The sequence below is a fragment of the Peromyscus leucopus genome, chromosome 4, assembly GCF_004664715.2.
Source record: "Peromyscus leucopus breed LL Stock chromosome 4, UCI_PerLeu_2.1, whole genome shotgun sequence".
Classification (NCBI taxonomy): domain Eukaryota; kingdom Metazoa; phylum Chordata; class Mammalia; order Rodentia; family Cricetidae; genus Peromyscus; species Peromyscus leucopus.
This window is the reverse complement of record NC_051066.1, coordinates 55,934,657-56,006,745: the sequence shown is the minus strand read 5'-3', so window position 1 is coordinate 56,006,745 and position 72,089 is coordinate 55,934,657. Positions and strand designations below refer to the sequence as shown.

The 72,089-nt window shown below is 39.9% G+C and overlaps 2 long non-coding RNA genes across 2 annotated transcripts; both read right to left on the bottom strand.

Annotated features, from left to right (window-relative positions):
- Positions 1-24,192: 24,192 nt before the first annotated feature.
- Positions 24,193-27,454, bottom strand: LOC119087769. Its single transcript, XR_005091247.1, has 2 exons — positions 26,829-27,454; positions 24,193-24,285 (listed from the first exon to the last, which is right to left on the bottom strand). It is a non-coding gene; the product is annotated as an uncharacterized LOC119087769 (long non-coding RNA).
- Positions 27,455-28,691: 1,237 nt separating this feature from the next.
- Positions 28,692-71,450, bottom strand: LOC119087858. Its single transcript, XR_005091353.1, has 5 exons — positions 71,316-71,450; positions 35,944-36,064; positions 34,738-34,925; positions 32,057-32,151; positions 28,692-30,376 (listed from the first exon to the last, which is right to left on the bottom strand). It is a non-coding gene; the product is annotated as an uncharacterized LOC119087858 (long non-coding RNA).
- Positions 71,451-72,089: the final 639 nt, after the last annotated feature.

Here is a 72,089-nt window from a genome sequence, read left to right as displayed (position 1 = left end):
GAAAAGTTTGCAAGAATCTCTAATATTTTCAAAGATTGTAAGATCTTTTCCCTCAAATGAAAGCAAGAAATTTCAAAAAAAATTTAAAAGCTTCCAAAACAATCGTAAGAGATATCAGAAATCGCTAATATAATGGTCTTTGTTTACAAACATAAATTCTAGCACATTTTCTCCCTGAACTTTGCCGTGTACTTGGCATACAGGTTGTTAAAATGTGCCTTTGGTCAGTAGACAAATGCAAAGAGATATAGGCAGTCCCCACAAGTTTACAAAGGGCTGGTCTGCATAAACACAAATCGTATCTCCTAAGCTCTATTGCCATGCCTAGGTGGACCCTTTCTACTGTTGTCATGATAAGTAGATTTAGGGAGGGTACAATTCCAATATTGCATAGACTGGAGCTTCTTCTTTAGAAAGAGCATGATAGAGAGTGCTGTGTGGGCCGTTACTTTAATCCTATGTGAAAATAAAGAATATGCCAGTTATGCAGTTAGTCACCAACCAAGTCACCCTTTGTCTGTGTAGCCTACTAAACCTTCCCAGATGTTACGATCTTGTTAAATTGGAGAAACTCGTGGACCACAGCAAACAGATGCTACAACAGAAGGAAATTTTCTTTGGGGGCTAAGAGAAAGAAATTTCCAATTAAGAAATGCCTGGACATTTTCATCTCCCATCTAGTTGATTGAACCCTGAGATGTCCTTATGTCACACTTCAGAATTAAAAAAAAAAAAAACAAAAAAAAAAAAAAAACTTTCTATTTCTCTCCAACTATTTTTCATGTACACATAAGCATTAGTTTAAAATAAGCTCACTTCTGTGTCCTTTTAAAATTACTTTGGCACCTTCAAAAAAAATGGAAAGCAACGTTTCCATGTAGAAGTGGTTATAGTTACTCCTTTTGTCTTTATCCATCTGGTGTCCACTTTGCCTCTTAACTTCCTGTCCATTCAGGTGTGAAGTTATACACTATCTATGGTGTGCCTGACTCTTTGGTGTACTATCAGCCATCATCTATTCAGGCAGAGTCACCACAAAATGCAAAGGAGATAGATCTTCTACGCAAGTGCGGGACAGATGTCACAACTTCAGTACCAACCATTCACCTGCAATCAAGTGCAATCTGCATCAGCGAGATTCTGTGCTATCTTTCTAGCACACGATGAGACCATCCACCTGGAAACTGCTTCTCTGACAGTTGCCCTCACTGTTCCCTGCATGTTTCTAATATCCCTCACCACTCTACACAGTTTCCAAGCTATTTCTTCTCCCCAATAACCACTAGACAGCAGACTTCATCAGAGGCCCAAGGCCCTGGGGGGTGGGGGTGTCCATGTGAACTCAAAAGCAAGTAGCTATAGATTTTTAAGTGATCACATTTGTTCTTTAAAGGTCCTCAGCCATATTTCACAAAGACTATTTTCTTAGATCAGTTTTAGAGACTTCCCATAGCTCCACATCTCCGTAGGCACGTGACTCCCTCCACAATCACCCTCCTGAAGCAAAGTGGCATGTAATCCAGGGAATGGCTCAGCACTTCACAGTTTACAGGTGAGTTGTCTTCATGCCATGAGCTTTGAATGTGCACGATATGCCTCCACTATTGTAGTACCATGAGGTGTAGTTCCCTTGCCGTCAAATTTCTTTGTGTTCACCATTCATCTCTTTCTCTTCTTTATCCTTGTAAACATTATTGCCCATGATTATGCTTTTTCCAGATTTTTCTATAGCAACTGTGTGACACTTCAGAAAAAGCAAAGTCATAGATGCTACCCAGCTCACCACACTGGCATCTTCCAATGAACCATGGTTTATTTACCCACTCACTTGTTAAGTATCTTAATTGATTCCAAGTTGGATCAATAATGGATGATGCAGGTATCAATTTTCACCTGCAGATTTCTGTGTGGACACGAATTATAACTCATTTGAATAAATATCAAGGAACATTATTAATGGATTATATAATAAGAGTATAGTTAGTTAAAAAACTGTCAAACTTTTTTCCAAAGTGCTAGCCTGCTCCTGTTGCTCACATCTCCCCATCAATTACAGGTAGTGTTTTGAATGTTGGTCATTCTAACAGGTGTGCCAGTTCCACGCCATTGTTTTAATTGCCAGTCCCTTAATGATGTGGTAGTCAACATCTTTTGTAGGAGACAAGGCAGGCATGACCTGGCGGCCAGCCTACCTAGCACACTGTACTTCTAAATAAGAAGCATGGCACACCATGCTCTTGAAGGTAAAACATTAATTCTGAAGGAGCATGAGTGGCTGGTAGCTGGCTGGTAGACCAGTCTGCACTTTCCTGGTGGTATATGCTAATCGATAGGATTCCATTATATAAGCAGTTGCTCATGTGCAATAAAGCAGAGGACATTCTGTGAAACAGTGCCCAGAGTGGTTTATCTCTTATCCCTTTACCAACCCATGGGTACTGTGGTCTTGTCAGGGGACACCCCCTACCCCATAACAATGCTAATCTTTCTATATGCTCTTAAGCTATCTCTGTATATTATTCAGTAAAGTGTCTGTTCAAGTCTCTTCCACATTCTTAACCAGCTTATTCTTTCTCCTATCAAAAGATTTTGTAAGTTCTTATGTATTGCAGATAATGGTCCTTTATCTGGTACTGTTTGGAAGTTTTCTCCCAGTCTGCCTTTGTCCTCTCACTCATTCTTATAACACAGGTCATAGAGATGTTCCTCATTTTCATTCAATCTACTTTATCAATTCCTTCTTTCATGAATGATGTCTTTGGTTCTGATCCAAAAGGTAATCCCCACAGTACGATCTTTTAGATGATCTCCTAACCTATTCTAGGACCTTCCTAGTTTCATGGCTTACCAATGACCTATTTTGAACCAATTTTTGTGAATGGTATAAGGTCAGTATTAAGATTGTTTTATTTTCTGTCTCAGCACTCACAGCTATTCTTTCCCCCAGTAGCTGAGATTCTAACATCCCTGGGTTCTCATAATTCCTGCTTATATTTTTCATTGTGAAATAGTTTTCCTATTTTCATCTGATGAATTCATCCCTCATTTTTCCAGAGGGTACCACTATAATAACCAAGTTCACTAATTAAATCATACCTACATATTTTAAAGGGTACCCAGCTGCTTGTCCTCTACTAAAGCATAATAGTGAGCATTTCTGGAGAGGAGTAGTCATTGAATCTGCCTTTATTACAACTTCAAATAAAACATCCTAGCCAGGAAGTGGTGGCACATGCCTTTAATCTCAGCACTTGGGAGGCTGAGGCAGGTGGATCTCTGTGAGTTCGAGGCCAGCCTGGTCTACAGAGCGAGATCCAGGACAGGCACCAAAACTACACAGAGAGACCCTGTTTTGAAAAACATAAATAAATAAACAGATAGATAGATAGATAGATAGATAGATAGATAGATAGATAGATAGATAGATAAAACATCCTGAAACCATCATGTATGAAAAATTAATGAATCATTGTACTTGCCAGTTTTCAGGGTTTAATGTTATGCTTTTCCACTTCCAATCTGTCTTACAGCTTTCTCTTTCCCAATGTTTCATGAAATGTGACCACACCAAAAAAAGGGGGAAAAAAGATTTACTGACTAAATTATGCCTGAAGAGAAGAGATCTGTTGTGTTACTCATGGTCTGTAGGCTTTATATTAAAAAATCTATTTGTCAATATGTACTCTATATCAGAATTCAAATGTTTATGTTCTTGTCTTTCTTTGTGCTTCTCTAGGATTTAAAATAATTCAGTATACTATTGAAATAGATAAATGGGTCAGAAAAAAAAAACTCTTCTTGATATCCATTTCCCAACTTAAAGGAGGCATTGCAAAGAACAATGATTCCATTTCCAATACTACGAAGATTTATTGAACCAATTGTTGATATTTGTAAAATAAAAAAACAGTTTCTTGTTTTAAAGGTTTATTTTACGTGTGTGTGTGTGTGTGTGTGTCCCATGTGTATGTGTGAACATGTGTGCAGGTACATGGGGAAAACAGATGAGGGTATCATATCCTTTGGAGATGGAATTACAGGTGTTTCTAAGCTACCTGGAGTGGATTCTGGGATCTATACTCCAGTTCTCATGGTTGAACAACAAGTGTTCTTAACTGCTGAAATATTTCTCCAACCCTAGAAAAGCTTCTTAGGAAATTATGTATAACCCCTATTTTTGATGAAGACACAAAAATTATGAGGAAAGATAAAATACTAATGGAAAGCAAGAAATGGCTATTGGGATGTAATTGAACCCTGAGAGCTGTAAAGAGGACATTAAAACAAAATGGCCGTATAATTAAAGAATCCAGTGTTATACCATGAACTTCGTTTCTTGAAATCCCAACGACATCAGGGCCCATTAGTTTTGAGTAAATGAAGTTCCACTAATGTTCTTCAGAGTCTTAAGCTTTAAGCTTCTGTAAAAATATACCTTAATTGATTTAGAAGATTTAGGAATATTTTACAGACACTAACTTAAATGCAACAGGAGTAATCATCACCATCCATTTTGTTTCAGCATCGACTGCTCGGGTTTACAGCAACGGTATATAGTGGTTTTTATAAATATGTACAAGGCACTTCCTTTGCTCTTGGTGATAGCTAGATGTTTTCTTAGAATCTATAAAGGCAAGTACACAAACTCATGGGTCCTCCAATGGGTTCCTATAGAGAGCTGAAGATGTGATGACCATCAGTGTGAACTCTCCTCCCTGCAAACTCTCTTTGTGGTCCAATCTTCTAACACATAACCGCTTTCCACTCAAGAAAGAAGAAGAATAACACGAAGGTCAACATAATGTTTTCATCTGACAATTCAAGCAGTAAGACTCGTCTAACTTAAGATTTGGTACCAGTCTAGATGACTGAAACATATGATCTCAGCCTCATCACAGAATGGGGGTTTGGTTACACTTTTTCTCTTAAATTCTATTTAGTTTCAAGTACACTACAAATATTTTGCTATTTTTCAATAATGCCTTTCTTTGTTTTTCCAAGATAAAAAAAAACATGATGACCCCATGGTTATTGCCAAGTGAATGCTTTGCAGTAAAGCTGCCACTGCTTTCTCATTTCCATTGCTCTCTGTTTAAAAAAAAAAATCAGCAGGCTGACTGCTGCCCTTACAAGCCAACAAAATAAGATCACGTCTGAAACTTCTGCCCAGACCTCCATTTGGGTCTGCTTTTCAAGAGTGAGATTACATTTTCATACCACTGAAGCAATAAAACTCTCTTCCAAATGACTCTGCATTCCTACAACCGTGTGGATGTTATAGTTAGTATGCAAAAACAAGGGTCGCTGAGTTGAGGAGGAAATATCAGGTTCAGAACTCTGGCTGCCTTAGCATGAAATGAGGTCTTTTTCATGTCCTTGTATTCTCGGCAAACAAAGAGCCCCAAGCTTTAGAATAGCAATGACAAGAAACAATTATACTGGCAAGATGCTTACTAAGTCATCAGCAGAGCTGAGAAATGGGCTACCGAGAGCCGGACCCGGTACCATTAGTTAAAGAGTGCCCGTAAGAGCTGTCTGGAGTGACAGGCCGACACTTTCACCAGACCCACGGGGCGCGACTGCAGTAAATGGTGTCCACACAGCTGTGGGTTATTGGAAAGAAACCTGAAATAAACACAGGGCCCCCCTTTAGCGTCATTCACTGCTTTCATAATGTTAACTGTGACTTGCTGGTAGTGAAACCAACACGTAGAGTGGACCAGTATATCGCCATTGTTTGAGGTTGACATCAACTACCGGGAGTTCCTCTCTTCAGGCGCATATTGAGAAAATAATTTTATAGTGATCTTCAGAGACTAATAAACGTCGCTCTTTTTATCTGGCTGTTGGGATCTTACCATGACCTTATTAAGCAGACTTTTGTTTGAATTATACCCAAAAAGAAAAAAATGTGAGGCGTTTCTAAATAGTTTTTGAAAGCCTCATGTGAATCATCAAGTAAAATTATAATTTATAAGGAACATTATATTTTAGAACGATAGTTTGAGTAAACAAGACTCCTTTTCTCTCACACACATCACATATGTAGTTGAATTATCCCAAAATTATTTTAATATTACAGATAGTAGGTTTAAAATACATTATTTATTAGTAAAACTTAATCATGATGGAAAACACAATGGTGTAAAGATAAATCCAACCTTACTCTGTCATTTTATAGTAGGGAAGCCGGTTTATTTCCCTTTTGAATTTCAAGTATGCCAATATTTAGAAAAAGGTTGTAATAAAGATGAATAGAGTGGCCTAGAAATAGCCGATGACTATTGTTCTTTCAACAAGCCAGCACTTCGTAAGCACCTGTTGTGTCCACGAGCCTGAGACCTCCAGTGATTCATTACTGTGACTGGATTTAAGAACTCTTTTGAGGGGCATGATTGTACAGGCTTGGAAGGAAGAGGCATGGGGATTGTGAATTCCATACCCGCCTAGACTACACAGTAAGACCCTGTTTAAAAAATCCAACAGGTGCCAGGCACTCCTCTGCTCTGGGACCACAATGATTCAGTAACTGCTTAAGAGAAAGTGGACAAAGCCTGTATGCTTCTACAAATTAAAATCATAATAATAATTAAAAATGAACACTCTAAAAAAACTGAATCTGCCCACTAGTTTAAAAATAATAAAATCCTTGAAAACTTTCCCTTTATATATCATGTAGAGCTAGGCAGCCACATGCCTTAGGTTTGGCCTCAAGTTTGAACAGCAGCCCTCTTGTTTCCAAGTGCCCTGGCAGCTTGTATGTGGATTCGTAGGACTGTTGCAAGAACTGTATTCAGGGACATGGGTGAGGTACTTCCAACAGTATCTAACACTTTGCAACAGTTCCCTGATATTATATCAGTGGGTACCACTAGGTTTATACATTTTAAATTATTTTTGTTTATTTTTTATGTGCATATGTGTCTATGCACTACTTACATGTCTGGTGCTCATGAAGGCCATAAGAGGGCATTCCCTGGACATGGAGTTAACCATACACAGGGACTGTTGTTAACCATATACAGGGACTGGGAATTGAACCTGGATCCTCTAGAAGAGCAGTCAGTGCTCTTAACTGTTGAGCCATCAATCCAGGCCCTGGGTTTATAGATTTTAAATTTACTATTATCTATCTTCTTACAAATATGTGGGAAATAAATATGAAGATATCTAGTGTGTCTAGAGAAGATATACACTCACTGTGTGTAATATGCAATATTTGGACCTGAAGTGAAGAAGTCAGTTGGTTCTTTAAAATTGGGATTTTGCTTGTAGTTTAAAAAAAAAAATGTAGAGTATAATGATTATGAAATACCAAGCTGCAATTTTTCTTTCAAGAAACTTTAATGGGGCTGGAGAGAAGACTTAGATTAGGAGTGTATACTATTCTTACAGAGGGTCAACTCTTTTGACACATGCATGCCAGGTAGCTCACAACTCCCTACAATTGAATCTGCAGGGTTTTGATACCTCTGGCCTCTGTAGGCACCTACACTCCCTGCACATACCCCAACACAGACGCATGCATATACACATAATTTGAAATCATAAAACAAATCTTTTTAAAAATATTTATCTAGCCAGGTGGTGGTGGCACACGCCTTTAATCCCAGCACTCTGGAGGCAGAGGCAGGCAGATCTTTGTGAGTTCAAGTCCAGCTTGGTCTACAGAGGGAGATCCAGGAAAGGCGCAAAGCTACACAGAGAAACCCTGTCTTGAAAAAAAAAATTATCTAGAAATTAATAAATAGTTACGTTTTGGTATCCCCAATTTTATAATAACTTGTTCTTAATCCAAGATTTAGAATTATAAATAAAAATAATATTTGAAAACTACATCTATTTCCAAGAATACAGATATAAGCTAAACATAATCTTTTCATATATTTGTATATAAGGTGCTTTAATTCACACAAAAGGACACTGATGGAGCTGGGGAGCTGGCTCAGTCAGCAAAGTGCTTTTTTCACATGTGTGATCCATGTTCAGATCTCCAGAACCTATGTAAACTGCCTGGAGGTGGCTCGCCTATAATCCTAGAGCAGGGGAGGCGGAGACAAAGGAATCCCTGAAGCTCACTGTCTAGTTTTGTCAAATAGGTGACCTCTAGGTTCTGTGAAAGATGTCTCTAAAAATAAGGTGGTGGATGATAGGGAAAGACACCTGATGTCTACCTCTGGCCTCCAAGTACACACACACACACACACACACACACACACACACACACACACCACAAAGACAAAGGGAAGATGTTGATAAATTGACTACATTAAAACTAAGCCACAATGTAAGGAAAATAGAAAATGCCCCTTCAGCCTCAGCAACCCTTTTCCCATACCTTGCCAAAACAACAAGCACAAAGGGAAAGGGTTGAGGAGACTGATATATGTTCTCTCGGCCTTTTAGGGAAGTTGATATTGTTCCCTTGGCCACAGGCATGCAAATGTACAAGAAGTGTGATCTGGTAGACATCAAGGCAATGGGTGCTGTGAAAAACAGGAAAGGCTCATAACTGTTACCATGGTAAAACTGATAAGAGTCCACAACATCACTCAGCATGCCTTGGGCATCATTGTAAACAAGCAAGTTAAGGGTTAGAGCATTAGCAAGAGACTTAATGTGGGCACTGAGCCTGTTAGACACTCTGAGAGCAGAGACTGCCTGCTGAAGTGGGTGAAGGAAAACATCAGAAAGAAAAGAAAAGCCAAAAAGAGAGAGATGTGGAGCTTTAGCTCCAGCCAGTTGCACCCAGAGGAGCTGTTAATGAGGATGAGAGGGAAAAGACTGGGGACTGCTGGAGCCCAGTCCCTGTGACTTCATGGCTTAACATACAAAAAGAAACTTTCAATGGTCAAAGTGTTTTCCTTTAAAAACAAAGGAAACAGCAAAGCCAACCACAAGCAATAAACATTTGTAACATATTTCCTAAAGGTATCAGTATGAAAAAGTTAAGTGTGTAAATTGCAAAGATGAATAATAAAAAATAACAGAACATAAGAAAAAAGTATTTTACTCAAAAGAAATACATTTGGCCAGTGACTAAATGAATTGATTGGACTCATGAAAATGGTGTTGTATTGTGATTGGAATGTCATATTAAATTCCTGGAAATTTTAAAGAAGTCTGGAAATAAAAATGGGTTCCTTTTGCACATGTATGAAATAGAGTCCAGTTTTGAAAATGATTTTTTTTTATTTTAAAGCTGAAGGAGTCTCCTAGTTGCGTACCCTATGGCTGAGCAATCCCCTGCTGTATACACACAAGGTAAACATTTTCATGTACCAGGAACATACATGGTGAGTCTTGTCATCACAATTTTAAATGAAAAGCATGTTGAACATTTCAAATGCCCATTAACAGAAAGTCATCAAGTAAACCACAGCATACATCCAATGGTAAGTACTTAGTAGATAGAGTAGAACAAAGTCCACTGTCAACTTTTAAAAGATAAGTAGTTATTTCTGTTTGAAACAACCAGAGAGAACATATATGACATAAAGTTTTTTCTTAGGTTTGAAGCTGGAAAAGCTCCTAAAGTCTATAAATATTCTAGTTATTACTATGGTGTTCTAGAGAAGCGCAGATTCTGGCATCTTGGGCTTTGTACACAGGCAATCCGGAAATTGCACAAAGAATGTAGAATTTAAAGTTATAGTAAATGTCAATAAAGCATCAGAGACAGACCAAGACAAACGATATAGAAACATACTCAAATCAAAAGCGTTTCTGAACAGGAAGGTGGAAAACCTCCATAAAGGACAGTGCAGAAATGTCTTGAGGAGCCTTACACAGACTCAGCATTTGCTCAAGCTGGTGATGTCAAGTTCAGCTGAGGGTGCATCTGTTTCTTCACATGGCTATTCCTACAGCTACACTTCATGACTCATCTAATTTTAGCTCTTTCCAGTTCAAGAGGAATTAGGAAGTGCAGTAAGTAGGAAAATGAACAGATATACGTGCTAATTTTCACTTATTTAATACATATTTGTATCTTTTGTACACGTATGGTGCCTGATGTTGGAGAGTGACACTATGCAAATGTGACAAGACTCCTGCCTTTAGGCAACTTACAGTCTCCTGGGGACTGCATACCAATGGCTGGAGAACTGGATTGCTGGGTAGAGTGTATAGTCACAAGAGAAGCAGAGTGTTGGAATACTTTCAGAATCTCTACGTTAGAAACACACAACTTGACAGGGGAGATAGCTTAGTTGATAAAGCCAAGAATGAGGACCTGAGCCTGGTCAGAAGGTCAGAACCTACATTGAAATGATGGCATGGTGGCATGAGCTTGTAATACCAGCTCTGGGGAGGGAGAAACAGAGGAATCCCTGGGGTACACATGCCAGCCATTCTAGAGTAATTGGTGAGTGTAGCTGGAGAGTTTTCTCTCCAGGTTCTGCCAAGCCCTGGCAGTCCGACAGCCCACTTATAAAATAAACACACAGACGCTTATATTATCTAAACTGTTTGGCCTAATGGCTCAGGCTTCTAGCTATCTAGTTCTTACATCGTAAATTAATCCATTTCTATAAATGTATACCTTGTCATGTGGCTCATGGCTTACTGGCATCTTCACATGCTGCTTGTCATGGTGGCAGCTGGCAGTGTCTCCCTTCGCCTTCCTGTTCTCTCAATTCTCCTCTCTGTTAGTCCCACTTATACTTCCTGTCTGGTTACTGGCCAATCAGTGTTTTATTTATTGACCAATCAGAGCAACACATTTGACATACAGACCATCCCACAGCAGGTGAGCTCCAGGCCAATGAGAGATCTTGTCTCAAAGGATGTAGATAATATTCCTGAAGGCCATACTTGAGGTTGTCCTCCAAATTCCACAACTCAGACATGCATGTGCATGGGTACCCACACATGTACATTCACCCTCACACACAAGAAGATCCACAGGCATGTGTACATGTGGACACACACACACACACACACACACACACACACACACACAGATAATAGATTAGATTAAATGGATAGATAGATAGATAGATAGATAGATAGATAGATAGATAGATAGATAGGAATCCACAAACATATCCCCACATTAGTACGTTTGTCCAGGAAGATTCCAAAGTCAGTGGAAGCTCTATATCTTAGAAAATGGAAGTTCGAAGATTAGATTTTAAGTGGGGACAAGGTAGGCTAGCCAGAGTTTGCCTGAGAAACACTGGTTACAACATGAAGAAACTTAAAAGGCCCATTAAGATGTTTAGATTTCATCTCAAGGAATATGGGAACCTTGGCTTGATCAGCAGCTGGAATGAAGATCACTCTAGCAGTTTTTGGAATGACAGACTGGTTGATCTGAACTTGAGTAATGAGGGAGAATCAGCTGGATCAGGCTGGTTGTGAGAGGAAAAGAAATGAAAGGTTTCCTGCCATGCTGCTTGGATAACTATCTAACAGGTGCTGGCTTGGATAAGGAACATTTAAACATCATTTTACTTAGCTTAAACTTATAGTGAATGTGGAAAAACATATCTAGATCATTTTTATCCATCTAGAAACATGGATATAATTTTATACATTTGTGTATGTGTATATGTACATCTAATTATATATAATCTACCAATCCATGTCTATTTAGTGTAATTCATAACAAGAGAACATTTTACAGGGGGCTATTGGCTATAAGATGATACGAAAGTTATTAAATAGAGTTAATTTGGCTTTTTTGTCTTTTTTTAGAGTACAATTATTCCATGATACAAAGTTTTAATTTCAGAATTATATTGGGACTTTTTCAGTTCAAAACTAGTTATAAAGTGTAAGTGGTCTTCTTTTAGATTTCACAGAAATGAGCTATGCCTTGACAGATCCTTGGAACATTCTAGAACAGTGATTCTGAAGCTGGTATGCAAATTATGGTCACCTGGAGAAGTTAAAAGTCCCAAGCCTTGTTGCCGAAAAGACAACCTCTGTGGATGAGATGCGAGGCAGGGACAGGTCTCTTTGTGCTTCAGGTGGCTACTACACGCAGACAAGTTTGGGAGCCAGTGGTCTAGAACAGGAACACAAAAGTGAACTGAAACTTCTCACTGTGTGCCAGAGCTGCTCTAGTTTAGAGACCACAAAATCAGGTGTGCAAGAAATAGCATCAGTCCTCGGCTGAAGTTAGTAATTTCCTTCAATTCCACAGCACAGGAGAAGTTTGCTTTGGGTCCATTCAGATCTTCTCTCTCTTCTTCCCTATACTGTTTCTTAGCTGCAGCTGGATGTGCAATCCATCCAGTAAGAGTCATAAAGTGTCAAGGAGAAAAGAGAGCTTAAGAGTGGCCAGCATCCATATAATTTCCAGCTGTGATCAATCCAAGTTGTCTATGCTGACTCCCTCAACACTTGTCTTGTCTGTCAGTTTCTGAGGTCACTAACAATACTGTCTCATCCTGTCCAAATGTTGTCTATGGTCCCTGGACTTTCTGCTCATAGCCTCACTGCTCACATCCTTACTGCTCACATCCTCACTGCTCACATCCTCACTGCTCACAACCTCACTGCTCACATTCCCACTGCTCATATCCTCACTGCTCATATTCTCACTGCTTGCTCATATCCTCACTGCTCACATCCTCACTGCTCACATCCTCACTGCTCACATCCTCACTGCTCACATCCTCACTGCTCACATCCTCACTGCTCATATTCTCACTGCTCACAGCCTCACTGCTCACAGCCTCACTGCTCACATCCTCACTGCTCACATCCTCACTGCTCACAGCCTCACTGCTCACATCCTCACTGCTCACATCCTCACTGCTCACATCCTCACTGCTCACATCCTCACTGCTCACAGCCTCACTGCTCACATCCTCACTGCTCACATCCTCACTGCTCACAGCCTCACTGCTCACATCCTCACTGCTCACAGCCTCACTGCTCACACTCACTGCTCACACCTCACTGCTCACATCCTCACTGCTCACCCCACTGCTCACATCCTCACTGCTCAACTCACTGCTCCCACATCCTCACTGCTCACATCCTCACTGCTCACATCCTCACTGCTCATATCTCACTGCTCACAGCATCACTGCTCATATCCTCACTGCTCACATCCTCACTGCTCACAGCCTCACTGTTCACATCCTCACTGCTCACATTCTCACTGCTCACAGCTTCACTGCTCACATCCTCACTGCTCACATCCTCACTGCTCACAGTCCTCACTGCTCACATCCTCACTGCTCACACCTCATGCTCACCTCACTGCTCACATCCTCACTGCTTCACATCCTCACTGCTCACATCCTCACTGCTCACATCCTCACTGCTCACATCCTCACTGCTCACATCCTCACTGCTCACATCCTCACTGCTCACATCCTCACTGCTCACATCCTCACTGCTCACACCTCACTGCTCACATCCTCACTGCTCACAGCCTCACTGCTCACATCCTCACTGCTCACATCCTCACTGCTCCCTCACACCTCACTGCTCACACCTCACTGCTCACAGCCTCACTGCTCACATCCTCACTGCTCACTATCCCTCACTGCTCACATCCTCACTGCTCACATCCTCACTGCTCACATCCTCACTGCTCACTCCTCACTGCTCACCTCACTGCTCACAGCCTCACTGCCCTCACTGCTCACAGCCTCACTGCTCACAGCCTCACTGCTCACATCCTCACTGTCTCACTACCTCACTGCTCACCACGCTCACCGCTCCATCCTCACTGCTCACAGCCTCACTGCTCACATCCTCACTGCTCACATCCTCACTGCTCACATCCTCACTGCTCACATCCTCACTGCTCACCTCACTGTCACTTCCTCACTGCTCACATCCTCACTGGCTCCAAGCCTTCACATGCCCTCTACTATGCTGGCAGACCTCACTGCTCACACTACCTGCACACTAGCTCAATCTCCTGCTAGCTGCTCAGCATCTCACTGTCTTTTATGAGTTCTCACTGCTCACACCTCACTGCTCATATCTCTGCTCACAGCTCATGCTCACACTTCTGTCATTTCATCTCACACTCACTGCTCACATCTCACTGCTCACAGATGCTCACAGCGTCATCACCTTTCACTAGCTCGCTCACATCCTCACTGCTCACAATCCTCACTGCTCACATCCTCACTGCTCAATCTCACTGTACCTCACTGCTCACATGCCTCACTGCTCGCATCCTCACGTCACACCTCACTGCTCACATCTCACTGCTCACATCTCACTGCTCACAGTTCACTGCTCACAGCCTCACTGCTACACCTACCCACTGCTCAACTCACTGCTCAACCTCACTGCTCCCACTGAGACTTCTCACTGCTCACTAGTTCCTTACAGATCCTCACTGTACAATTCACTCAGGTGATGCAAAATATAGCATCAGATCCTCACTGTAAGTTAGCATTTTCCTTCACTCATATTCACACAGCTCACAGTGCTCAGAATCTGCTCACTTGTCCATTCACATCCTCATCTCTCTCATCTTCCTCTTACACCTACTGTCTTACTTACTGCACTGTCATGGTATGCTGCAATCTATCTCAGTATCCTACAGCTCATCACTGCTCCACATCTGACTCTCACTGCTCTCACTGCTCACTATCCTCACTGTCAATCACTGCTCATCCTCACTGCTCACACCTCACTGCTCACATTCTCACTGCTCACATCCTCACTGCTCATATTCTCACTGCTCACATCCTCACTGCTCACATCCTCACTGCTCACATCCTCACTGCTCACATCCTCACTGCTCACATCCTCACTGCTCACATCCCCACTGCTCACACCTCACTGCTCACATCCTCACTGCTCACATCCTCACTGCTCATATCTCACTGTCACAGCCTCACTGCTCACATCCTCACTGCTCATATTCTCACTGCCTCACATCCTCACTGCTCACATCCTCACTGCTCACATCCTCACTGCTCACAGCCTCACTGCTCACAGCCTCACTGTTCACAGCCTCACTGCTCATATTCTCACTGCTCACAGCTCCTTCACATCTCACTGCTCACCCTCCCCCACTGCTCACACCTCACTGCTCACATCCTCACTGCTCACATCACTGCTCAACTCCTGCTCACAGCCTCACTGCTCACATCCTCACTGCTCACATCCTCACTGCTCACTATCTCTCACTGCTCACATCCTCACTGCTCACAGCCTCACTGCTCACATCCTCACTGCTCACATCCTCACTGCTCACATCCTCACTGCTCACATCCTCACTGCTCACATCCTCACTGCTCACAGCTCACATCTCACTGCTCACATCTCACTGCTCACAGTCCTCACTGCTCACAGTTCATGCTCAATCTCACTGCTCACATCCTCACTGCTCACATCCTCACTGCTCACATCCTCACTGCTCACATCCTCACTGCTCACAGCCTCACTGCTCACACCTCACTGCTCCTCACCCCAGCCTCACTGCTCACATCCTCACTGCTCACATCCTCACTGCTCACAGCTCACTGCTCACATCCTCACTGCTCACATCCTCACTCTCACATCCTCACTGCTCACATCCTCACTGCTCACATCCTCACTGCTCACAGCCTCACTGCTCACATCCTCACTGCTCACATCCTCACTGCTCACATCCTCACTCTTCACATCCTCACTGCTCACATCCTCATTGCTCACAGCAATTTCCCTAACTGAATGCACAAAGCTTCAATACAGTGGGAGATAAGGAAGGTGAGGATGGTCCTGCCCTTGGAGATTGCCCAGCACTCCATCTGCAAAGCACTTGGACTTGACATGACTCGAGTCTGGCTGGTAGGAGAGCAGTGTAAAATTCTTTTATGAGTTATCCAACTATTCAAGAACACAGGTCAATAAACTGAGCATATGGCTCTGTCAGTACAGGGCACAACTGTCCACTTCAGAAAAGTTTTTCTACATCTGAAAGTTGATGAGTGAACAAGATTTGTAAGGTTATATTTAAGTAACAGCATGTGATGTGTGTATGTCAAAGTATTCACCAGACTGAACTCTTTCAGATAGAAATGACTCAATTCCAGCACACTCACTCATTTTGGGATTTTGTAACCTGCTGGTGGACTGTTATCTAAACAATAGTTCAGGACTTCACAAGGTCTAATGGTACAAGTTCAGGTTCAGAACACAACTCTGTACCTTGTATGTCATTAGCTGGTGTGTGGAATATTGCATAGAAGGGCTACAAATGAGAACAGGAATATGCAAATTTGTACAGTTGTTGCCTTTACAGAGGAAATAATAGTATTCCACCCTGTGGTAGCTTGAATGTAATTGGCCCCCATAAACTCAGGGGATGACACTATTAGGAGGTATAGCTTTGTTGGAGTAAGTATGGCCTTGTTAGAGAAAGTGTGTCACTGTGGGGGTGGGCTTTGAGGTCTCATTTATCTTCAAATGACACCCAGTGTCTCAGACCACTTCCTGTCACCTGTGGATCAAGATGTAGCTTCTCTGCTCTCAGCTCCTTCTCTAGCACCATGTCTACCTACATGTCACCATGTCACACCATGATGATAATGGACTAAACCTTTGAAAATGTAAGCTACCCCAATTAAATGATTTAGCTTTATAAGAATTGCCATGATCATGGTGTCTCTTCATAATGATAGAAATCCTACTGAGATACATCCTGACTTGATCACCTTTCCACCATTTTAACTTGATTTATTTAATCAATATTTTAAAAATATTTTTACTTTATTTTGTTTGGCTTTTCCCCTTCACTATCATGCTACTCACTATGTGGTCCGGGCTGGTATCTGACTTGTGGCTGAATCCTGCCTGAGCCTCTTCAGGACTAAGTAGCACCAGTTTTCTATATGGCAATGGCCATCTGGTACCTTGATGATTTTACTTGCAGTAACCTGATGCCATGTGAGTAAACTGTAACAATGGAGAGAGTTCTTGAAGACCCAGTGTAAACAGCACTGGGTTCTGAGGAAGAAGACAGGGTCAGGATAGACTCACCCACTTTGATAAGAAGCAGAGGGGTTGGAAATTTCTAAATTTAAACAAAAATGCCCAAATGCAGATTCCTTTCTCTTCTCATGTGCAAGAATGTGTTGGGTCTCAGGCACATTTGGGAGATATTTACAAAGGCAAGAGTTCCCAAAGATGATTTTACATTAGAAATATTTTTCAAATAAGATCATATAAAGAATTATTGTGTGAGGCAGAGCTAAGTAATGAATGGGCCATAAAAGATATGACTCTATGTCTTGCTGGGAGCTTTATGGGGTACATGGTTTTGAGCAGATAGGGATAATAGTACAATTTCAATAGGTTGGATGTGATAAGATTTTTCAGAGGGTAATTAGGACAGGAGCCAAGGTGAGAGGTCATGATGGGAGAGTGCTGGATCATGTGTGAAGTAGAAAGACATTACCACGGAAAGAAGGAGTGACAGTCAGACTCTGAACTGAGTTAAGCCAACTGATGACTTGTTTGTCCTACCCAATGTTTAGTTTTCTAACTGCAGAAACAGTTTTATTTGAATTAGCAGCCAATGTTTAAACATGGGGAGACTGCCTGCACTTTTTCTAAAGGGTTTGCTTCCCTTGAAAACCCCGAAGTTCTGATCATAACGCTGGGCCTGCAGTGCCGTGTCAGTAAACAGTAGTGATCATTAGGAGCAGACCACCAGGACAGGGCACGAGCTCTGTCAACAAACATGTTATCCAGCTCTTCTGCAAATGTCAGTTGCCATTTATTATGGCTACACTGACTATATTTCTGCTGGTGTTTTGCAGTGCAGAATAATGTTTTCTTTATACCATGCCTCACATACTTCTCAGCTATCTGGTTTCTGTATGTATTTGAGGTTTTGATCTCCACCGTAAGGAAAGACCAGAGGACATTCAATCTCAGCTAGATGCGTTTGTTTTTCAGGTGGTGGGTGGACAATCACAAAGCTTGGAAGTAAGTAGAGGACTTCAGCAGGTGGCTAGAGATGTGCTTGTAAAAATTTAACGTGGTAAAGGAAGTAAAATTAATTAAAGGAGAAGGCAGAGGTAGAAAATACAACTCAAATAGAAGCAGGTGGCTTCTAGAACTGGAAGGGGAAATGGAGAAAGGGCACTGTAGAGCATGGTCATTCATGCCATCACAAGAAGGGAAAGCAGTGAAAGTCTGGGAGAGAGGTTAGTTTTCCTAAGGAAGATTATCTCTTGCTTGGGGGCATCTTGCTTTGAGATGCCTCCTGAACTTGTGGTTGGACAAAGTCATCAAAAGGCAGACATATTCCTACAGGTCAGTACAGCCTGGGCTAAAAGTTAAAAGCATAGGCTGTAGAAGTAGACAGGACTCAGAGTCATAGTGTACATAATGAAGGGATCAGTAGGTCCTACTTCCCTTGAGAAAGCATGCAGTGTATGGTGAGTGTTCAATACAAAAAAAAAATGGCTCATTAGATACATATAAAAATTCATGGAAACCACAGATGTGGAAGAAATAACAACAGAAAGGATTGCAAACAAAACAACAATAACAAAAACATGGGTCCCAGTTAAAAGTAGCTAGAAACTCAGAGCAACAAACCTTTTGGTGAGTCTAGGTTCAAAAGAGTCTAGCAGGCATTGATTCAGAACTGAGGACCAACAGATATCAGCTCTAAATTCTCAGTTGGTCTCCCATTGTGGTGACCTGGTTGCTCTGTTCCAAATGGCATGCTTACCTTTGGTGACGTTAACTGACCTCAAGACACATTACTCCAGGTAGATTAGATGATGAATCAGAGCAGACTCAGTGTCATATGGATGAATGGGTAGATTAACAGAGACAATATATTGTCTAGTCCTTTCTGAAGTTAAAAGGGATGCTGTCTAAAGGTCTTGTATGGGGTTAACTAATTCAGAAATACAACAATACTTCTGATATTACTAAATTTGACATTTGTACTTTCAGTATCTCAAAAAATTCAGTGATACTTAGAGAAAAGAGGAAATCGACTGGTGAGTCCTGCTAGCTGTCAAGATTTATATCTAAATATGGCTCTCTTGTTTTAAAGACAAACTCATTTCAATCCCTAACATTCTTCCCCAACACATTTAACCTCAGAGCTGGAACTAGAAGTCAAGAAGCTAAAGAGAGCAGTGGCTGCTGGTAAGATGGCAATGTTCCATTCAGGAGTAACTTGGTGCTTAGGACAAAAATGAACACTTCCCTACAGAAGCAAGTAAAGGCAAGTGATGAACCACCTGCTCCCGCCACTGTGAAAACCGCTCACTGAGTGATGCAGAGCACTTTGTTAAAAGTTGAAAAGATCATTAAAAAATGTAGTAACATACACAAGTACTCTGCTTGGTGACTTAGGGATTGATAAGCTCTCATGGGTTAAGAGTCCGGGTTGTTCACAGGGCTATATTTTTACTCCACTTATTCATGTATCTATGTATCTATCTATTTATTTTTATATAGATGTCTAACTGTGTGTGTGCATATGGACACACCAATGCCAAGGTATATATTTAGAGAACAAAACACAACTTTCAGGAGTAGGTTCTCTCTGTCCATTATGTGAGTCTCCAGAATCAAACTCAGGTTTGGCAACAGAAGCCATTTACCCACTGATCCATCTTACCAGCCTAGGGCTGTATTTTCATAGAGCTGTTTAGAAAAAAATTACTGACCATTCAACAAGAAAAATGGACGTTTAAATCTGATTACTTTTTAGCCTATCACTCCTGTACTCTGTCATTTAGGTGTTTATGTACTTAATCACCTGAGTCCCTAATTTACTTAATATATAAAAAAAATCAGGTTACTAAGTTGAACTAATTGAAATCTAGGTTATAAGACTTTTCAGCTCTGACCATATTTTACCTGCTCCACAATATGTACTGTATTAATATCCCATTGTTCTTTTTTAACATTCCTCTAAATTGTATGTTTGAGCTTAATGAAAGCATTCCTGATGCTTTCACCGGTGATCTTGACTTGAGTTGATTTTTCCCCAGTACTGGGTTTCAGAACGACTGATAAAATGAAGCTGTCAACATGAACCCTACCACCTATAATAATGGCTGGCCTGGCAAGATGAGCCCACCGGTGCAGTAGTGGGCACGTGTGGCCCAGGAATAACAAACCACTTAATAGTCGCATTCAAGGCCCATTCCACAAGACGGAACTTCTATCTGTCACAAATCTCTGGCTCAAATGCCCTAGGCGAGAACCTACTATTATTATTCTGCTAAGTGGATATAACTTTAAATAGATTTCTAATGACTTCTCACCCATGATTGGGGCAACTCTCACGACTCACCAGCAAAGTGTCTTTTTGGAGTGGATGGTAACCGACATAACAGCTCCACTAGGCACAGTGCAGAGAATGAGACATCAGATCGCTCAGTCCTAAAGGGACATCACCCCCTCCTGCTTAGACTCAGGGAGCATCATAGAAGAGGAGGAAGAGAGACTGTCAGTGCCATAGCAGTCCATGGCTATAATGAGACAGTGTTTGGGGACACAACAGGGCGCTTGCACACATGAATTCTTCACAGCGGCTGTGAGAGCATGATCAAGACGTACATGCACACAAGTTAGACAAAATCCTAACATGGACTGGGGAGTCAATACCCATGTGCACTCAAGTCAGACAAAATCCTAACACGGAGGGGAGAGTTGGGCATGAAGTCCCACCCTTCTTTGAAAAGCTACTGGTAATTTTTAGCTGTTGGAAGAGAGGGAGTTGGTGTTTTTAAAGAATGTGGTCCTGGGTGCTGAAGACATGGCTCAGTGGTTAGGAGCACTTATTCTTAGAGAGGATGTGGATTTGATTCCCACCACCCCATGGTGGCTCACATCATTTGTAGCTCCAGTTCCAGTGGATTTGATGTCCTTTTCTGACCTCGGCAGGCACCAGGCATGCACATGGTGCACACACATACATGCAGGCTAAACACTCAAGCATATAAAATAAAATAAATAAACCCCTCCCCTAAAAGAAATATTACCCCTGGTAGGTTATAAAATGCTCTCTGAGATGGCTCCACACACATGAGTATTTGAGCAGCACAAATTAGATTTGATAGTTTTCTTAAAAAAAAAAAAAAAAAAAAAAAAAAAAAAAAAAGTGCCAGTTTTCTAAGGTATCATCTCTCAAAAACAGCACCTAATTTTAAATTAACTAGGCAGGAAGACCACAGGGGAGCCTTTGAGGAGATCTTTGCACACAGCCTCTTGCGGGCCTTTCTTTCCGCCAGTTCTTCAGCAGAACCAGCACTAACCTTGGTTGTGATGTTTGTCAAAATTCTCTGATTGAAGCAAGAGATAATGGGGCAACCTCTCTCCAAAACACTGCAAGCTCACAAATAAGAAAGCTTGTTCTGGTTGCATGGATCGTTGTGATCCTTCACCACTTCCTAGTTTAGGCAGAACATATTATGGACACAGTCTCTGATTCCTCACTGAACTAGCACCAGGTTTAACAGATGTGAAAAAAAATATTATTCAGATATAGTTTTCTATCCAAAGATACATCTATTGTTCTTGTTCAAGTAAATTCTGGTAATCTGGAGATCCTGCAAAACAGTTTGTCATAGGGGAGAGAAAGATGTTTTTTTTTTCCCTGTTATAAAGTGATTTTATTAAATTGATTTAGACATACTGTAGGTCAAATAATATTTTCTGAAGATAACAATTATGGACTTTAAAGCTTGACATAAAATTAGTAGCTTCAAAAGTGTTAGTTGTATTCCCCAGCAACAGCATGATAAAATAATTCAACTATGTAGAAATATAGAACTCTAGGACTAGCTGGAAAGTGGGAAATCATTTAGTCCAGTGTCCTCATTCTGTGAGAAAACTAGACCTGAAGATTAAACGATTTGCCCAAGCTTACATACCTAGTAGTAATAAAGCTAGAAATCAAACCAATTCTTCCTAAAACTAAGATTCTATCGATGATATTCAACTGGCTCTCTATCATTATGGGCCTGTTGTGTTTATTTTGTTTCTACTGACTGATGCTAAAACTCTCGGAGGAACTCGAGGGATGTTGAGAAGACCAAAAGTCCCCGGTGACACCGACACAAAGCTCCCATATCCGTTTCCTTCTCATTCCCGTTCTCGGTCTCCCACATGTAGTCATTTGCTCAGGAAGTCTTTGGGGAAACTAATGACCTGTAAGTCTGAAGTGGGTGACTGGCTTGGTGGCTTCTGCCAGCCATTTAAGGCTGGAGAAAGAACTTCCCAGATGGTCAGAAATACAAGACTGCTTGGTTTTTCTCTGCAGGTTTTTTTGTTTGTTTGTTTGTTTGTTTGTTTGTTTTGTTTTGCTTTTTAGGTGTTTGGCTGGAAGAGGCTGTTGTAAGACTGAAGCCTTGGTGTGTAGAGGAGGCTTGATCGGAGCACACAGTCAGTGGGTTGTGTTTGGGCATGAATCTGTTACCATGCATTTCAGTGCAGACGCCTTCAGGCAAGCCTCTGGCCCACTGGTCACTGCCTTCCCCCTCTCCAGAGGGCTATTGACTCACAAAGCCCCTTCCAGGCCTCACAGCCACCACAGCAATTTACTGTAGTGTCTTAACTCAATGTCACCACAGCGTGGAGCATTAGAGGAAAGCCTAGACTTTGAGTTGAAAGATGTTTTTTTAACAGTATCTTAGTTTCATCATTTTAAATGTTCAGCATTTAAAATATATTTTGAAATACTTGGCCTGAACTAGTTAAACTATGATATATGTCCATAAGTTTAAGGTCCTCTTCAACCTCCACTCTAAAAGCGCTCACAATTCCCTAAGCTTCAAATTGATATCATTCAATTTGAGACACAGAAGCCTCTTCTCCTGGCTGGATACGTCTGTGAACAAAGAAATATGTTCAAAACACAAACCACTTTATGATCCTGTGTTGTAGAATATTATTTTAAGGTGTGTTACTTTTGTTTATGTTGAATTTGTTTAACTCGGTGAAGCTGTGTTACTTTGCCTGTCTAAAACACCTGATGGTCTAATGAAGAGCTGAATGGCCAATAGCAAGCAGGAGAAATGATAGGCAGGACTGGTAGGCAGAAAGAATAAATAAAAGGATAAATCTGGGAGGAAAAAAAGAAAGATCAAGAGAATAAGGAAAGGAGGATGCTAGGGGCCAGCCACAGGGCCACACAACCATCCACGGAGTAAGACTGAAAGTAAGATTTACAGAAGTAAGAGAAAGCTAAAAACCCAGAGGCAAAAGATAGACGAGATAATTTAAGTTAAGAAAAGCTGGCTAGAAATAAGCCAAGCTAAGACCAGGCATTTATAATTAAAAATAAGCCTCCGTGTGTGATTTATTTGGTAGCTGAGTGGCAGCACCCCAAAAAGAGCAAAACAACCAACAATAGTCCTGTAATGGGCAAGGACCCTTTGGAGATACAACAAGGTATTCCAAAATGATTTTAGGCAGTTAGGATCTACAAGTAAGATATGTATTCAGAATATTAAGACCTCACAAGAAGATTTCATCAGAAGTCAAATTTCTGATGAAGGTATGGCATGTACCTGTCACACATTTCAGTATTTCTCTCTTGAATACAGTTTCACAATAAAATTGGATAATCTGAGCTATTCTTGTGTCTTTGCCTGGGTCCCATGTTACATATCTGGATTTTTAAAGTAGTACTGGAAAATATTAAAGTTGTTAAATATTCCCTTTATGATTAGAGCTCTTTAAACTTAATATGCTATTCAAACAAAATCATTTGGAAGCTCCTTGCTTTCTCTTGCTTTTACAATTTATTCCATTCATCATCTCACTTCAGTAAGGTTCTGGATGACTTGTTTCTATTCTAGGTAGCATTTGTGTAAGAATGGTTTAATCATATTAATGACTGCTGGCCCATCCCTGTGGCCATGTAACTTCCATAAAGTCAAATACCTTTCAAACCCTGCTAACCTTGTGAAGGCATGTGCTGTCCACATGGGAGTTTTTGACATGTTAAAGATGATTGCTTCTTTGTTACTGTTATTATCTTCTTCTAACAATACAGTCTTTTCTGATTTTTCAATTTACTACAGGTGCAAAATCCCTGAAAAACCCAGGGCAGTGAACAGATTGAATCACTTTCTAACAGTTTGAATCTTGAATGAATTCCAAAGTGCTTAGAGTCAAGCTGGTTTTCCATTTCTTCAGTATTTCAAGTTAAATCATTTTCTTTGAAAGTTGGCCCACGGTACTAGTAAATTATGAGATTTGGAAGACCACATTCTTTATCAAATAAGTACTTAGGCATTGGAATTACACTGATAATTTTAATTGATGTTGCCATAAATTGAGAGCTGGAACTGTCTTCAAATCTTCCTTTGTTATACATGCTGGAACTCTCTGAAAGAGACACAATTCCAAAATTTCAAAAATTAAAACATGATTGAGATGTTTTTGCCTGTAGGTGTTATAATGGGGCAGAAGTAGAAGGCTTTCAACACTGGATACACTAAGGGCATTTCAGAATAGTCTTCCAATGAGTATGCTGTAACTGCACTTGACACTACACAGTTTGAAGCTAAAATTTCCAACAGTTAAAACAAGGAGAAACTGTGCAGGGGACTTTAAAAGATGGTTGAAAATCTATAAATCATAATGCAAGCCAGAAATAGGGGCTCATGCCCATAACACTAACACTTAGCAGGTTGAGGGAGGAGGATTGTCATGAGTTCAAGGTCACCCTATACTGTAAGTGCTTGTCTTCAAAAATATGAAGAAAATGATAATGCACATAACAAATCAAAATATAAAGCTTGTCTAGCTAGCATGCTAGATCTAGTGAAAACTGATTTTAATATATCTAAAATAATTTCCTTCTCTTTATTGACTTAAATGTACAATTGCTCAGGAGAGAGCTATATCGCTGATTCTGGATGTAGAGGAAGTAAATAATACTCATAAGACTTATCTCTGTATGAGGAGAAGGTGCTCTTTATGGTTGTCTTGTGATAATAAAGCCCCCTCAGTTGAGCCCTCTCATGCACCAGAAACACCATCATAATCACTAAGGTCACTGAACATTCTAGAAATGACATTGTGGGGTGAAATGAGCCCCAACTTTGCTCTCACTATTGGGGTATTGAGTCATAGATAAGCCAACACTCATTCACAATGATTATGAGCTATTTGGGAGAGGAAGACATTCATCATAAAGATCATTTATCTTAACAGTTGCTTTGGAATTTGAACATTTAAAAATTCAAACTTGGCACCTGGCTTGTACAAAATCACAGCTACCTAAGAAAGCCCCCCCACACACTTTTTATGGGGAAAAAAAGAAAAAAAATTCTGTTTTCCCAGTTGCGCTGTTTGAAAGGGAATCTGTGTACCAGAAGGTTGTTCAGGATTATGAAACTTAATGCATTTTATCACAAGCAAATATAAACACTTTTGAAGAAGGCGCAAAGCAGGAGACAGGGAGACCATGTGTTTCTAGTGCTCTCCATGTCACAACAGTACCGATCTCCAGAAAGGAGCTGCTAGCTGTGATGAATTGTTTCGCCAGCTAGCTTCCAAAAGTTACTTGGAAGAAAGTGCAGTGTACTCCATGTTCCATGTAATGGATAAAAATAGATTTCCCCAGACCAAACATATTACATTCATGAGCTATTTTACAGGCTATAATACTTTATAAGATTTCTGAGTTTTATTGCTCTTGGGTTAGCAGCAAAGGTAAAAATGAGATAAGAGAGAATAAAGGCTTAATTTTCTGGAAAATTTTTCTTAACAAGCTGTGGAAACTCCTTTTACTTAAACTGGTGTTTTGACTGCATAAACAAAGCAGGATATTTTCCCTTCCCAGAGGCTGAGATTTCTCTCTTCCTTCTTCTGGCAGCAGCCTTTAACTGTTCACAGGCTCTCTCCCTCCCCATCTCTTTCTCTGTGACGTAGCACAGAACCAATGGAGAAAGGCATGGTAGAGCTTAGGAGAACTCTAAGCAGCCTTCTAGCTGTGACATGCCCCAGGCTTGCCCTTTACATCTGTGGCCACATTGTGTGCAGATGCTCAGATTGCTGTGGTGGTATTGTGTTCCCCAAAATATTGTGTACCTTAATAAACTTATCTGGGGTCAGAGAACAGAAAAGCCACAAGATACTTAAGATAGGCAGTGATAGCACACGCCTTTAATCCTAGCATTCCAGAGGCAGAAATCCATGTGTTCAAGGACACAGCCAAGCTTGGTGACTCAAGCCTTTAATCTCAGAAAGCGAGCCTTTAAGCCCAGGGAGTGGTGGTAGAAAGCAGAAAGGTATATAAGGTGTGAGGACCAGAAACTAGAAGCATTTGGCTGGTTAAGCTTTTAGCTGGTTAAGCTTCAGGCTTTCGAGCAGCAGTTCAGCTGAGAACCATTGGGATGAGGACACAGAAGCTTCCAGTGTGAGAAAATAGGACCAGCTGAGAAGTTGGCCAGGTGAGCTTAGCTGTGGCTTGTTCTCTCTGATCTTCCAGTATTCACCCAAATAACTGGCCCTGGGTTTGATTTTATTAATAAGAACTTTTAAGACTCATGCTACAGATTGCTCTTTCAGATGGCCTCCTGAACTGCCAACAAGGGAAGACCAGCAAGATGGAAGAATTCTCCAGTTTCCGGTAAGATTATCAGGCCTTACCAAATTTTTCTTCCAAATCATTTTCTATTTTGATGACACATAATTTACTTCCTATTCTGTCTGTCTGTCTGTCTGTCTCTCCCCCACCCTGTGTGTGAGTGTGTGTGTGTGTGTGCGCGCACATAGGACAGAATCAGCAAGACCCTCTCGTGTGATTAAGCTCTGACCACCTGCCGAGAGTGGAGGACACAGAATGCACCAGCCCAAAAGTGGTTAGATCATCAGATGGGAGTTGATAGTAGAAGGAGAAGAACTAGCAGCCAAGAACCTACCTGGGGTGATGGAAGCCACCAGCTTCTGTTCCATCAGCCTACTGGACTTTTCTTACAAACTACAACATCAAAAACACAATTACTCAACATTTAGAATGCTGTCTCTAGAGCCAGGACCATTATGACCCAACATGAAGCACTAGGTCACCTTCTCCTGAGGCCAACCTCACTTCCATGAAAAAAAGCACCACAGAATCTACTAGTTTCTTGTCCCTAGTCTATCCCCTTGTCAAGCAACTGTCAACACTTCTAAGGACTCTCTTAATCAAAGGCACAGGCTTTCTTAGACACAAATTTTACAGCAGTTGTTTTTTACCAAAGGCAAGAAAAATTTATTGTTGTTACTATTTTACAAATGAGCAAGCTGATTCTAGGAGTACTTATATAAGATTTATGTTGTAGATATAACTTTTAAAAATCACAATTGTTAAACTTCTATTACTCATGACACAGAGCTGAGGAACAAGTGCATGATGAACATGTCTCAATATACAGGTGGCATCTGATAATTTTATAACTCTCAGTTTTACCACTCTCTTTTAAGGAAAAATAAACATATTGACTTTTTGAACAGAAGTTTATGAAACAAATGTTTTCACATTTATTATGGTTTTTAAAGTAAATGCATTTTTTTTGTTTTGTTTTGTTTTGTTTTTCAAGACAGGGTTTCTCTGTGTAGCCCTGGCTGTCCTGGAACTCACTATGTAGATCAAGCTGCCCATGAACTCAGAGATCTGCCTGCCTCTGCCTACCAAGTGCTGGGATTAAGGGTCTGTGCCACCAATGCCTGGCATTTTTTTTAATTACTTTGTTTATGTGTATGGATACTTTGCCTGCAGGTGTCAGCGCACATTTGCATGTCTATAACTTACTGAGGCCAGAAGAGGGTGTTGGATCTCCTGGAACTTGAAGTGTAGACAGTTGTGAGCCACATGTGCATTTAGAGAGTTGAGCCTTGGTCCTCTGCAAGAACAATCAGTTCTCCTAACTACTGGGCTATCTCTCCAGTTCAGTGAATGCAAACCTTACTTAGAAAAATTGAAGTTGGTTCATAGGTGGCCATCATTAATTCATTAATTGCTCATATGTTATAATGCTTCCATTATTTTTCCATTGACTTACGTCTTATAAGTAATAAATACCTAATTGTAATCTTACTCTTACCATAGTCTTGAAATGCATTGTAAGTTCAATCTCAATTTTCTTGAAATGGACATATATCTGAATGTATGATAACATACTTTAGGTAAATTTTTGTTTAGTCTTTAATTGACACTAATTAATGCAAAATATAATCACATTATTAAAAATTTGAAATATAAGGGAAAATTAACATGTCAATTATAATCTTACCACATTGAAATAACTGTAGTATTTTCCTTCTAATTTCATTATATAATAACAGTATGCAAGCATACTGTAATTGACCTGTTTAAAATAATACCAAAATCTAAAACCAACTCCATACATAATTTTGGCAAGTCAGAGATATGAACTAACTCCTTTTCAAAGTTTCCTTCAAGTAAGAATTAAAATTACAGCTTCTTGGCTGAGGGGCCCCCAACTGGATCAGGCCCTCTGAATAGGTGAGACAGTCGATTGGCTTGATCTGTTTGGGAGGCATCTAGGTAGTGGTACCAGGTCCTGGGCTCGTTGCATGAGTTGGCTGTTTGAAACCTGGGACTTATGCAGGGATGCTTGGCTCAATCTGGGAGGAGGGGACTGGACCTGCGTGGACTGAGTCTATCAGGTCGATCCCAGTCCTCGGGGGAGACCTTGATCTGGAGGAGGTGTGAATGGAGGGGTTGGGCTGGGGGGAAGAGGAGGGGGGCAGGAAGGGAGAGAACAAGGGAATCTGTGGCTATTATGTAGAACTGAATAGTATTGTAAAATAAAAAAAATAAAATATAAAAAAAATTACAGCTTCTTCTCTTAAATCTTCCAAAGCTTACAGAAACACCAATGAATTGTATATACTTTATTAAAAGTCTTAAAATTTAGTGTCTTTCTAAATTTTAGTATGAAAACAAAATCTCTAAAGTTCTCTAGCTATACAGGAATATATATAAATTGTTCCAAAATATGAACCATATTGAATATGCTGAACTGGAAGTTTATACATACAATAGTTTTTAACCTATATCTGCTATTAAAATGAACTCAGTTTAGGGTGTTGGCCTAGCATGCACAAAGCTCTGGGTTCAATCCTTAGCACTGCAAAGGAAAAAAGGTAAAAGGTGAAGGAAACATCATTTGATGCCAGAGAGCCATTTTAATAAGCAACCTTATTTTAGACCTGCTATCCTTATTAATGTCTGTATGTTCAGGTCAGAAAACGACATTACTCAAACTGACATGTCTAGGAGTCCTTTAAGACCCCATCATTAATGGTACATTCTTTTGTTTGGATTTTTGTTTTGGTTTGAGTTTTCATTTTTTATTTTTATTTTTTGAGAGAAAGTCTCACTTCATAGTTGTGTCTGGCCTCAATCTTGTAATGTAGACCATGCTGGCCTTGAACCTGCAACACTTCTGCCTCTGTCTCCTGAGTATTAGAATTACATACCCAATGTAGACTCTTCCTAAACAGAAAAACCACCATTAGTCACCTTGTAACATCCCTAGACTGTCATTTATTCCTTCCTGGTAAAATATAGTGTAGTGTCTTTGTATTACAGTGAAGTACTCAATCCAAATCCCCTAAATTAATTGTAAAAATATTGAAGAAAAGAACAATGTATTCCATTTTTCCTATAGTCCTTAGAAGTTTCTAAATCAAAAGATGTCTTTTAATGTTTGTTAGTCAAATAAGTTTGACCTCAGTTTACTGTGAGCTGTCTCATTAACAGTATTATGAACTTCACATTGATCAATAAAACTCTCATGTAGTCTTTTGGGAGGACCAGTATTTGAGAAGACAGGCCAAGTTCAATGTGTGAGGACTGTCAAAAGAACTAATGGCATTTATTAATACTTAAACCTGAAGCCATTACCTGGGAAACCAGGGTTTTCTTTTCTGAGTTCTCAGTCTTGTTAGTAAAAGAATTCAGAAACAAACACAGAAAAAAAGCTCTAGGGCAACTTAGGTGGAGTTTGGGAGATGTAAACCTTAGCAGCTCCTGTGACTAAGGAGATAGAAAAGAGAAGGGAGAAGGCCAGGGTCCAGGATAGCTGCCATGTTCAGCAATGGAGGTCAGGTGACAGTTGTATGGTTTTAGGACAGTATCTGAAAAAAAGGAAATAAATAAAGGGAGGGAGGGAAGGAAAAGAATAGAGAAAGAAGGAGAGGGAAAGGGGATGAAGACAGAGAGGAGAGAAAGAGAATAGCCTGCTTTTCTAAGTTAAAATTCAGAGGAAGAAGGATAGACTCCCAGCCAGGAAACTGAAAAGCCCAGTTGCATTAATTCTTAAAGGAAGAGACAATTGTTTGTAATATTCCAATCTTTAGTGTACATCAGCGTGTCGTGTCCCCACCCAGGGCCAGAAGTATTGCATGCTTTTAATCTAAAGTCTAAGGAGGAGCAGCCATGGTGTTTTCCTTTCTAGTCCTACGAGAGAAAAAAGAGGCAGAGTTAAAAGACCACAATGAAGGGGTGGCCCACCATCAATGGCCTCCAAGACTATAATCCCCATGTGTCTATCTAACATTCACCCCCAAAAGTTGAGATGCTCAAATCATTTAGGAAATGAGTTGAAGTTGAAAAATAGATAGAACACATTTCTACCATGAATATCCAGAAATTCAGTTCTAAAGCTGTTCAGTGTCTAGACTGGACTTTTTGTTTTGTTTTTTTTTTTTGTTTTGTTTGTTTTTTTTTTTGTTTTTCGAGACAGGGTTTCTCTGTGTAGCTTTGCGCCTTTCCTGGAACTCGCTTTGGAGACCAGGCTGGCCTCGAACTCACAGAGATCTGCCTGCCTCTGCCTCCCGAGTGCTGGGATTAAAGGCGTCGCCGCCACCACTGCCCGGCTAGACTGGACTTTTGATCACACCCTCACATGTAGCTTCAGGGCAGGGATGCTCCTTCAGGAGGACTGAGATGAAGAAAAACTGCATCTCCTGCCTGGCATCCCTGACATCTAACCAGAATAAAGCCAAGGATATTTTGGGCTCTGGCCAAAGAAAGGGATGAAAATGCTTCCTTTGGGGTCGTTGCAATGTAAATTCTTATTTTCTGTTCAAAAGTGTTAGGTTCATGTCCCAGTAATTAGCAGGAAGATTTCACTGTTTTGTAGCCTTTTCAAATACCCCCTCACAGGAACACTACAGTGATGAGTTTCTAAAAACTTGGTCCATTTTCATCTCTAGAAATAATTATTTAAATCCACTCTTCACATTATTAAAGTTAGTGTTCTGTTAAATTACATACATATGCCTTAATGTCTTCACAGATATTTATGGCATATCTTTGTGTCTATGCTAATTTTGTTACTCTTATTGGCCTGTTGGAACTTATAAACATTTTTGTTTGTTTTGATTCCTTTAGAACTGATTGTTGAATTTTTCAAATGCTCATAGGAAATGAAAATAAAGTAACAAACTCATCCCCAAACTTTAACAATAATTTAATAGAAGTTTCAGTGACACTTTGTTTACCAGAGACCTCATGTCAAGCTGTCTCGAAAAGCTCTGATTAAGTCAACAGCATGAGAACCTCAAAACAAATGATCTTCAGGAAATGAAAACACAAACCACATGTCAGCCCTGAACTGTAGCTTTAAAGTCAGGGTGGGTCCTACAATGAGGCACATTGTTTACAAAATAAAGCAATGCAAAGAACATTACAGCAGAAGACTGGGTGGGATGGGCAAGTCAAGATGCCTCTATGCTCCCAGTGCTGTGCTGGGTCCTCACAGAGGCCACATGAGAGTACACATATGTTTGAGGGCAATAAGGAGCCACTTAATTATGAAGGGAAAAAAATCATTTGATAAGCCAGAAAAAAATCATCTCATTGCTATTGAATTATTTGTTTACATCCTGTTTTATTTTCAGTGCAATAGATGGTTTATCTTGTTATTGAAGTACTAAAAGGCATATTGAAAATAATACACTCAGAGTTTAGGTAGAAAATCACAACTTCTTGGGTATCACTTTCCCAACAAAGGCATGCCAGACTGCAAAAGACCCCAAGCAATGCATGTCACCAATGACCATGTTTCCAATACACTACGAACAATCTTAAGCTAAAAAGTGAAAGAACAAAGCAGGTTCTGCTTCGTTAACTCACCCACAGCAACATTTTACAGGAGCTGTCCTTCCCCTTATTCTTCCAGGATCACAATCTGCTCTGACCTGCTATTGGCTGTCCGATTTTCAAAACAGCTAAGAGAGGAGAAGGGGGTAAAACAAACCAAAGTAAAGTCAGGTGAATTCTGCCAGTTCCTCACTCAAGGTCCAGTGATGCCCAAGAACCAGAACAGAATTGTCCTAAGACCCTGGGTTGTCTTGTAGACTCTGAGAAGCAGTGTGTGGACTTTCTTTGTGTGTGTAGATCCCATGACACCCAAACAAAAGTAACCATTATATTTTTTGCCATATTTCTGATAATTTCATCTCCTTCCTTAGAGAATCTGGTCTCACTCACCTTGTCTGGAGCCATTTGCTTAAATAATCTTCTATGTATATGATTTAGATTTAAAGATTAGTCCTTTTAGTGGCTTTCCTTTCAAAGTAATACTTAGAGTTAACTAAGATCCTTGCTTTCCAGAAATCAAGCCAAGGTGCCAGCGAGAAATAAAAGTCATTTCACATTTCCATTACAATCAACAGTTTTATCCATGTCTCCACATGGAGATAAAATATTCAAACTAAATATTAGATAAAATATTAATAAATCTTGCCACTAGCATATTCTAAACCCAGCCAATAGGAAAAGACACACACCTACAATGCCATACTACATCCCACAGTCATTTTCTACAGAGAAATTATGGAATTAAAAATCTTTTGTTTTCTAGATACTGCAAAATATCTTTAACTAAAGAACAATGTGAAGATTGGCACTGAGTTTTCTAGTATACTGTTCCCTTTACATTAAACTGTGACTTTTAAGAATTACTTAACATATTGTCTCTAACAGCATGTTTCAGCTCCCTAGCTGTTTCTACATATATTTTCATTTCAGCTAAGACAGGTGCAGATAGCCTCTTACATTTGGTGACAGTGGGTAAGTTACACCTGTGTATAGTCTGCAAAACATTTGGCAAACCTTTCCAGCTTTACCATTCAAAAAGTACATCCAATCTCACTAATGGATCCTTAGGACAGGGAGTAGAAATAAGAACTGGTAGATGAGAGAAGAGTCTGATTTGGTGGGAAGTGCATAAACAGAATCAGGGGTGGGCCTTGTGTGTGCCCTCTTCCTGTTAGTTGATCCTTTTTATTTTCTTGACTTATTTTGGGTTTTTGTGTTTGACTTGTTTTCAGACAGGGTAGAAAAAGTACACTGTAAAACCACAAAAAAATATAAATTTGTATGTTATTGATAATTTATTATCACTCAAATTTGTGTGCTATACTGTAAGTAATTTCATGTGCTAGCCACATCTTTTTTGTTTGTTTGTTTGTTTTGTTTTTTGTGACAGGGTTTCTCTGTGTAGTTGTGGTGCCTGTCCTGGATCTCGCTCTGTAGACCAGGCTGGCCTCTAACTCACAGAGATCTGCCTGCCTCTGCCTCCCCAGTGCTGGGATTACTGCCCAGGTGCTAAACACACTTTTATGACCAGTAACAAAGTACGGGGTTTTTGTTTGTTTGTTTGTTTGTTTTTCCTTAAACATTTTAATAATGTATTGTACCATAGTGATACAATGACTATGATGTCACTACACAATAGGAATTTTTCAGATCTACTACAATCTTGTAGAACCATTTTACTCAAAGTTATATGTTGGTGAGGCCTGGTGATATTTATGAAGCATAAAAACATGTGTGATACATGACACTTGAAGGTACACTTCAGTTGGAAATTGCATATACTGATATCTACAGGAGCCACACAATAAACATATTTCTTAATGTTCCAGGTAGGACACTGGAACTACCTATAAAATTGATTTGTTCTAATCAAGTATAACTCTTGCTGTGGGATGTAACAGTGTAGATCAGTATCCAGGGATAACCAGAAAGCAATCTGATGCTAACACACCCCTCCCATCCCATCCTTGTTCATGATGCTTCTCTTTTCCCTTTATTTGTTCCCTAGTAGTATTAAAGGTAAGATCCAATATCGTTATGATTCCATCCGACAATTCATCCTAACTGAGATTACCATTCTTCCTTCATCTCTCACTGTCCTTCATTCTAAAACCCAGATAAAATGCATGCTGACTTACCTATTTTCCCACTAGTAAAGGTGTGACAGTGAGAAAAATTAAACTGAGTAACTTTTCACTAAAGATTGGAAACCATATTTCTCCAACAAAACAGTATGAAACAATGTGATTTAGTAAATACAAAAGCAAAAGTAAGACTTCTTATATATTTGCAATATGCCACCATTTGATAAGGAAACTTGCAAACCCAAAATTTCCTTTTAACCATGCTCAGGGCTGCAAACTTTCCAGGTATCAACATAGCTATACCTGTTCCTTTGATCCATTAATCCATGAGACATTCAGCCTTACCAGTAGACTGCTGTGATGTTTAATCTTGATTATCAAATTGACTGGACTGAGAGACACCTGGATTAGTAAGGCACACTTCTAAGTGAGTCTGTGAGGGGCTTCAAATACAAGACTAATGTGTGGAACAACAATTGAGAAAGAAACACCCACCCTGAATTTGTGCAGCACCATCCAATAGACTGTATAGTATGGATGAAATACAACTGAAAAATGGAAGTAAGCCAATGCAGAAACACTCCCTTCTTCCTAAGCAAGTATATGTAGAGCCATAACTATACCCCTTACCCATGGGCATCAGTTTCCAGTGTCTTTGGCTTCTCAGTGCAGAATCATCCAGGGGTTTTTTCAGGCCTTCAGCTTTCCACTGGGGCCTCATCATTGGTTCCCTTTGTTCCGAGGCCTCCAGCTTCTGGTACTAAACAGCTGCCAGGGTTCTAGGTCTTCAGCATGCAGAAGAGCATACAGTCTCCAGTCTACCAGACAATATACTGTATAGTGAGTCCACATATATAATTATATATACATATCACACACACACACACACACACACACACACACACACACACACACATATGGGATGTATGCATGAATGTGCATGCATTTTCTTGATTCTATGCCCCTAAAGAACCCTGCCACAGCTGTGTTTGTAAATAGAGCTGATAATGTCTTCATCATCAGATGTAGCTGCAGTCCCAGGATTCCAATCACTTCATCCCAGCAGACCCTCTTCATCTGATCCAAACAGATGGGCCTTAAGGGCAGTCACCATCTGAAGTGGGCAGTTTCAATGCAAGATTCACTGGGATCACATTGTTACTAATCTATAAAAAATAATTTCCAACATTTTTCTCTTTAATGCCTAATAATGTTAACAACTCCTGTTGTATATTTTCCCAAATGTATAATTCATGTGCAATAAATAAAAGGCAACATCTGTGAACACATTTTAACTTTGTTGGTAGCTTAGCACTGTTGGCTGAGTCTTGAGCACCCATATTGTCAGGAGACCATAAACTATTCCTTTGGCATATTGCAATTGCGTTGGTCCAAATCATGAAGTTTCACATTCCCACAGTGGCAGCAGTTTTTTTTTTTTCTGGATTCTAGCCTAAATCAAGGTCAAAAGAAAGATTTTGAAGTATCATCTTCGCTCACCCTCTTTCCTCCCACAACAACAAAGGCTAACATGTCATCATTTCCCATGGTCATTTCTTTGACTGTCATAACTTGTAGTCTGTAGTTATACTGGCAGAAGACAATCCCAAAGCATAATTGTTTACTGTCTGAGCTAGAAAACTGAAATTACACTGGAAATCTAGCCCCTAGAATATGGAGTCAGTTATACCAAAAACTGTGGAGGCAACAACTTGGCCAGGCTCATATCCCATTGTGACTGATAAACTCAGCTCAAGACCCTTGCTGGTTGACACATACAAGTGGTACAGCCTGATAAGCAGTTTCTCTTCTCTGTAACTGCATCTGTAGACTCACCAGCTCCATAATGATTACTGTGTGGGTGGAGTTTTCAGCTTCCTGAGTCTTCCAAAGTGAAGCATGAAGTATCTACAGCGATTATACTACAGTAGCTCGCTGGAACAGCACAGTCCATTCCCTGCAGTAGTTCAAATGTTGTTGTAAATCCTTTATAATTTCATACCCCACACATAACCTCCACCAAAGAGCTCAAGAACATCGTCAAAGAACCTAAGAGCATCACAAGACTCAGAGGGACTTTGGGAAATCACTGCAGTTTCTTGCTTTAAAGTCATATTACATGCAACCCATGTCAGAAATTCTCTTATATTCTATCACAGAAATATTTTCCAGTCTTCTTGAATATCATATTACAAACCTATAGTATGATCCTTTTGTGCAAAAAGCATCTTTACTTTTTCCTCATATTACCTACTTATTTGCATTCTAATCAGTTTTTTTCTTTTTTAATCCTTTGTTAATTTACTAGTTCTCTAGTAAATTTACTAGAATGTGCCTTGTTTTAATTGTGGGTGCCAAAACCATTTTTTCAGTTTCCAGTGTTCTTAGTCATGAACATCTTTTTTCCCTATAACTATTAATCTTTGGTGAAATGAAAATGCTATATGTTTAATGCCCAATTTATGTTTCAAGTACTCAACAAGATTCCTGAAGTCCTGCCTTAAATGTCTGGATGTGAACCCACTAATGCTGACTGGCTTCTGTGTTTAGGAGTCACAGTGAGCAGTGTGTCTTTCCCACTGTTGTTCAGAGTGTCGCTGCCACAGTCACATGAGGAATCCCATACTGACTAAAGGGGTCTCAGGCAAATATTGTTTGATAAGCTTTGACTTTCTGGCATGGTTTATACACCAGTCCTTTGGGGTTACACTTGTTAGTCTCAAGTGTAACCATGAGGTGAGCCCTTGAAAACTGGAAAGTACTTTTAAGTCAGTATTCTCCTGCCACACAGTGACTTCACTAAGAACCATGCAATCACAAACATATACCAAGACTGAAGTGTCCACAATTACCCTCTCCTATAGAGAGAACATTCTTATTCTCTTAAGTCTTACCACCACGACTTACTGAAAAATAACTAAAGCAATGCTGGATTATAAAACTCAGTATTTATTTTAGCACTTTTAATCCATTGTTTGCCTTTGAAACTGATTATTTTTCTAGAGAATTTCAATGTGACCACCAGAATTGGGACCATGCCAGGGACTCCCTCCACTCTCCTAGTGTGCTTATTGCTGCTGTTCCTTGCTCTCGCTCTCCTTCTCCTCTGTCACACAGTGTACACAGCCATTGCCAGCCACCCCAGTAGGTACTGTGTATGCACTCCTTTATTTCAGTCTCAAAAGATTCTGAAAGGATGCTATTCTCCCCCCATACTAAGGCCAAGATGACTTAGACATTAAGTAAAATACACTCTGGAACGTGTGGCACTGACTCCCATGGTTGTGCCACAGTGCACCCCTGTCTCTATTTTTATAAAGTACAGTGACACATTGTATTTAATCAAGTGACACCAAAAGGTAAGCCTCTGTTGAAGCTGGCTTATGAGTTTTCACTTTTATAATGGCGGGGAAGTAGTATACACTCAATGGACATCATTCTTCCACTGTCGAGTTCTGACCTTTCCCTGGCTAGCAGAGTATGCTCTGTTCTCACGGTGCTGGCCACAGCTCTCAGCTTCAGCTTCTTGTTGGCTGCACCATCACCAGGTGATGCTGCTACTCCGCAGTTGACTGTGCTATGCAGTGCTGAGGTCGAAATGCACTTTCACTTAAATGAGATTCTTTTCGACTCACAATAGGCTTATCAGAATATATCCCCATTGTAAGGAGAGGAGCATTTGTATTACATAAAAATGTGCTTATTAAATATGCTATACAGTTATTTATTACTGATTATACATACAATTACATAGTCTTATTTATGCATATAAACATATAGCAATTATATATAAAATAAGCATAAATAATCATGTATAACTTGGCTATCAATCATATATATAACATAAATATATTTTATTAGAGAAATTATAACTGTATTAGCCAGACTTTTAGTTGCTTTTTAAAGAATGTTTGACATAAAACACTATTAATAAAAGAAACATTTACTTAGATCACTGTTGCACAGTTTTCAGCCCATACCTAGTGGCCCCCATAATTCAAGTCAAACATCCTGATAGTTGGTACATAAAATGAAGAAAGTTTTTTTTTTTATTCATGGCTAATGGTGATCAGAGATGGAAAGGGGCCCCTGGAAATGAGACATAAGCTTTAAAAGCTTGCTTGCTACTTCCTCCTACTCTCAAGTAGGCTCCACCCTGTGAAGTTTCCACCACCTCCCAAAATATCTTCACTTGCTAGAGACCAAGAATTTAAGCCCAGACCATGGTGAACATTTCATATACAAACTAAATCAATAACATAATTGAGCACATTATATATGCAATGCATACATAATATTATAGCACATAAGTCATTACAAATATGTGCACTATGCACATATTTGTAATGACTTAAGATTCAAACTGATTTTTATGAGTATAATTGTAACTGATAATTACAATTCAATGTACTTTAATCACATGTTCTATATTCAAAACATCCTTGGCACCAAAGCCATAGAGTACCTGCAATAACAAGTCTAATGATAACAGCCATTCTAAGGCTTCCCCACAGTCAGCCTAACTTTGACCTTGACTGTTATGTGATTGTATAAGAATTATGACTGTTCATTTCAGTCAACAGTAAGTGTGAAAATACTTTGTTAAACCAGCTTATTTGTTTATGTAGAATACTCTAAGAAGATATAATTTACAAATTAGTCCTTTGTTGTAAGTGACGTAGCAATGCTTAAATAGCATGAAAGCACACTGGTAAAACAAATGCATTGTTACTTTTTGATTCTAACAGTTAATGGTATGCTAGCTAGCACCCAGGGAAGTAGCTTGTGTCCCTAATGATTGGTTGCTGCCTGTGCTACATTAGGTATTAAATATTTCATACTAACCCAAGTTACATAAACGTATATGACTTGAATTATCCTGTGATTGTATTAAAGTAGAAACCACCAGTCTTTAATAAGTAACCTTCACACTTATAATTTTATGTATTATAAATATTTGGCCTATAAATAGAAGCATATAGCTTATTCGTGGACCATTTAATTCATTTTCAAAGTAAATGAGCTTAACTTAATATTTTGCCCGGATAAGCTTGCTTCTGCTGGATAAAAGTAGATAGTGTTAGTGTTGAGAATGTAGCTCAGGGCTAGAGCACTTGCCTGGCATTCAGAAGACACTAGGTTCAATCCCCAGCATCATAAAAATGTAAAACATATAAAGGTAAAAATATGGAAATAAACTATGTTCTTAAGATATACAGTCTGAAAGCTGGGGAATGACTTGGTTGATGCTTGCTTGTTATATAAGCATGAGGCCCTAAGTTCAGATCCCTAGTTGTACACATTTGTAAACACAGCATTGGGGGATGGAGGGGGAAGGTGGATTCCTAGAATAAACTGGCCAGTTATCCTAGCCAAATAAATGTGTTCCTGTACGAAAACCTATGTTTAAAAAAAAAAAAAAAAAAAGGTAGATATATGCCCAAATCTTGAGGTAGACCAATTCCCAACTTTCTGAGCCATATTGATTTCCATAGTGGCTGTACATGTTGTACATGTTTGCACTCACATCAGCAATGGATGAGTGTTTCCCTTATTCCTGTCTTGGGCATATATTCAAAGGACACTACCACAAGGACATTTGTTCAACCATGTTCATTGCTGTCCTATTCATAATAGCCAGAAATTGCAAACAACCTAGATATCCCTCAACAGAAGAATGGATTTTTTAAAAATGTGATACATATATACAATGGAGTGTTACTCAGCTCTTTAAAAAATGACATCATGAAATTTTCAGGCAAATGGATGTAACTAGGAAAAAAAATCATCCTGAGTGAGGAAACCCAGACCCAGAGAGATAAATATAGTATGCATCTTAGCCAATGTTCTATTGCTGTGAAGAGACACCATGTGGCAAGTCTTATAAAGGAAAGCATTTACAGTTTCAGAGGTTTAGTGTATTGTCAGCATGGCAGGAAGCATGGCATCACACAGGCAGACATGGTGCTGGAGGATCTGAGAGTTCTACATCTGGATCTGAAGGCAGAAGGAAGAAGAGAAAGAGAGCCACTGGGCCTGACTCCTGCTTCTGAAACCCTAAAGCATGCCTCCAGTAACACACTTCCTCCAACAAGGCCACACTACTCCACAAGGCCACACTCCCTGCAAGCAGCACCACTCCCTAATGATCAAGCATTGTGAGCCTAAGGAGACCATTCCTATTCAAATCATGACAGCATGTGTTCACCTACATGTGGATATTAACCATTACATAACAACCTATGATCTGTAGACCCAAGGAGGCTAGGTATAGAGCAAGGGACTAGGGATGACACATGGATCTCCCTAGGAAGAAGGAAAAAGTAGAATAGATGTTATGGGTGGACAGGAGGTTGGAGGTGGTAACAGGTGGGGAGGGAGATGGAAAATAGGGTTAATGAAGGGAATGCTGGGAGATACTGCTGGAATTGAGGGGCATTTGAGAGATTGAAACCTACTGCAGTGGAAGCTTTCTAAAATATGTAAAGGGAATCCTAATAAGGTCTCCTAATAATGGGGGAGATGGAGTCCCAACTGCCATCTTTTGCCACCAAATGAGGCTTCCAGATCCAGGATTGGGTTGCTTTCAATTGAGCTGTTGACGACGAGGGGATCGGATCCCACGCCCACGCAAATCCCCACACAACTCAGGCTGTCGCCAAGATGGTCAGTTGCTCTCTGCAGACTAACAGCAGGGCCCCATTGCTGAGGACAACACCTGAACAGCTCATTGAACAAGGGAAAGTTGAGCTGGTGTGTATGTGAAGCCTTCACCCCAAAAGAAACATAAATACCAACCCAGCCACAAAACCTTTGACCTACAATCTATTCTGCCTGAAAAATATGCTAGGGTGATGGTGGCACAGAACTTCTGTTGCCAACCAATGTCTGATTTGACTTAAGCTCACTACACTAGATGGAACACATATCCAACATTGTTTGGATGACTCAGAACCAGAGACTAGATAGTCCAGAGACCAAACACTACTGGTCTTTAAAGAAAAAAAATGTAGCAATAAAATGACACCGTATGATATGATATATTTATAGATAAGTGTTTTATCCAGTCATCATCAGAGAAGCTTCTTCCTGCAGCAGATGGGAACAGATGTTTAGACCCACAGACATTACACACACACACACATACAGAGAGAGAGAGAGAGAGAGAGAGAGAGAGAGAGAGAGAGAGAGAGAGAGAGAAAGAGAGAGAGTTCTCAGAACACATAGCTTTAAATGGGATATCCCCCATCAAATCCTTTCCATCATAGCTCAGAGAGTCCCTCAGAAGATGAGGTGGAAAGAGTGTAAGAGCCAGAGAGGATGGAGGATACTAGGAGAATAAGTCCCTCTGAATGAAATTAGCAAGGCTCATATGAACTCAGAGACTGACTCAGCAAGTACAGGACCAACACAGGTCTACACCAGGTCTTCTGCCTACTATATATTCTAGCTTTCCGCTTAGTATTTTTATGGGACTCTTGAGTGTGTGAACTAGTGGGTCTCTGATTCTTGTGCCTGCTCTTGGATCTCTTTTCCTTTTGATTGGTTGCCTTGTCCAACGTTGGTGTGATGGATTTTGTTTTATCTTATTATATTTTGTGTCGTCATGTTTGGTTGTTATCTCCTAAGAAGCCTGTTCTTTTCTAACAAGAGCCAGAAAGGAAGTGGATTCAGAGGGGAAGGGTGGTAGAAAGAAACTAGGAGGCAGTAGAGGAAGAGGAAACTGTAATCAAGATATACTGTATGAGAAAATCTATTTTCAATAAAAAGAAAAATAAGGTGGAGACTGATAAGGAATATTGAAATAGGGGAGACTGGAAGAATTTCTTGTTAAGAGAAATACATTGTTGTCAGCATAAATCTATAATCCCATCACCCAGGGGCTGAGCAAAAGGATCATCATGAGTTTCAGGCTAGCCTGGGCTGTGCAGTAAGTCCCTCTCATGAAGGAGAGAGAGAGAGAGAGAGAGAGAGAGAGAGAGAGAGAGAGAGAGAGAGAGAGAGAGAAGAAAGAGACAGAGAGAGACAGAGAGACAGAGAGACAGAGAGAAAAGAAGAAGAAGAGAAGGAAGGAAGGAAGAAAGAAAGAAAGAAAGAAAGAAAGAAAGAAAGAAAGAAAGAAAGAAAGAAAGAAAGAAGGAAAACATTTTAAGGATTAAAATAATTTTTTAAAAGTTGAATCAGGCATGCACCAGCACACTTGTGTTTGATAAATCTATCTTTATTTCCTACAACAAATGAAAAAGACACAGAATTGACAGCTTGACATGGTCACTGCACAAGCTGCTGCCTGATACTCCTCTTTGCGCTGAGAATATAACTTTCCAGAAATGAGCTGTAGTTTTCTTATCTGTACCATTCCTCTATAGTCTGGTGTGTCGAGCAGCGACTGCAAACAGAAACGTCATTGTTTTCGCACGGCGTTTGGCAGAGCAGCAGTTTCACTGGGCCAAGCAACAAGTGATGCAGGGCAAAGAGTCTGAGAAAAGAAAACTAAAGAGCTGGGGGATGCAAAGTCAATTGTGAAGCCCAGTTAACAGCGGGTGACAAAAAAAAAATACATATATAACACCAGGGCAGGCCTGGGAAGATATGCAGTTTGCTAATAGGTGTGAATATAACATAAATGTTTGAAGAAAAGGGTGTAAAGTAAGGTGAAAGATAAATGAGTCACATGTTCACAGCTGTGGTTCCTGAAAGGACTCCGCGAGAGTCTCACCATGAAGACTGAGCACAAAAAACAGCATACCCCAAAATGGAATCCCTCCAACAATCACAAGTTATAAAAGTCCCTAAGATGTCAAGACCGCCATGGCCCTGTTGGGTTATGGCTGAGAACAACTTGGGATTCAAGTTAAACAGTTTTGAAATCTTAGAATTCTGCTGTGTTTGACTTAGAGTTGAACCAAGAAGAATGACAGTATGCCTCTCATTGCCAAGAGCTAGGTAGTATGCCTAAGAGGGACGATAGAGCATAATTTGACATCTGAAAGTAGTGTGGGGAAAACTGATGGTGAACACTTCAAATGTTTTCCCTGGTCTAGAACTGCCCTGTAATTTTCATTATTAACCAAGTTCTTATACAGTTGCTTATTGTTTTAGCTGAAGAGTAGCTTGCTGTCTTTTATTAGACTCCTCCATCTTGAGTTCACCCTGTCTGTATATTTACCCTGTCTATTTCTTCACTGTGGCTGTTGTAATAGTAATAATCTAACCATCACAAATGACTTCTGATAAAAAGTAAAACCGCCAAATGGGTTTAGTTAATGATCTGCAAATGAGTTCCTCAAATCAAACATCCACTTCTTCAGGAGCCCTTGGTGATAACTCAACAACCTTGAGCACTTTGTGCCTGTGTGCTCAGTGGAGCTTCCAGGTTTCCTACTGGCTGCAAGGTTGGAAGAACACTTACTGCTTTTCTTCTCCAGGAATCCATCCATTCTGTTTTCCGCCACCAGCTTGTCTTTCTGTAGAGACCAGAATTATTACACCTTCCCATTAATTTTCTGAAGATCTGTGAGGAAACTCTAGAATATTATAAAACAGAACTGGTCTGCTTGAAGTTCCATTTTTTTTCCACTTCATATACCATGAAAATAGGAGAAAGACCTCTGTAAAGCAGAGGATTTAAAATTCCCATATGATTTTGTTCTCTTCAGAATAAAGTCCGAACACAGAGCTGTGGTCTGACCATTGCCTACATTGTTCATGCTGTCTGCCTCCTAGATAACACAGCCACAGTGCAGAAAGGCCAGTCTGTGGACCTTGAGGCCCAGATAGTGAGACCTGATTATCTCTGTACAAACTCCACTCTGCCAAACACCTCATATTCAGTGCCTGCTCCCCAGGATCCTTTCCTGATTCTATGCTCTCCTCTCAGTCAGCCGAGTGGGTAGGGACAGGAGGTGGCCGCTTTGCTTATTCCTCAGATGTCTACCACCTGAATGTAACTCCACCGTTGCACTTTCATTATTTGCATACTTATCAGTCTTCACTACCACACCGTGACTAGCAGTGCAGGGACTTCCGGAACCTCTTATTGTTAGCGCTGAAGCTTTAGCAATTAGACTAATGTAGAGCATACAATGAATATTTCCTCATTGAAAAAAAAATGAAATATATTGCAGGTGGGCTCCAGTGAAAACATCCAGATTTGATCCCTAATCAGTTTTGCTAAGGGCATCTCCATGCATCTGTGTACTTCAGTTTGAGTCTCGCAGTTCCCTTGTCTAAACTTCTATGGCCATGTTTTATGAGGAGTTGATCTGTTTTGCTTGTTTTTGTATATTGTTTTGCTTCTGTTTAGGGACTTTTATTGTTCTTGTATTTTTTAATTTTACTCAAAGCTTGCCTATTTATACTTTTTGTACTTTCACTTTGGCCTTTCTAAATTTTATAGAGATATAATATTAAAATTAATTAATTTTTAGAAAGTAAGCAAATTAGCAATAACCTTGGTTTTAGAGTATGGTGATCTATGAATTTTCAAATTTCAAAGCTAATTGTTTATCAACTTCTTTCCCTCAACTACAAATGTCCCAATATTTTTTGCCTGTAATTAAGGCACAGCAACAAATAACACACCCAAAGAAAGAAGCTTTTGAATGTTTAAAAAGTACTTCACTAAATGTCACCTGCTCTGGTTACAGGATTAATGTGAAAAAAAAAAATGGCTGTCTGTAGGGTAAGTTTAAATATCTCAGAGTATGGGCCTTCACCATCCAAAGGCTCAAGGCAAAGACAACGTATAAAGTACACTGCAAGGCAAAAACAGCACACCAACCAAGTAAGCAAGCATTGAGGCGCAAATAATATAACCATGTGACATTTGTATAGTGTGAATGTGTGTGTGTATCTGTATGATGTTTTTGTCTATATATATGTGACAACTTTGTGGTGTGTGTGTGTGTGTTTTACATCTTTGTGTGTGACATCTTTGTGTGTGAGACATATTTATGGTGTGTATATGTGTAACAACTTTGTGTGTGTGTGTGTGTTTGTGTGTGTACATGTCAGACATAGCTTGAAAAACTGACTTTTTAGCAGTCTTCTTATCCTAAGCCAGCAAAGGGAGCAGTCTGCCTTCACCTTTACTAAACTTGGTTGAAACAGATGTTCATTTGCTCTCTTATGCCATTCATTAAATTTAAAAAGTGGTTTTGTAAATTTTTTAATTATGTATGACTGAATTTGAATTTGATCATTTATTCATTCCAGAGTATATTCCCCTGTTTTGCTGGATAGAAACCAAATGAATATAAATGATTCTTTTATAATTAGATTTAGGGTTTTTTGTTTTGTTTTGTTTTGTTTGTTTTTGCATGTGTGTGTGTGTGTGTGTGTGTGTGTGTGTGTGTGTGTGTGTGTGTAAAGTTTTGCTGTGTATCCCAGACTGGCCTTGAGCTCACTATGTTGCCTGGACTGACCTTGAATTCCCTGTGGTTCTTCCTCCTGCTTTGGCACCCTCCATGCTGGGATTATGAGTGTATGCCACATGCCCACTGATAAATGATTATTCCAGTCACACTTAACCATGGTACAGTCATTATTAAGTAGCACAAAAACAATGCGCCTGGATTAGAATGGCAGTAGGAAGTCCCACATGCGCTGCTTTTCTTTTTCACTTCCTCACAGAGCACAAGTCAATCTCTTACTCGACGCTAATGTCCTTCTTTGACCAGCTCACTTGCCTGTCTCACCACGCTCGTCTCCATCTTCTCCTCTGTCTGTCCTGGTCTTAACACAAAGATGTGGTGTAATAGACACAGTTTAAACACTTTACTTTTAGCCATTTTTCTATTTTATTCTTTTTATTTATTTAAATCCTTTCAAATTTAGACACTATAGAAAACTATTATTTGCCTCATAATGGCCTCTTCAGTGTGTTTCACAGTCTTTTGTGGAAAATAATGACATAATGAGAGTGTTCTCAGACCTATATTTTCTACTTGATAAACTAGCAATTATATGATTAAAGCATTTTTTAGAAACCCACATTAAGTATATGATACTCTAGAAATCAGTCCATCATGTAATTACACAGTCAGGAGAGAAATAATTTGCATGACTAAAAACCATCTGAACAGTATCTGTGACCAGTGTGTGACTTTTTAAATGGGTAAAGAATTAAGAAATGTCAAATGGTTCTATATATAATGTACTTTTAATGTTAGGACTATAACTTCTGTGTTTTTAAAATTAGGTTTCAATTTTTATTTTTTGTCATTAGTAACAGGAAGCTGTTCCAACTCTGCTGGAAACATGCTGAATACATTAAGACAAAACACATAAATCTGATGATTTCTTTCCAAAAAAAAAAAAACAAGTACTTACAAAGAACAGAGACAAGCAGATAAGGCCTGGGTGTTGAAGTTTCTGTGATACATACCAACTTTGTAGTGACTTCTCTTCACTATGTCATAAAGTCTAGCCATCTGGTTTGATGACTAGAGCTTCACAATTTTCTTGAAAGTCAAACCATAAATCAGAAAACCAATATTGTGGTCAGGTAGAAGAGGTATAAATATGTCCACACACATCATTTTTATTAGAAAATAGAATGGACATTAGCAGGATGTACAATGGGTTCTATCAGGAAATTTTGAGATTCAGGAAAGTTTGTGGACCCATCTTCAAGACTAAAATATGCTACTATAGACCCTTCATTGATTTATTCAACTCTTTAAAACCAATCACCCTGCTTTCCACACTGTTCTTGGAGGAAGACTCTAGAAGAATTCAGAAGTCTGACCTTAGGATTTACACTTCAAAAGAATAATCCCACAAAGTCCCATGGACTAGTATTGCCTAAAAATGAAGCTTAGCTATATTAAGAAGGAATATTCAGTGTACCAATCAATGCATGTTATTTTGCCATTTCTGGAGTTTTTGAAGAATAAAACATGTATACACTCAGACTGGGCTGCATTTATAAATCTCTTTAAGCAGAAAGAGGAGAGGCTGGAGAGATGCCCCAGGTAGAAAAGGACATATACTGTTTTTTCAGAGGACCCAAGTTTGGTTCCCAGCACCCCTGTTGGGCCACTCATAACCACCTGTAACTGGCTTCTGCAGGGCCCACACACATCTGTGCACACACTTACACAGGCATACACACATAAACATGAATAGATTTTTTTAAAGAACACATAGGAAACCTATAAGAAGTGTCCCTCTTTGGCCAGGATTAGATAGGATGTATGTGAATTAGACATTGAGTCAGGGCAGTAAAGAAGACTTTTACAGAGATCTACATGCTTTCTGGTCATTGAGTCATTTGCATGCTCTACTCAAATACTATGTCTAAAAAAAGTAAGATAGAGCAAATGTTCTTAGCTCTGAAGAGCTTTAAGAATGAAAGTCACCCCTGGGTTTAAGCCTCTAGTACCACAAAACAATGAGAATAGAAATCAACAAACATCTTCGCCTCTTGTTACAACCTTACTCCATTACTACCACAACCTCTCCAACATCACTGCCTTCTATGATTTCTAACTCAAAACAAGTTAGAAAGCACAACACATTTTGTATTACAATGGTGGGTTCACAACAGAATGAAGCTGGCGTGGGATACTCGGGCGGCCATACCTAGTGATAAGAATGATGGTAAATACATTCCACTCTTCCTGAGAGATTGTGAGAAAAAACCAGGCACCGGCATGCTCAAAGTAAACCTTATCTTAGCCTCAGTAATGTCTGTTGGGACACACATCCTCAAAAGTCCTGCCATTCAAGAATTATAAGGAGCTGAGAACGAAATCAAAGGAAGATAGAGTACACCCACTCATACCATAACAACCAAAATGATATGAAAAAAGGCATCTGCTGTCATCCAAGTCTTCCCATTGACACTGCCTGGGTCATTCTTATTGGACTAAAGGATCACTCAGTTTGTCATTAAGAAAAGAATACAGGAACTGTTGATCTGCCAATCCTTGTATAAAGAATGAATGTGATGGAGATGCCCTGAGACACCTGATAAGCTCACAGACTATCATCCCACACAGACAGCAATGAGGGGCAGGTGGAACAGGGACATCACATACTTTTTCATCAATGAAGAGTGAAAAGCCTGCTTGAAAGTGAGCAGGACTCAATCTCAGATCTTGTGGGCTTGTGTTATTTGTTATATACCAGAGTCTTGATTTTCTCCTCACAGAAGCAAGAAAGGCTTCTGCTGTGCTGCCAATTCCACACCAGAAGAGAGCCATAAGCTACGTTTTTTAGAAAATATTTTTTTCTACACTGTGGAAGGAATACAAGCAAGTAGCAAGTATGTTTCTAAGTTTTTGTATGGAAGCATGTTTATTAGTTGCCTTTTTATTTTGTCTTTAATGGAAATTTTAAGGGAATGATACATAAATATGCATTGCAACTGTTGACTGTTCATCTTAGAATATATGAATATGACCTCCTGGAATTTTGATCTTAGATAGCCAACTGAAACTTCCAACATGACCTGGTCTGATCTCATCAGTTTACATTTGGAATAAATGAATGAAAAGTCCTGAATTCCCCCCCCCCTCGTGCTACTTTACCCAACCATATGTTTCCCATCCTCCTAAATATGATGGAGGCAATATGTTTGCATTTCAACAAAACACACTGTAGAAAAAAAATGAAAAGCTGACAAGAACTACAAAGCACACAGTACCCTTGCCTACCCAAGTACAGGAACACGGGGGTCTTCTCTGATTTCATTTTTGTTGCATGTTGGTTATGCTGGGCAAATTTCAACACAGGTCAGCACTTGAACCTTCAAAGTGAAAAAGGGTTATCTTGAATCCACTTGTTTCCTGTGTAATTAAACTCTATAATTTTTGCCACGCCATCACAATGATGCTACTTTAACTGTTTTATCATCTATATAAATGTTCTGTATTGATTGTTACTCCCACCAGCTAACATAAAACAATGAAGCATTAAACTCAGTTTGAGATCATGTTTTACCAGACATCCATACTAATGTGTTCTGAAGAAAATGTCCTTTGCCAGCCTTGAAGTAATGAACATTGCTCATGTAAAAATATAAAGTTGATATATATATTGATGTGTGTGTGTGTGTGTGTGTCTTGGTTTATGAATTTCCTTAAAGAACTATTATTTAATTTTTATATTTTTTTTAATTTTTGAGATAATAATAGATTCATAATATTTCTCCCTTCCCTTTTCTCTCTTGAAAACTTCCCATATACCCATCCCTGTTCTCCTTCAAATTCAGGACCTCCTTTTTTTATTAATTGTTATTGCATACATATATGGATATAGATATACAAACTAATTCTTAAATATATTCTGCTCAATCTATAATGTTCCTTGTATGAATGTTTTCAGGGCTGACTGTTTGGCACTGGACAAGCAGTTGGTGTGCTTTTCCTTGGGAAGACCACTCTCCTGTTTCTGGCATTCCACAGTTGTCTACAGCTCTGTGTAGGATTGAGGCCTCGTGGGCTATTCCCTGCCCATTGGCGTGCCTATCGGTGTCATGTTTTTCAGCTTGTGTTTAGGCAGTCATGTTGATGAGACTGTTGTTGTAGCTTCTCACATTAGTAGGAATAGGTCTCCCTATTCCCTGACTTTTTCTAAAATGTCACAGTAAAGTTCATTGAAACAGGGCATATTGCAACGAACTGTTTCAGCATATATCGAATGGAGCTTAGACTCTGCTTACAACAGACCCTCCTTACAGTTGCGCATCCTAGAGCAGACTGATACACAGTTGTGAGTAAATGAGAGATGCTGTAATGATACAAACAGCATACACCCAGGGAAGGTAGTGTCTGTCCCTGACTTAGTATCTGCTTTATGTCTGAGAATTCTACTGCTGCCTTCAAGATTTTAGCATGGAAACCATGATTTTTGTCTTACAAGGCACTCGGGGGAATTAAATTCTGCATGCAAGCAAAAACACCTAAGGATGCTGTATAAATATAAGGAACTCATTTTGTAATTACTAGTATTGAAATCATAGCGACAAGCACAGTGATAAGCTTCTGGTCTGCCATGCCAAGCACCATGGCCAGACTGCAATCCCAGCACTTGGGCGACTACAGCAGGGGAATCATCAATTCAAGGCCAATCTTGGCTATGGAGTAAGACCATGACTCAAGTGGCGGGGCAAGGACAGGAGGGCGTGGTAGAGAGAAAGGAGGTGGGGAGAGGTGAGAGGAGAGAGTCAAAAAATGCAGATTTTAAAGGCAGTACGCAAATCAGATAAGCTGTCCTCTTTCCTTAAGTCATCATAGGGTTACAAATGTTCATCTTCTGTTCCTGCTTTCTGGGCATAACACAAAGATGCTAATGACTTTCTTAAAAAAGAAAAAAAAAAAGAGGGCAATACAATGGTTGAGTTTTTCAATTCTATGAATGTCTTGACCAACCAACTCTGTAACCTCAAACAAGTTATCTAATCTCTCTCCCAGTTTCTTCACTAGAAAAAGGGATGAGGGCTGGAGAGATGGCTCAGAGGTTAAGAGCACTGACTATTCTTCCAGAGGTCCTGAGTTCAATTCCCAGCAACCACATGGTGGCTCACAACCATCTGTAATGAGATCTGGCACCCTCTTCTGTATACATAATAAATAAATAAATTTTTAAAAAAAAGAAAGAAAAAGGATGAAACAAGTGCCAACATCTCACCTCAGAAGACAGGGAGGAGTGATTCATGGGTTATCACAGACTTAGAGTTAATGCAATGCCTAACACAAGTTACTTCAAACATACTGGCCAATTTCCTTACTTACTTGTCCAAATGATCAGAGTCCATCCCAGATTCACCTTCCTTCATAAGCCTTGATTTGCACTGTCTTTTGAAATGAACTCTGGGTGATCCCTGTGTTCAAGTCCACTTTAGTCACCAAAACATCTTATCCTAGCTAACTGGCCTTATAACAATTATAATAATAATAGTGAATTATGATATTGTATTCCCACAAACATTGTGCATGCTAATAAACTTCTCTGGGGTCAGAGACAGAGCAGCCACAATATTAAACGTAAAGGATAGACAGTGGTAGCACACGCCTTTAATCCTAGCATTCCAGAGGCAGAAATCCATGTGTTCAAGGATACAGACAGGCATGGTGACTCATCATGCCTTTAATCCCAGAAAGCTAGCCTTTAACCCCAGGTAGTGGTGGTAGAAAGCAGAAAGGTATATAAGGCGTGAGGACCAGAAACTAGAAGCATTTGGCCTGGTTAAGCATTTGGCTGGTTAAGCTTTCAGGCTTATAGCAGCACAGTTCAGCTGAGACCCATTCAGATATGAGGACACAGAAGCATCCAGTCTGAAGAAACAAGACCAGCGGAGAAGTTGGCCAGGTGAGGTTAGCTGTGGCTTGTTCTGTCTCTCTGACCATCCACCATTTCAACCCAATAACTGGGCTCAGGTTTAATTTTATTAATAAGAACTTTGAAGATTCATGCTACAGTGAATTCATTCCAAATTCTTGCCATGTGACTTGATTGCTTCATTCATCTTAAGAAGAAAAGAAATGGTATTTTAAAATCTCTAACACATACTAAGTATTGCATTAAGCTGTACAGTGGAAGGTATAATCTTTGCCTATCCATGGGAAACAAAGATAAAGTATAACCAAAGTTATTACAGAAAAAAATTAAAATATAGCTGTAAGTAGAGATCTCAATGAGGAAAAAAACCCCACAGAGCTGTGGGCCTGTTACTTTAAGATGGAAAAAAAATGAAATTATAATGCTGAGGGCAAGTCTCAGGGAGGGCCGGCTGCCCTGAAGGTACCAAATTCTAAACACAGACGGGGAGATGGGAGGGACCATGGAGCCTTGATGGCTGTGAAAAACCGCAGCTGGGACTGATGCCCAGGAAGAGCACAGAACAAGTGGCAGAAGGCTGGGAGCAAGCCAAGCTCACCTCCAGGTGAGAGAGGTTCTAATCCCAAGCGCGGAAGGAGTGGAACCATGGGCACCTGGCAAGTTCTGCAGACAGGAAGGGCCGGTATGATCAACTGCCCCAGATAATCAATTTGAAGGGGCTACGAGTGATTGTTCACAAGCTGGTTAGAAGGAAGCCTGGCTTCCACATGCATGGGACTGGACCTCTGAGCAGGACAGCTGAGCCAGAGGTTTTGCAGGTGCTGGAGAAACAGCTTGGATCGCATAAAATACACCGTTTCTCCTTTTGTTGCCCAGCACATCATTCACATAAAGGCACTTTCCTTTTGGAATATTCTAAAGAATCCCAGTAAAGGTTAATGGGGGGTAAAATGGTGGCTTCCACACACATTTAAATTCATGAGGGAACAGTCAAAATGCCAATTCCTAATATAATTGGTATTATTTCCCTCCAGGTGAAAGTCCTTGTTTGGTACTGCTATAAAACAACACTGGAAAAAATTCCATTGAAACACATTTTTACTAGGAAAATAGTACAGATTAACACCATTTATAAGAACTTGTATTAAAAAGTGGCAAAATCATGGAACCCAAGGTAAAAGAAAAGAAAATACGCGCTGGGAGTCTAATTAGTGAGAAAGAAGAGGGTTTATATGAGCGAGAATTGTTGAAACCAAGGTTGGATAAACACAGGGACAAATAACCAAACGAATGGAAACACATGAACTATGAACCAAAGGCTGAGGGGCCCCCAGCTGGATCAGGCCCTCTGAATAGGTTAGACAGTCGATTGGCTTGATCTGTTTGGGAGGCATCTAGGCAGTGGTACCAGGTCCTGGGCTGTTGCATGAGTTGGCTGTTTGAAACCTGGGACTTATGCAGGGACGCTTGGCTCAATCTGGGAGGAGGGGACTGGACCTGCGTGGACTGAGTCTATCAGGTCGATCCCAGTCCTCGGGGGAGACGTTGATCTGGAGGAGGTGGGAATGGGGGGTGGACTGGGGGAAAGGGGAGCGGAACAGGAAGGGAGAGAACAAAGGAATCTGCTATTATGTAGAACTGAATAGTATTGTAAAATAAAATAAAAATAAAAACAAAGAAAATACATGTGTGAACTTCAGAAGGTCATAGACAACACATCCAATAATAATAAAATCATCAAAGGCCTTGCCTTTAGAATCTGCTGGACCAGAGCCTTGGGGACATTGACTCCCATGCTTTGACCACTAAGCAACTGTGGGGTTTATGTCTGATGGCCAAGGCAACTGAGCAAATGCACATGTTTGCACACACAGGCACAGACACCGACAGCCCCATGACAGGCTAAGTTCATACATCTCACAGAACTAGGCAGAAAAAACAAAAGGCATGCCTCCCTGCCACAAGCAGACACACAAGACATCCCTTAGAATTTTCTCTAAGATAAATCTTTCTCTCCTAAAAGAAAAAAAAAATTAAATCATTGGCAGCCTGACTCTCCCTGAGTGGAAGTGAGACATTAATTTCAATCATGCACATTGAGAAGTTATTGCTCGGCAGGGATTTCCAATTACATAATGCAGAACCAGAACTCTGCCGTGTCACTTGGCTGCCAGTATCCATGGGCGAGCTGTGCGACACGGCTCTGTCATGTAGCTCATGTGAGAAGAGAATTCTGCTCTTCCAAGAAATGGCACTCATCTTGGAGACCTTCCCAGTTACACAAAAGAGCATAATTTCCACATTATCCCCAGGCATACTGTCTGAGATGATAAGTGTGTGATAGCTTTATGTGTAAATTATAGATGTAATCCTTCTATGGAAAGGCACGCAGACTGGCTGCTCTTGGGTGGTGGGCAGTGCAGAGAAACAAAATCAATTTGTTCTTTGATTTTTATGAAATGATAGCTAAGCCTTCCTTTGATAATCAACAGACACTTGAGGGTTGGATGGCAGATAAGGTAATTGCATGGTGATTATCTATAGAGCAAGGCAGGAGCTGGAGACTTGTGTGGAGATGATGCAGGCTTAGTAACGAACTTGTCACAGACTGGTTCATTATTTGGATTTTAAGTCCTTCACAGTTCAACCCTAGTATTTATCTGTTTTTCCTTAGGGACTATGCATACTATCTGCAAATAGTATACATAACACACACACACACACACACACACACACACACACACACTTCACACTTTTAAAAGGGAGAGGAAGTTAAGGATGTATCTTCCTTATTTGATGTCCAAGTTCTATATGTAATGTACACTGTGTGCCAGATACAAAGTTAAGCTTCGAGAAATTCTTGTGTGCTTTTCTCCTGAAAGCTCATAAGTCTTTTCGATAAGAGTCAAAACTATGTCCTTTCCACACTGGCTATCAGTATCATTTGGAGGATTTCTTCTTATTTAAGTTCAACCATATTTTAAACTAAAGAAAACAGGAATTAGAAAACAAAGGCAGGTAGACTGATTATTACTTCTCAAGCATTTACTTTATCCAGGTATTATTCATATCCAACCCCTATGATAATTTAGTCTCTATGTTTCAATCTTCAATGTAAAACAAAGAAACCTGAGGATCCTGGGACAGACATAGAGAAAGGGACTCTTTATTCTTGCCTCCATCCCTACCTCCAAGTGTGTTCAGTGTCCACAAGGCAATAATGGGACAATTCAGACTGATTCAGAGTATTGTGATGGTAGAGTCCGGATCAGGTAAGGAAGTGGAGTGTGTGGGGAGAATGGCATTGATTGCCAGCCTGAAACACAATCTGAGTCTCTAAGAGAGATTCTTAGTGTTTTTGAAACTCTGGCCAGGAGATTTTAACCTACTCCAGCCCTCCATCCCAGAGTCTACCAACAGCTTCTGAGTTATGAATTTTACATTTAGAATTGTCTACTTTACAGTCAGACTGGCATGACACACAGTTAGTAGAAACCATGCTTCAAATTCTGAAAGTGGATCTCTTCTCATGGCATGAGATACATTATTATATATAGAGAGAGTTACGATACATATGTCATATGACATATATATTATAACCGTGTTGGACAACAGCAGCAGTGAACTGCATCTTAGAACTAAACTTGAGTTCATGAGAATAACAACTCTATAGAGTCCTGAATCACTTAGCGAGGATGCTCAATCAGTTATATTTAATGGACACCCAGTTGTATGATTATTTTCAGTTTGCAATGGTTTTATGGGGATATTCCTCCATCCTAAATTGATAACTGATTGAATTTCTTACACCCAAGCCATGATGATCCTTTAAAATCTGTCAAATAGCCACTCTTATACTTAAAACTTTCTAACACACTTGTGTTGACTAGTTTTATGTCAACTTGACACAAGGTAGAATCATCTGGGGCAAAGGAACCTCACTTGAGAAGATGACCCCCACCAGACCAGCCTGTGGGAAACCCTGTGGTTACTTTTCTTGATTAATGATTTATATAGGAGGGCACGGCTCACTGTGAGCAGTGCCACCCCTGGCCTGGTAGTCCTGGGTGTTAAAGAAAACAGGATGAGGAAGTCATGAGGATCAAGCCAGTAAGCAGCCCCCTCCATGGTTTCTGCATCAGCTCCTGCCTCCAGATTCCTGCCCTGCTGGTGTTCCAGCCATGACTCCCTGCAGAGATGGACTGTGTTATGGAACTGTATGAGGAAATAAGTCCTTTCCTCCATAAGTAGAGTTAGTCATGGTGTTTTTTTTTCACAGCAATAGAAACCGTACTGAGACTTACGTCAAAGAGTAAAAGTCCAGGTATGTACAATGCTGTACAAAGCCTGCACAATGACATTAATTGGTGTTTTTGTTTTTAACTTCAAAATATAAATTCCATAAACACATACTTATCATTTTTAGCTTACTACTATATCCCTATCACAAGATTAGCACCAGGCATTTGTAACTGCAAGAAACTTCATGGAAAAGCAGTAAACCTAAAGTAGCACAAGCATCAACCAGAACCTGATGGACAGTGCAGTAGAGAAGGAAACAGGAAGAGGAAACCATACTGCATATTGTACAGTTGCTTCACCTCTCAATTTCTCAGTAAGGATCATCTTATTCAAGATGGCTGGTTAAAAACCACCATGGCGCCGTCAAACGCCTTAATCACATCGGAGGAGAGGCGGATCGCTTGAGTTCACCAGCTTACAAGTTACTCAGGATAGGCGCAAATCTGAGACTGTCTCACCATGCAAAGTAATAATGATTAATCCCTAGTTACCTAGTTATGGAATGGGCCAAGAACTTAGATCATAAACTTCGACAAACACCGATGTTCAGACACTAAATTTTGACTAGCACTTTTAGAGTAATAGTTTTAGAAAAGTTAATACCTGAATCTATATCCCAGCAAGACAGGTGACCATGTAACAGTGAACAAAGAATTAGCTCAAAGGGCTCATATTAATTTAATAGTTGTATTTTGATCAATTCTAAATATTACATAATAATCGAATAATATTGGTTACTTAATGTTTGGTGAACCCCAGAATCCTGACACTGTTATATATGAAGTCAGAATTCTCTCTTTTCAAATATGTGTTTGCAAATCTTTATAGGATGCAGTATGGTCGTTTAGTACGTGTGTAATGATCAAGTCGAGTGTCTTGGGAGCCCCGTATCCAACTCCCCACTGTCCTTCCTCCCCTACGCACCCTCCCTAGCTTCTATTAATTACTACTAAACATTCTGAATGAATTTTCCAGCATCCACATATGAGAAATAACATTTGATAGTTGTCTTTCTGTCTCTGATATATTTCATTTACCATACTGTCTGCTAGTTCCATCCATTTTGCTACACATGATAGCATGACATGTTGCTATCATTCTCACTCTTTCTCCTCCTCTTTTTTTTTTTCATTTGAAACAGGGCCTTACTTATGCAGTTTAGACTGGCCACAGAATGTCAATCTCCCTGAGCATTCTCCTGAGGTATAAGTATACACTACTGTGTATTTTTTCATGGTCACTTACTATTTCATTGTGTTCTTTTTTCATTCATTTCATGCTATCCATCCATCTTTAGATTCCATATCTTAAATACCGTCACCAGCAATGAACATAAGCATGCAGGTGCTTCTCTAATATGATGATGTCATTTCCTTTGGATATGGACCGAGAGTAGAGTACCAGGATAGGCATTAGTGTTCAGAGTTTCCTCACATTGTTCTCTAAGATGGATGCTCTATCTCATATGCCCCACTCACAATTGTGTAAGTTCTCTTTTTCTAGTGTCACCACTATTTCTTATTTTAAATCCTTTTAATAACAATTCTTTAAGATACTACCCTATTACAGTTTTGATTTTAATTTCTTTTAAAAGGTGTCTATTAATATATTTTCCCCATATTTAGTTCGATTATTTAGGGGTTGTAACTGACTTTTTAAAGTTCCTGGATATGTTGGATATTAGTTACTTGAACAGCTTGTGGATTTTTTCCATTGTGAAAGTTGTCGTTTTGCTGTTTCTTTCACTGAATAGATTCCTCATAGTTTGAAATCATTTCTTTTATCTATTTATTTCTTTTTTTTTTTTTTTGTTGTTTTGTTGTTGTTGTTTGTTTGTTTTTTGAGACAGGGTTTCTCTGTGTGGTTTTGGTGCCTGCCCTGGATCTCGTTCTATAGACCGGGCTGGCCTTGAACTCACAGAGATCTGTCTGGCCCTGCCTCCCAAGTGCTGGGATTAAAAGCGTGCACCACCGCGGCTGACTCTTTTGTCTATTTCTACTTTTGTTTTCTTGTACTTGGGGGGGGTCTTAGAAAAAAAATCTATTGTCTATAATTATATCTTGAATTATTCTGAGCTTTTTATCTTACTAATTTCATGTTCAAACTCTTAAGTTTAGATATATTTATTTATTTTTATTTGTTTTTATAAGTGAGAGAGGGAAATAAAATATCAATTATCTGCAAATGTGTATATGAAGATCAAGTTTGCCTAGCACTACTTATTGAAGAGGCTATACTCTCATGTTCTGTCTCTCCAGTATGTTTTTGGCATCTTTGTCAAGAATAATTCAGCAGTCAATGCACAGGGCTATTTCTGGCCACTCTATCTTGCTATAGTGGTGCGATATGTCTGTTTTTATGCCAATACCATTAAGTTTTGATAACTTTGCCCTTGTAGTCTATTTTGAAAGGTCCTCAAAAGTTAAAGTACAGAAGTCTAAGTTTTCTCCAGGTAATACCTCTTAAAACAAATAGATTATTCTTGTGAAATCATGGAATTTCACAGTTATAAAGAAGTAACAATGGAAGATTTCTAGCCTTAGAAAATAATACCAAATGTGACTTTATTTTAATGTTTATTACATTTAAGTGTGTGTGTGCATGCGTGTGTGTGTGTGTGTGTGTGTGTGTGTGTGTGTGTGTGTGTGTGCATGTGTGTACATACCACTGTATACATGTAGAACTCACATTGTAGAAGTTGATTCAGTAGTTCCCTACTTTCCCTGTATAGGATTTAGGTCATGAGGTTTGGTAGCAAGCACTCTCAGAACCATCTCACTGGGCACAAAGGTGATTTTAACTCAAATATATCTTTCTTTTGTGTGACAGAATACTGAATATCTGTATGTAGCAGGCAGCCTCATGTGCTAGGTAAATAGTACTGAGCTCAAAAACTATAGAGGCCAACATATAACATTTTTGAAGAGCTATAAGATTATAAAATAAAGTTGCAAACATAAGAATAAACATAAGAAGCAGGCACTATGAGAGCAAGTAACTTGAAAGGCTTAGCAAAATGGGATAGCTAATGAGGGTTCTTCTTGTTACTTAAAGAGAGGTTGGGCTGTAGAACAAACTTGAGGAAGAACAGTTTATGTGGTGACAAGATTTTAATGCCAGATTTTCCTCCTAGAAAATACTAATGCCAGGGTAAGGGATCATAATAAAAAAAAATAAGTAAATTGCCCAAGATATGGGTGATCAGCTCCTTCATACTTGTAAAACATCTTAAGGAGTTCAGATTTTTATTTTATTTGAAATAAGAAGTAGTTTTAAAGACTTTCAAGAAAGCCTGATTTGACCTGCTTTCCACATTTGGGAGCTCACAGGTGTTCAGTGTGATGGATGGCTATGGTAAAGGACAGAGGGAAACAAAGGAAGAAAGAGGAAAAATAATTAGGAGATTGTTGTTATCATTTCAGTGAATGGGGAATGAGGATTGGTCTCGGGTGAATAGGATCACAGAAATGAGAAGAAACAAAGGAAACGGATTAAAGATTTAACCTGTTATGTAGACAAAGATGGCTTTTAGGTCATGATGGAGAAGGGAGAAATCAAAAGATACTTCTAAATGTCAAGTTTAAGCAAGTATGTGGTTGGTGGTGTCATACAGGGAGAGGGTAAAAAAGAGAAAAGTGTTCAGAAGGGAAGTTAGAGCTCTGTTCACAGCCAACTTGGAGGTTGACTGTGAGTCATTGAATAGAGATTTCCCAAGACTAATTAGAAAAAAATTAGTTCAGAGTCTCCAAAAGAGGCTCCACAGGGTAGTACTGGGGAAAGGAAGTTTCTAGGTACTCTGAGTTGAAGAAATGAATGTCAAAGTCTAGGTAGATAAGAAGCCCCATGCTGGCTGTAGCTCAGCTGGTAAAGTACTTGCCTAGCATGCACAATGTCTCAGGTTCATCCCCAGTACCACATAAGGCAGGCATGGTAGCTCATTTGGAAAGTAGCTCAAGGCCATCATTAGCTAATGAGTCCAAGGCCAGCTTGGGATTCATCAGAACGTGTTTCAAAAAATGGGATGGTGTTGGGGAAGCAAGAGCTTTCTGGGTAAGTGTGAGGATTACTTAGGTCTTCAGAACCCATGTAAAAGCTGGGCAGATGGTGGAAGCTGTAATCCCAGCACTCAAGAGGCAGAATCTTCAGGGGATTCATGGGACAAACTGACTTACCAGACTAGCCAATCAGTAATCAGTTCAGTTAAGAGACTCTACCTTAATAAACGAGGTAGAGAACAATTGAGGACCACAACCAAGGTCAACTTCTGGTCTCTATATAGCACCTGCACTAGTACACACATGCATGTAAACATGCATACACACAGACATACATAAGGAAGCAAACCAGAAAAAAAAAGGTGGCTATAGTTTACAGGAAAATAAAACAAATGAAAAGAACTTATGGAAGTTGCATTGAGTCACTACAAGTCTGAAGAAAGTCCTTCTTCAGTACTAAGTAGTGCACTGGTCATCACAGGCATCTCAGGAAGAGAAAAATCTGGAGGAAATTATCCTATTTACAACAGCTAGACAGCAAAAATCCCATAATCTAGAACTCTGAGTAAGTACTCTCAGGAACCTTACCTTAGTACTGGAAACTGCCCTAGGCTAACACTACCGTGATGCCACCTGACATTTTGAAAAAAGGATCTGAAAGGATCACATTGCTTTTCAACAACATCGCAGAATGAGACTCATGAAGTATCCATATGAATTTAAAAAAATACACAGTAAGATAAAATTCACAAATGTCTGCCATCTAATCAGAATTGTAAGACATATGAAGAAAAGGAAAATATAACTCACTTAAAGGAAAATAAAATAAAACGAATCAACTGAAAGCAGTCCAGAGATGATAACAATGTTGGAGTGAGCACACAAGGGTAAGTCCCACCTTCTGAAACACTGAAACAGATGTGAAAGATGTAAAACTGGCAACACAAGACTATCATGGCTGAGGCTTCCAAGTGTAACAAGTTAGGCGAGTAACACATTTCATATTTTTTTTAAAAAAAAGATTCAATGGACTAGAAAACACAGCCAAAGAACTATCAAAATGAAAACCTGAAGAGACGATAACTGGAATAATAAGTACTTCACTGCAATAATTTAAAACTTGAAATGGAAATGCAAAGATTTAAAATAATTGAAATGGCTTATAAAAAATTGAAGATCAGCACTACCTCATTTCAAAATAAATATCACCAAGAGAATGGGTTTGGGCATAAAAATAAACAAACAGATCACTAGAACAGGACACAGGACATAAACACCCATCTACCCATATATAGACAACTGTTGCTTCCATCAATGTGAAGAGTCAGTTCAATTGAGAAAGAACTCTGTCAAAAAAAATAATATCAAAAAATAATATCACATATTTTCAAATTTTAGTATAAGAGAGAATGAATGACCCAGCTCAAAATGACAGAATATTTGAACAAACACTTCTCTTAAAGTGAATACAGACAAAATCTACAATACCATCTGTTACTGGTATATTTAAGTCAGAACAACTGGATATAATAATATATAGGTATTTTTATAATTAAAATTAAAATACTGACCATGCTAAGAATTTGCAGGATGGGGAACAAAGAGCTTTCCTTTACAGCTGGTAGGAATGAAAAATGGTACAGCCACACAAGAAAAAAAAAATGTTTGGAAAATTCCTAAAAATTAAAACCTAAAGAATTTGGGATGCTATCTGAGGCAGCCCTGACATTCCTAGGTATTTGCCTAGGACAGATCAAAACATATAGCCATGGAAGAGTTTGTACATCAGTGACCATAACAGATGTCTGTATTACAGTCCCAAACTAGTAACAGCACCAGTATCTCCCAGCTGATGAGCAGATACTTGAGGTGTAGTGGAGTCCTACCACTCAGTAATCACTGGGATAAATTGCTGAGGAATACAGCAGCATCAAGACTCTCAAAATAAGTATGCTGTTTTTTGTTTTGTTTTGTTTTGTTTTGTTTTGTTTTGTTTTGTTTTGTTTTGTTTTGTTTTGTTTTGTTTTGTTTTAAAGGCCAAGCAAAAATGTGTTCTTCCTGACAGAGTGTAAAGAACCTGGAAAGGACTGACAGCATGAGGAGACTTCTTGATGTTCACTGTATTCATTGTTCTGCTTGGGGTGATAGTCTCACCTGTAAGCATATATATCCAAGCATACCAGAGTGCACATTTTAAATATGCACAGTGCATTGTATGTCTATTACTCTTTACTCGACTTTGTTAGAAATAAATTCAAGGTGAGAAGCAGGGTAAGGAGAACAAAGTAAACACATTTTGTTTTTCTTTAACTTTTTATTGATTCTTTATGAATTTTACATCATGCATCCTAATTCCACTCATCTCCTTGACCCCTTGCTTCTGCCCTCTGCCCTTGCAATCTCACCCCCAAACAAAATTCAAAAGTAAAAACAAAAACAACAAAAAACAAAACAGCAACAAAAACAAATAAAACAAAATCTCAGTGTGAAAGCTGTAGTGTGGCCCAGTGAGTCACAAAGTATACCCTTTAGTCCATACATCTTTACTTCAAAGTGTTCATTACTATGAGTCATTGGTATGGTTCAAGGCCTCTGGCTTCTGCTCCACTGTCAACGGTGGGCCCTCACTGGAACTCCTCTTGGATATCCATCCTATAGTTGCCTTGAGTCATGGAGATCCTGTAGCTTTGGATCTGTAGGTCCAGCCCCTCACACACTCCAGCAGTTCATAGATGAGGTGGGTGTTAGGGTGGGCTACCTTGTAGCTTTGGTTCCGGGCCAGAGTGGTAGCTGGATTGGTCAATGCAACAGCTTTTCCTCATCTTTACTACCTGGGCGAGCTCTCCAGCACTGCCCTGACTAGCTCAACTCAATGCAGCAGAAAAGCAAGTAGCGGCCGTTCTCCTGCTCTCACACCCTCAGGTCGAGTTCACAGGCTTTCACACCCCCAGGGCCAGCTCTACTGTTTTGCCCAGGTAACGGGCAGGGCCTGATCTCCGGGTTGCTGCACTTGATGAGGGGCAGAGCCAGCTCTCCTGTTCTCACACTCCGGAAGCTGCCTCTCCTGCCTATCGCAGGTGGCAAGGAGTGGAGTGGGGAGGGCATTATTTCTCTTACCCTTGCCACTTCATCGCATATGAGGGAGGGGGCAGGGCAGCTTTGCTGCTCTCAAGCCCAGAGGCCTGACTCAGCTGTGTACCCCCCACCTTCCCACCCCCACCAACAGGGTCATCTCCAGTGTGCTACCCAGGTAAGGTGCCCCTGATGGCTCTCCCATGTACTGCCCCTGGTGAGGGACAGGGACAGCTCTCCCATTCTAATGGCCCCAGGACCCGCGCTCTCCCCTGCCATAGGTGGCAAGGGGCAGGTGACAAAGGGCTTTTATTTCCTCACCCACGTCATCACATGACAGATGGGGGCGTGTAGCCAGAAGGCTTCTCAGGTCCTACCTGGCCCCTGCAGACCCACAGCCACTTATAAAATAATCATTTAGAGGCTTAATATTATTTATAACAGCTTGGCCAATAGCTCAGGCTTATTACTGACTAGCTCTTACACTTAAATTAACCCCAAATTCTTATCTATGTTTAGCCATCTGGCTTGGTACCTTTTCTCAGTTCTGCCTTGTCATCCTGCTTCCTCTGTGTCTGGCTGTGGCCTCCTGACTCCACCCTTCCTCTTCTCAGCATTCTCTTTGTCTGCTTGCCTAGCCTATACTTCCTGCCTGGCTACTGACCAATCAGCATTTTACTAAACCAGTGTACAAGAGCATTATCCCACAGCAAGGGGATCAGTACTCCTGCTCTTAAGGCCCCTGGGCTGGCTCACCTGCACCCCTGCCAACAGGGTCAGCTCTGTTATGCTCTCCAGGTGAGGTGCAGGGCCTGCTCCCCAGAGTGCTGCTGCTGGTGGGGGGCAGTGCCAATTCTCCGACTCTAGTGACCTCACAAGTGGCGAGGGGCAGGGTAGGAGGAAGGTCATCTCTCCCTCTCCCACTCCACTAAATGAAGAGTGGGGCCAGATCTTCTGTGTTTGTGGGGCCGGATCACCTGCCCTCCCCATGCCCCATCTTCCTCCTCCCCTCAACCCCATCCCCTCAACAGGGTCAGCTCTACTGTGCTGCCTGGGCTAGGTGCAGGACCCATTCTCCCAAGTGCTGCAGCCGGTGAGGGGCAGGATCAGCTCTCCCACTCTTGTGACACCAGGATCAGCTTTTCCTGACTGCAGTAGGTGGCAACGGGTGAGGAGCAAGAGGAATATCTCTCTCTTGCCTGTGCCACCGTGTGACAGACCGTGGGGCTAAGCTCTGGGCCAGCTCACTGGCACCCTCGCCAGCAGGGACAGCTCTACTGTGTTCCCCTAGGGAGGTGCAAGGCCCAATCTCCAGAGTGGTGCAGTTGGTGAGGGGCAGGGCCAGGACTCCCTAGTGCTGCAGCCAACAAGCTGTGGGGCCAACTCTGTGCAGCCCTGTCCTCACCGCTTCTCATGTGTCACGGTGTTAATAGGAGCCACAGACATCAACACAGACCCTGGCTGCAGCAGGGCCACAGACCCAGCCATCGCCCCTGGCAACAGCCCAGGCCCTGAGTACACCATGGTACTGGGTAGCAGCACAGGCTACTCAGATCTGCATGGCCCCAGCATAGACTCAACCCTCAGACACGAACTTGGCCCCAGATGTCTACGTGACCCTTATTGGCGCCATTAACCTAACCATGATCCTTATAAAGAGAGTACTTTAAACTTTGGAACTGAGCGGAGTCCGCTGGAGAAAGATTAGCATGAAGAGAGATGAAGATCGAGGGTAGACCCTAAACCAACATCAAAACAAGCTTTAAAATGAAGCCAGTTGTGATAAGCAGGGTGGTTTCTACATGCTGCTTAAATCTAAAATCAAATCTGAAGCACCCGATGACACGTTAGGTGAAGCAATGTGTATGCAAATCATTTAAGATCATTTGTAACTGGTTATTTTATAGTCATTTCTAGCCATAAGGACATTGTTACTGATTCTGACTTACAAATGCTGGTTTTTTTTTCCATGTTAATATTTATAGAAATCCCACTCAAAAATGGTCTATCACAATGAAACGATGTCTTGTGTGTTCGGAAGCTATAAAATATGCCAGCTTACCCGACGTTCAACTGGTAGCATTGCTCATGCTATACTGAGCACAGAATACCAAATAGCCACAGGAAGGAGAAGGCAAAATCTTTCATTTGAACAGGTGTTTATGAGACATATACATCAGCATATATCCTGAGCTAAACATGCTAAAGCCCAAAATTAATTTTTTTTTTTTGCCTTCAAGCTTAAGGTAAATTATTTCAAGTGACTGAGTTAATCCTGTGTTTCAGATCATTTTCTATGTTTATTTGTTGTTTGCCTTTGTAAAACCACAGCCAAGAAACCTTGTAAATATTACAGAATCATTTCAGGTGAAATCTCTTTGTTTATAATGCAAAACAATATTTCACTGGAACTATTGCACATGCCTCTTTCCGTACTCAGCTTACACACTCCACCCTCAGCCCTTTGCTAAATGCTTGCACAAGTGTGGCTACTATTCCCTCCCTCCTCTTCCAACTCCCAGCCAGGCTGCTTTCACAGAAGGCTCCCCCAAAGCCTACTGAGAAACCCTCCTCGTGCTCCCACATTTTCTGGGAGGAGTTTGTTGAACACTGGGGACTGCCTAGGGTTCTATTTTTTCCAATAGCTCTCTCACACTTATTCTTTCTTTTCCTTCCTTCCTTCCTTCCTTCCTTCCTTCCTTCTCTTCCTCTCTTCTCTCTCTCTCTCTCTCTCTCTCTCTCTCTCTCTCCCTCCCTCCCTCCCTCCCTCCCTCCCTCCCCCCCTTTGTTCCTTTGTCTCTTTGTTTCTTTTGGATAGTACAGAAATGTTAGATAAGATACTATCTCCTCTTGTTTGCTGACTATGTGTCTCCTGGTGAAATTGTGAATTTGCATGTTTCTGTTTTCCACTTCCTTCTTTCTCAAATCACTTCCTGGATGGCCTTATCACCCACCACCCATGTCTTTAGCTCCAGCTTCCTAAACTATTTTTTATTTATATGAAATAAAGACACCTCTGGGAGTGAACCACACTCTCTATCTGCCTAGCTCCATTTATTTGCTAGTTTCTGTAGGACCTGGATAGCTAGGGTCATCTCTGATGCTTAGAAGGCATGCTTGTTCAACAACAACAAAATACATGGTCAAGGTATAAACCTTCCAAATAGTCATGACATGATGATCTGTTCCAGGTTGTAACAAATTTATTTCAGTGACACTTTTCATAAAAAACGTATATCAGCTTGTGTTTGTCAGTCCTGGGCCAGTGTAGAAAAGCTGGGGGAAATGACATTTGAGAGTGGAATCTCAGCAAGTATGAATTCATTTGGTCTGAAGCCAAGGCTTCAATGTTCATCTCATATTAATTTCCTGTACAGCTTAAAGTAAATTAAAATGAAATGTGTGACCAAACTCACAGAAGTATGCTGAAGTCTAGAGAAACTCTGTCCTGAATGCCTGTGATACTTCTATTGCAGAGGAAACCAACTTAAAATTCTGGTCCTTAAGTCACTTAGATCTTGCACTTTCTGGGCAAAATCCAAGGTTTAACTACAGGTAGGTCATTTTAGTGGCTGAGGAACCAAGAGGAATTAGATATGCGTTGTCCATGCAGATGCTGCCTATGGAAGACTATGTCTCCTCTTTTCATAGCACCAGAATTATTCACTCATCAAGTTCTTCATGTTGATCACAGTTTATAAGTAATAAAACATGTGTCATCTATAACTGTGCATTCCATAAGCTTAGCCTTCACAAAACAACTAACATCTTTAAAAATGTGTAGGAATAGTTTCTTTGCATTTTCTACACAAAATATCAACACATATAGCTGTAGTAATCAGAAACTGTATGTAAACCCAATCTTTAAATTTCTGTTGGGATATTCCATGCTTGCATTTAGTAAAGTAAAGAGGACATTTGAATGTTGATAGAGATTAAAAAAATGCAAAAGAAATAGGGATGAAATGATGGTAGGGAAATGAAATGTTTTTCAAAGTACTTTATCATGTTAGATAATGAATATACGGGTCATACAATGAAACAGCAAATGGTTTCCTACACACAGTAGGTTTGAAGGTATACATGTTTAAATATTTAGTTTTAAAAGATTTCCACACTGAAGTGTAAAGAATGTTTCCAGTAACATGCATGTTTTTCTTAAACTTCAAGACTGGTGATGATTTTTATAACTGAAAGCACTTAGTGAACCCTCTCAGTGAAACTGCCCTTCCCTCCTGTTATAATTCTCTTGGCACCTTCTTATATTTACCAAATAGCAGATACCATCAGTACACATGCACAGTTTACAGAGGAACCCATTCTCTTCAGTATTTGATAAAGCCTACTTGAAAGGAATCCACATTCATGGAGTTTTATCATGTGAACAGAATATAATGAATCTCAGGGTAATGACTACAGGTACAAGGTTGGTAGGTCAACAACTTTTATAAAAAGCATTATCTCAATCAGCTGTCCATCACTGAGCCTCCCAGCACACTGTGGTGCAGGAACACTTACACACAGGACAAGGAAGGGCCTTCTACACTTTTTATTTCAATTACTGAAAGGTTCTCTAGCTGTGACCAGAGGCGTACATCATGAAAGGTCATTGTGGTTGCTCAGTTGATTTTCCTAACACTAATTTTCTCTACTAATAAGATTGATTAAAGTTTGAAGATTTGTAAAAGAGTAAACATATTAGATTTTGCTATTAAACAAAAAAATACTAGGGTATTGAAGCAAAACTCTAGACTCTAAATTTTTTTAATTAATTAGCTTAAAAAAAAACCACATCTCTTCAAAAGTTACAGAGTTGACGTCTAATACCTCTACTGACTTTTTCAGAATACACTCAAATTACAATCACAAATTCATAACGAAAGCAAGTTTCGCCTCTGCTTAACAGGCACAAGCTTTCCCCTCGAGTCTAATACTGTAGGTTTTCAGCATGCTGACATGATTTCAGAAGTCTAAGTCTGAATGCGTACAACACAACCATTCTGTAGGCAGAGGACCTAAGGCACAGCACCAGCCTGTGGAAGGGCCACCATGACCTGATGCTGTCTGCTCCTTTCAATCCAGTTGAAAACAAATGAAAGGATCATGAAGAAGGGGAATTTCTCTATTCACATATCTTGAGCTACCCCAGTTCAGGTAATCGAAAGACTTCTCCTCTGAATAAATGATTGTCAAAGCCCAGTATTTATCATGAAAAGAAACAATTACAAACAATTACAATTTGGTGCTGCCTCACAACTCACACATGTGTGTGTTAGAAATGCAAAATTCTTTTGTTGTTTTAATTTGTAATCCCCACCCCCATTTTTCTCGTGCATATTATGCATATTTTTTAAAAAATTATAAAATTTGCATTCATAATTATTTTGATGGGGAAAATTATTTTAAAAAGAAAGCCTAAATCTCAGAAAATGAACTCTGAATTTATTTTGTACAAATTCCAGGGCTCAAACAACTTTTTTCTCCTCTAGAAAAAAAAATAATGCTAAACTAATTTTATAATGCTCCAAATGGATCATGATATGAACGGCTCTATTTTACTATATTTTTTCCAAGTTATGCCATAGATAATCATCTTTTAAAAAGTAACAAGCTGGAAATCCTGTAACACCTGCATTGTAGCAAAACAAGTGTATCTTCTCAAATCAAAATCACTATGAAATGTTCATCACACTTTCAGGAAACTTAAAGGTAGAAGTAGCTCTCTAAACTGCTCTGTTTAAAGTGTACATATCTGTCTAAAAATCATCATCCAATGTCAATGAAGAAGAGCTGATGCAAAATATAACCAAGACTAATGAATGTGAAAATTCAAGTCAGCGAAAACTATGATAAAAGGGACACTCTTACCATGAAATATGGATTTTCTGCCTATATATTATATTCTTAATTACTCAAGTCACTTATTTTGCCTTTATCTTTTCATGTGTTAAGACAGTGCCACTTTCCTTTTTAAGTTTGTGGAGCACAGTACCACTGACTCAATGCCATCTTCCTCTCAGGCACACTTTCTGGCTCAAGACTCCCATGTGTAGAATGACTTTGGTAGTCTCAAATGCCCCAGAAAGAGCAGGTGATGGCTGTAAGAGCATTAAGGACTCATGACATTATAGTAAGAATAAATTGATCAGTAAACAACAAAAGTCTTCCCCTCACCCCAGGGACTTTCAGAGAGATTACAAATGATAAACAGACAAGAATTGAGCACACTATCAGGAACCTGTGCTTTAGCATGCCAGAGGATTCACATGAAATTCCAGAGAAAAATTAATAGTGAACCAAAGCTCAGTAGGTCAGAGCTGAACACCAAGTCACACAAACAGTGGAGATGGAGAAATGTCAGACTGATGTTACTATAAAGTTGTGCATTGGCCAGATCCTTTATATCCACTTCTGCATTCATGATTCTTCCATACTAAGCTTTGGAGATACTAAAGAAATAGCGGGCCATCACCTCCTCCTCAACTGCATATGTTCGTTCATGTCATAAGTAGACAAACTTCACCCAAGTATCCTTGTATAGTTAATATTGGCCTTTCTTTTCTTTCTTTCTTTCTTTCTTTCTTTCTTTCTTTCTTTCTTTCTTTCTTTCTTTCTTTCCTTCTTTCTTTCTTTCTTTCCTTCTTTCTTTCTTTCCTTCCTTCCTTCCTTTCTTTCCTTCTTTCCTTCTCTCTCTCCTTTATTTCTTTCTCTTTTCTTTCTTTCTTTCTCCCTGTTTTTGTTGTTGCTGTTGTTCATTTGCTACTAAAAACCATGCAACAGCTCCTTGTTTAACAACCTATACTTGCCTGTTTAACTCCAGAGCAGCACAAAGTCCCTGTATTCTTAGATTCTAATGGAACAGACAGGCAACACTTTAATAAGCAACAGGATGTTATATTTTTATAAAGCTAAATGAGAGGAGGGTAAGTTACAGGAAATTTGTTACTTTAGATGGTATGATAAAGAAAGTTGTGTTTGAGAAAATATGTGATCAGAAAGCCCCCCAAAAATATTGAGAAGTAAGCCATGAGGCGTTTTAAAGGATTAACAATACAGTTTTGAGGAAAGAGAATCTGTAGGGTGATTAATAATGAGTGGGGATGCCATTGCGATTGATGTGCCAGGAGATAGAGGCCGAAAAAGGTGTCAATTACATGTTGGCCAGGGGCCAGGGGATACAGCTTGGTAAGTGCTTTAGAAAATGCTACAGCAACATTCACTATTGCTAGGCCAGTCTCCCAAAGGTGCTGTCACTCATCAACATTCTCTCTATGAAAACAGGCTGAGTGTCTATGCTCAGCTGGGTTGGAACATCTACAAAGCGGTCGGCCAGCCATTTCAGTTTGCTTTTGAAAATCTACTCGTACCTTGAAATGGTATGAAGAGAAAAACGTTATAAAAGCTGTCTGAACACAAATATTCCCTAGTGTCTGCTGTGTTTTTCAAGCCCAATGTACCTAGATATTAGACCCATTGGCAGGAAACAGGACAATTTCACAGGCTGAGAAATTAAGTATAATCTCAAATCCAGTAATCTCTGGAATAATAATTGCTGGGGCTAAAACAGGAACTTCAGATTAGTTTGGCCAACACAAAGCTATTCGACAGAATAAGTTGCTGAAAGGCCCAACATAAATCAGTAAGACAGAATTTTCTAGGTTTATATTAGATGGAAATGGTCTTGCAAATATTTATTATGTTCCTCCATTTACAATGGAGTTACTTCTTCATGGGTGATGTTCAAAAAATTGAATATACTTATAGAGAAAGGAAAGGGAGTGGTAAGTTATATAATTATAATATCAAAATCCTAAAAATATTGAATATATTTGACATATTTGTATACAATGACATATATATACAATACATACAAAATATATTAGAAGCCTCTCATCTTATTGCATGTATATTGAAAAATGTATTTAGTTTGTACATCTGCCCCTCCAAACACCTCAGCTTAACAACATAGTGCTTTGTCTGGACCAATGCATCACTCACCCTCTTCATCTCACGGCTAGCTATTCACTGTAGCTCCAGCCACTGCCAGCACCATGAGCATCCTGCTACAGGTCACTATGCTAAGAAATGCAAAATGTCACAATCCTATGCACACTCCTACTAAATGGGCATTGCTTTTGTAAGCCTCCTTGCTAACCTGTTCATCTTCAACCGTAATTGTTATTAAAGCAATTTAAACCAATAAATATGTCTATAATGAGTAAGTAGAGAAGGAGTTTGTGTTTGTGGTGGCCATGTAAACTTGTCTCAGAACTTCTAGTTTCTGCTTCTTGAGTTGACAACCTTCCTTCCAAACCCAGAGCACTTCCTCCAGTCCAGACAACAGAACCTGCTTCCATCTCACACAGGACACTTGGGAACCCCAGATCTATCTCATGTCACTAACACCCTATGTGATACCACATAAGCCAGGCCTGCATGTCCCCTCCACACCCCACAGAAGGGCCCCTGAAGGCTCTTCCTATCTGTGAGCCAATGCCTTCACCAGATCCCACATGAAGATACCTTCCGTCCTGTTTTCTTTTCACTTACCTTGTGAAGTCTCATCCCCATGACCCTGGCGGTGGCTTTGGGTGTTGGCTGAAGAGAAAGCAGCAGCAGTTAGGAGGTGATTTCCTGTAAAGCAGGCAATTAAACACAGCTCGGGTCAAGTCACCTCATACTCAAACCGAGAAGTCAGCAGCAGGGCAAGGTTGGGCTGATGAACTTTTTCACTGAGTTGCACCTGCAGTGGAACCTCTGACTGGTTTTCTTTCTAGTCACTTTTCAAAACCTATTTTCCAACTTACAAATCTTTTCTGAGAGCCTTCTTTCTGTCAGTTATCAGGAATCATTATTTGTACCGCCCACAACAAAATGGATATTTTAATGAAAGCATGGTTTTAACTATGAAAGAGAACTCATTTTTTGGCCTGGAGACTTCAAAAATACCCTGGGCCAGGAAAAGGTGGGGGCATTCTTTGGTTCTTATTTGTGCTTGCTAATTAGATGAAGGAGAAGAGAGGGGTGTCATTCATCTTATTCGGATGAGAAAATTAGGCTGAGCTTAATGAGTTAAAAAGCTCATTCAGGTACTCTGAACCTGCTAGAAGAGAAAGTAAGAAGTAGTCTTGAACGCATTGGCATAGGAGATCACTTCCTAAATATAACACCAGTAGCACAGACACTGAGAGAAACAATCAATCAATGGGACCTCTTGAAACTGAGAAGCTTTTGTAGAGCAAAGGATATGGTCAACAAGGCAAAGTGACAGCCTACAGAATGAGAAAAGGTCTTCACCAACCCCACATCTGACAGAGGACTGAT